Source organism: Bos mutus, chromosome 25, assembly GCF_027580195.1.
Source record: "Bos mutus isolate GX-2022 chromosome 25, NWIPB_WYAK_1.1, whole genome shotgun sequence".
Lineage (NCBI taxonomy): Eukaryota > Metazoa > Chordata > Mammalia > Artiodactyla > Bovidae > Bos > Bos mutus.
Genome location: NC_091641.1, coordinates 23876504 through 23939205, shown reverse-complemented (window position 1 = coordinate 23939205; position 62702 = coordinate 23876504). Strand labels below are relative to the sequence as shown.

Here is a 62702-nt window from a genome sequence, read left to right as displayed (position 1 = left end):
AATCTTTACCAATGTTGAAAATGCCAGTATGAATATATATTTAAATGTATATAATAAATGGAATTAGATAGGCAATACTGTTCATTGTCCAACTGTCTTACTCAATGATGTAAAATATAATCCAGATACCTTTTTGATAACAGTACATACTAGGTCTATAACATGATTTCCTTTCCTCTTTTTTTTCCCCTCATTTTTTTTTTTCTTTTCCTTTTTTTCTTTTACAATTCTTTTCTGTTCAGATGGTTTGGGTCAGCAGTTGTCTCTCCTTAAGTGCCACTCTCCCCAGTAATGTTTCCCCTAATAATCTAGAGCATAGGATCACTGTCACAGATGTTTGCATGTTGTCCTTAAGCACAGAACCATTTTCCTATGCAGCGTACAGACTACTCAAGTGTTTTGAACATGGCAAATAGCTGGTCCAGATTAAATTTATAAGGACCTCAATTTCTTTGAGTGCTGTGTTCCTAGCATTTGGTATTTATGATAGGCAAATAAACATGAATGAATGAGTGGATATTTGATACGTACCTGGTAAATATGTTTGGCACACTATCTGAGGATTTTTTAAAAGTAGATCTTCTAATGTAATTTTTTGGTCTAATACCAAAATCATTGGTATTAGATAATTGGTCACAAGTGTTAAATTTTATAAATACCTATGCTAGCTAAAGCATCTGCCTACAATGCCTACCATATGGGAGACCCGGGTTCAATCCCTGGGTCAGGAAGTTCTCCTGGAGAAGGAAATGGCAACCCACTCCAGTATTCTTGCCTGGAAAACCCCATGGATGGTGGAACCTGGTAGGCTACAGTCCATGGGGTCGCGAAGTGTCGGACATGACTGAGTGACTTCACTTTACTGTAGCTAAACATACTTGTTAAATTATGTATCAAGTGTTAAATTTATAAATACCTGTAGCTAAATATACTTGTCATGTATGGCTGTTCTATGCATTCCAAGCCATCATCTCTCCTATGACAATTCTATAAGATAGTAATATTATAATCCCTATTTAGTGAGTATAAAATGAGGCACATAAAAGTTAAATGATTTGTCCAAGGCCATACAACTAACATATGACAGAAGCAGGATTTCAAAAAAGGATATCTAGCTACAGAATCCATGTCCTTAACCAGAATGATGTACTGTCTCTCTAATGCCCCCTGTAAAACTGGTGCAGTGAACAGTGTCTTGAGACAGTAACTGATGCTCCCTGACTCCAAGCACCATCTCTGGTATCCACCATCTAATCATGCTGTGTCTCAGAAGGGGAGGACTGAGGCTGGCAACAGAACAGAATCAAATTTTTGGTTTGGGGTTACAAAACAGGCCTTTAAAACTCAGGAGGGGCTTGCAAGTCAAGGTTCTAATTGCAAGAATTAAGCTTTTTAGGAAAATATAAAAGGGTTTTTGACTACTCAAAGGTTTCTGCTATAAACTCTAGGTAAGGAAGAACACGTTGACAGAAGGAACATTTATCTTCCCCAAAGGAGATAAAAGTGTGCCTTCTTATCAGGAGGGCAGGGAGGAATGGCAAGAGCTTTGATGCTTCTAGGGTCCTGAGAAAGGGTTCTGACCCTCTGTCCCTTCTCTTTTTGCTCACCACTGCAGTCCCCATCCCCAGTCACACTCTGGTCACAGTAATAAGTCAATCACCATGTATTAAGCTAGCATTTGAGCTTTACATGCATCATCTCATTAACCCTCACAGCGTGTCTGTGAGGTAGGTACAATTATAAGCCCAACTTACAAAAGTGGAGACCCACCCTAGAAGAAGGAGCAAGACTTAAGCTCAGGTATATCTAAGCCTAATGCATATGGGTCTAAACCAGGACTCGCAATCTACAGCCCTCTGCCTTTCTTGTAAATACCGTGTTAGAGGATTCACAGCTATACCCATCCCATCACTATTGCCTATGGTTGCCTTTACTACCGGAGAAGGCGATGCCACCCTACTCCAGTACTCTTGCCTGGAAAATCCCATGGACGGAGGAGCCTGGTGCACTGAAGTCCATGGGGTCACGAAGAGTCGGACATGACTGAGCGGCTTCACTTTCACTCTTCACTTTCATGCATTGGGGAAGGAAATGGCAACCCACTCCAGGGTTCTTGCCTGGAGAATCCCGGGGACGGGGGAGCCTGGTGGGCTGCCGTCTATGGGGTCCATACAGAATCGAACACGACAGAAGTGACTTAGCAGCAGCAGCCATTACCACAACTACTCAGTTAAGTAGTTGTAATAGAGACCCTATGTGGCCAGCAAAGCCAAAAATATTTATTATCTGGCCCTCTTCAGGAAAAGTTTGCTAACCTCGGGTCTAAATCACCATACCACACTGCTCTCATGTCCATACCTCAGATTTTGTACTTGGGAAGTGGTCACAGATTCTCAGATTTGCAAAGTCCTCTATCAGAGCACAGCACCTCCCTCTGCAGAATGGGTGAGTGGCCTTTCATTCCAGAGTAGTTGTGAAGATTCGTAAAGAACTTGTGCTTGATTAGCACAATGCAGGAGATCGGTTTCTATCCCTGGGTTGAGAAAATTCCTTGGAGGAGGAAATGGCACCTCCACTCCAGTATTCTTGCCTGGAGAATCCCATGGATGGAGGAACCTGGCAGGCTACAGTCCACAGGGTCGAAACAGGTTGGATATGACTGAACGACTAACATGAACTAAGAACCTGGATTCACATTAAAATTCTCTAGGGAGTTTTTAAGGTGATATTGATGCTCCTCTGACCCTTTATTAATTCAAAATTGCTCAAGGTGGGGTCCAGATATATGTATGTTTTAAAAGCTCTCCAGGTGATTATTATTAGAAAATTTTGAACATAAAAACAGAATGGTATGGTACAACATACCCCCAAGGTAACTCATCACTCAACCTCAGTTGTCACTCCCAATCATATCTTTTATACTCCTGTCAACTCCCCACCCTGGATTATTTTGAAGCCAGTCCCATGCATCATATTATTTTATCCATAGGTATTTCATTGTGAATCTCTAAAAGATGAAAATCTGATAATAAAACATAGCTACAACAAAATTTGCTCTAATCCCTCATATCATCAAATACCTAGACAATAAACTACTCTAATTATTTCATAAGTTTTAGGTTTGTTTGAGTCAGAATCCAACTGAGATTTGTGTATTGTCATTGACTGTTGGATCTCTTAAGCCTTCCAGGTGATTCTGTCCTGCAGCCTGTAGGTTGAGAACTACATGGTCAAATAAAATCAATAAAGGAGAGTTGAGATAAGGATGAAGGCAGAGTGGAGAGCCTGGTTTTCTGGAAAGCTGTGATGCATATTATTCAAATCTACATTTCAACCAAAGGGCTCATTACTACCACCCAGCCTGAAGGGTGCTTAATAATCCCCAGAATCCCAGGACCCACAGATAACATGCCACTTGTTAGTCCTGGGGAAGTCTGGTACAGGATGATGACTATTAGATGGAGCTTTTGTTTTCAGTATTAATTCACCTTTGTCAAATTGGGAAAAAACACACAATGTAAGAGCTGTGAGTTGAACTGAGTGTCTTGTTGAAGACTATAGCCTGGGGAGACAGCCTCTCAGATGGCTCTGAGAAACTGCTCAGAAGATGTAAGGGAGGAGGTCAGTGTATATATAATTCTGGTTAAGGGGTACATGTAATCAAACACACATCTCAGTAGAAGGTTGCTATTGATCACAAGGAACCAATGTCCTAGTTATTGGTTTTAGTGCTTTTCTAAACATGAGAAAATGCAAGAAACTGGGTTCATAAAAATTTCTCCTAAAAATATCTAACTATTTTGAAGACCTATGCTGCCAGTTTTCCCAGAGCACAGAGTACTTCATTCTTCATCTTTGCCCTGAACTCCTTTCAGGGTGTATTGAAGGTCAGCAACTGCAATGACTAATGACTTAATTCTTATAGAACCAGGTGGTGAGCTCTATTCTTTCATTGGCACCTGTTTGCTTGTTTGTTCATTGATTAATTTATTTGCAAGAGAAACTCTCATCTAAATTTCTTTGTCTAGATGGAGACATTAAAGTGCTAGAGAGTTAACTTTTATTTTACAGACAATCACCAGAATAACCCCTTATCTATTATGCAAGCATAAGACAGTGAGAGCCACCCAGAGCCTTTCTGGGTGACTGACCATTGGTGACCCCTTTCAAACCCCTTGGCACCCAAAATCTCTTGTTTGGCAGGGGTGGGAGGGATTTGCCAAAGTACCAATGGGTCTTTTGGAAAGAAATCTCAAGATTTGAGGTTGCTAGGTTCTCTCTGTGGAGAAGGCAATGGCACCCCACTCCAGTACTCTTGCCTGGAAAATCCCATGGACAGAGGAGCCTGGTGGGCTGCAGTCCATGGGGTCGCTAAGAGTCGGACACAACTGAGCGACTTCATTTTCACTTTTCACTTTTCACTTTCATGCATTGGAGAATGAAATGGCAACCCACTCCAGGGTTCTTGCCTGGAGAATCCCAGGGACTGGGGAGCCTGGTGAGCTGCCGTCTATGGGGTCGCACAGAGTCAGACACGACTGAAGCGACTTAGCAGCAGTAGCAGTAGTAGGCTCTCTCTGAGAGATCCTGATGGCTCTTGTCAGAGGGAAGGGAAGCCTGGGCCAGTGGTCTCACCTCACTCACTCTGGAGAACTGTGCCGTGATAAGAAATTTTTATTATTAAGAACAAGAATAGCTGCCACAGAGGGGCTTCCTACCCACCAGCCAGTGCGGTGTGTGCATTGTCTCCACCCGCATTCCCAGAGAGGCCCCTCGTCCCTGTACTGTCGGCCCTCGTCCAGTTGGAGCGGTGGCCTCCTGTCTGATCCCTCTCCTTATTCTCTTTACTTGCCCTCAGTTATCAATTTTCTCTCTAAACATAATGTAGATCACATTGCTGTCTTACAAAAAGGTCCACGGCTTGCTGTCCGGACAATCCCACCGCATGTCTGTCCTCTCAGGCCCCTCAGGCCAACTCTGGCCTCTGTAGCTCCTTTTCCCTCTGACACCAGCGCTCCATTCTCCACCCCCATTCACAGGGCACCAGCCACATTGCTTTCCTTTCCTCTCCTCAAACACATCCTGCTTCCCGGCCTTTGCCTTGGCCTGGAATCCCTCATCCTGCTCTTCATTCAGCCTTTTCTGAAGGGTCCGGGTACAAGCACCACCAACTCAGAAGGGTCTCCGCAGGCCACTCTGTCTCCCCAAACCCCAACTTTGAGTGCTCTTGGTCACATCACAACAGTTTGCTTCAAATTTTGTATTTTTACTTCCTACTGCATCTTGTTTATATTTCTAACTTTTTAATGTAAGTGCCCTTGTTCATGGCTGTGGCTGTTTCCCCTCCTCCTGGAATGGTGTCCGGCCAAGATTTGGAGCTCAAGGAATTTGAATTAATGAATGAATAAAAATGCTAATTTAATTCTCATGCAAACTCCACAAGTCTGTTTCAGTGGTTCTCAGCCGAATACTGATGCTTGAACTCAAACGCACTGGATTCAATTCCATTGCTCTGGGGTGGGGTGAGTCTGGGTATCTTTTCTTTTTAAGCCCTCTTGGTCATCTTAATGTGTAACCATTTATGCTGAAATTCACACTTAAATTCATAACCACCTTGGCAGAAGGAAGGCTGTCAAGGCAGGGCCCTTTAGTCAGAATTGCTGTTTTCACTCAAGTTCATACCTGCAAGAAGCCTGGTTTCTCTCAGGCCTACTGGGGCTGAGCCAGGGCTCGGGCAATGAACTCTTCTGGCCCTTGAGGAGGACAGTCGTGGGCTGAAGAGTAGGTTCCTGACTTCTCTTTGTGACCAGAGCAGGACCCAAAAGCAGCTGAGTGTCCTAAAGAAATCCAGAGGTAGAAATGGAGTCCCTTCCTGGACACACTGAGGCCGCAGTAACTGTAGCCGCAGTGTTCTGAGTTCTGGAGTTCTGGAGGACCAGGGGTGGCCCGGGAGAAGAATAGGCCATTGTTGAGTAAGAGCAGGGGCCTCCCCTGCCCATGCTGAGTTGGGGGAGGGGGGCTGAAGGTCACAAGAAGGGCCAGAAACAAAACACACTATGGGGTACTGGGTGTCCCCATCAAAGGTGCCTATAGATTGGAATTTGGATCCCAGCTCTGTTCCTAAGCATCTGTGTGATCTCAGGAGTGTCACTTAGGCTTTCTGAGGCTCAGTTTGCTCACCGGTAAAATTGAAACCGTTTACCTTAGATTGGGACTTGAACTCACATGACCAGCACTCGAACCCAGCCAAATCCCACAGTAATGAAGCTCAGGTTCTTGATGTCTCATCACAGAAAGAATTCAGTGAGAGACAAAGTGATAGTTAAGAAGTGGCTTCATTCAGAGAGAAACATACTCCATAGACAAAGTGTGGGGCCATTGCAGAGGGTGAAAACAGGGGCCCCAAAATGTGGTGTGGTTAGCTTTTATGGGCTGGGCAATTTCATAGGCTAATGAGTGGGAGGATTATTCTAACTATTTTTGGGAGGGGGTGGAGATTTCCAGGAGTTGGGCCACTGATCACTTTTTGGTTTTGATGGTGGCTTAGACCTGTCATGGAGAAGGCAATGGCACCCCACTCCGGTACTCTTGCCTGGAAAATCCCATGGACGGAGGAGCCTGGTAGGCTGCAGTCCATGGGGTCACTAAGAGTTGGATACGACTGAGCGACTTCACTTTCACTTTCTTGCTTTGGAGAAGGAAATGGCAACCCACTCCAGTGTTCTTGCCTGGAGAATCCCAGGGACAGAGGAGCCTGGTGGGCTGCTGTCTATGGGGTCGCACAGAGTCAGACACGACTGAAGTGACTTAGCAGTAGAACTGTCATGGCACCTCTGGGTGTGTCATTTAGCTTGCTGATTGAGGATCAAAGTCTAGTCGAAGTTGACTTGTCTGCCATCTGGGGCCCATTGGATTCTAATTGGTTTATGCTATATCCGTGGGCTATGTCATTCTTTCAAAAGTTGTGCCCTGCCCCCTTTCTTCTCATTTCAAAATGACATACAACACCTAGAAGGGTTGTAAGTGTTAGATGAGATGATACCTACAGGTAGCACCTGGAAGGCAGGAAACCCTGCCTTTGGTAATCGTGTACATGTGTATCAAGTCATCACATTGTATGCCTAAGTATATACAACTTTATTTGTCAGTCATACTGAAAGCTCCAGGCTGGAGCTTTACAATCAGTCAGCCTCCTGAGATAAGAAACAGGTGGGGTCCAGCTGAGGCATTCATAACCAGCCCCCTGTTGACTGGTAAATAGCCAGTCTTTGTCTCTTGTAACAAGAGACTTCCCTGTAGCTCAAATGGTAAAGAATCTGCCTGCAATGAAGGAGACCAGGGTTTCATATCTGGGTCGGGAAGATCCTCTGGTAAAGGGAATGGCAATCCACTCCAGTACTTTTGCCTGGAGAATCCCATAGACAGAGGAATCTGGTGGGCTACAGTCCGTGGGGTTGCAAAAAGTCAGACACAACTGAGCAACTAACACACAGGGAGCTAACATCCAACATGCCTTGTAGAGCTATATTAAAAAGCAGAGACATTATTTGCCAACAAAGTTCCATCTAGTCAAAGCTATGGTTTTTCCAGTGTATGGATATGAGAGTTGGACCATAAAGAAAGCTGAGCAGTGAAGAATTGATGCTTTTGAACTGTGGTGTTGGAGAAGAGTCTTAAGAATCCCTTGGACTCAAGAAGATCCAACCAGTCCATCCTAAAGGAAATCAGTCCTGAATATTCATTGAAAGGGCTGATGCTGAAGCTGAAACTCCAATACTTTGGCCATCTGTTGCAAAGAACTGACTCATTGGAAAAGACCCCAATGCTGGGAAAGATTGAAGGCAGGAGAAGGGGACGACAGAGGATGAGATGGTTGGATGGCATCATGGACTCTATGGTCATGAATTTGAGCAAGCTCCAGGAGTTGATGATGGACAGGGAAGCCTGGAATGCTACAGTCCATGGGGTCACAAAGAGTCAGATATGACTAAGTGACTGAACTGAACTGGAGTCTCTTGTAAACACCTCAAGGGAATAATCATGGCAAAGACAAAGAGAAGGAAAAAACCATGTCTGAGTGAAAAATAAGAGAGACCAACATCTGTTGGATTATCAAAAAAGCAAGAGAGTTTCAGAAAAACTTTTCTGCTTTATTGACTACCACAAAGCCTTTGACTTTGTGGATCACCACAGACTGTGGAAAATTCTTAAAGAGATGGAAATACCAGACCACCTGACCTGAGAAATCTGTATGCAGGTCAGGAAGCAACAGTTAGAACTGGACATGGAAAAACAGACTGGTTCCAAATAGGTAAAGGAGTACATAAAGGCTTACACTGTCACCCTGCTTATATAACTGATATGCAGAGTACATAATGAGAAATGCTGGGCTGGTTGAAGCACAAGCTGGAATGGAGATTGCTGGGAGAAATATCAATAACCTCAGATATGCAGACGATACCACCCTTATGGCAGAAAGTGAAGAAGAACTAAAGAGCCTCTTGAAGAAAGTGAAAGAGGAGAGTGAAAAAGTTGGCTTAAAGCTCAACATTCAGAAAACGAAGATCATGGCATCTGGTCCCATCACTTCTTGGGAAATAGATGGGGAAACAGTGGAAACAGTGTCAGACTTTATTTTTTGGGCTCCAAAATCACTGCAGATGGTGACTGCAGCCATGAAATTAAAAGATGCTTACTCCTTAGAAGAAAAGTTATGATGAGCCTAGACAGCATATTAAAAAGCAGAGACATTACTTTGCCAACAAAGGTCCATCTAGTAAAGGTTATGGTTTTTCCAGTGGTCATGTATGGATGTGAGAATTGGACTATAAATAAAGCTGAGCGCTGAGGAATTGATGCTTTTGAACTCTGGTGTTGGAGAAGACTCTTGAGAGTCCTTGGACTGCAAAGAGATCAAACCAGTCAATCTGAAAAGAAATCAGTCCTGAATATTCATTGGAAGGACTGATGCTGAAGCTGAAATTCCAATACTTTGGCCACCTGATGCGAAGAGCTGACTCATTTGAAAAGATCATGATGCTGGGAAGGATTGAAGGAGGGAGGAGAAGGGGACAACAGAGGATGAGATGGTTGGATGTCATCACCGACTCAATGGACATGAGTTTGAGTAAACTCTGGGAGTCGGTGATGGTCAGGGAGGCCCGGTGTTCTACAGTCCATGGGGTTGCAAAGAGTTGAACACGACTGAGCAACTGTACCGAACTGAACCTATACACATACAGAAAGGCTCCTTGGAGTCAAAAGTTAGAGGGTAATTCCAGGCCATAATGAGTCTTGCTCCTCCCTGAAGACTTCACTTTGAGATTCAAATGGTGTGCATGAGATTAGCCACACCTTAATGGTTCAAGTGTACATGTGCACCCCAGGGGAATGTCCTGAGACAAATTAACCAGTGTGGAACAAAGCAAGGTGATTGACCTGAGGGAAGACAGACCTGGAGAAATGCCCCTTATAAAGGATTTAAACTTCCCAGAGGCTTGACTGTCTCTCTGAGCTCACCCATGAGCCTTTCTGCATGTACTTTTCCTTTCAATAAACTATTTACTTTACTCTTTATCTTCTGAGTAAGGTTTACTCTAAACCTTCTCTTTACCTCACCTGAATTCATTCTTGACTAGGCAGGCCCCTGTGGTTCAGTGGTTAGGACTCCAGTCTGGGAAACTAAGACCCTGTTTCCAGCTGCTTGCTGCAAGCTGCCACTTCCTGCTGCAAGTGTCCAGAATCAATACCTCCATAAAGTTGGAGAAAAATAAAAATAAAAACATATTTTAACATATATCCACTGTTCAGTTCAGTTCAGTCGCTCAGTCGTGTCCGACTCTTTGCGACCCCATGAATCAGGGGGGTCGCAAGGCCTCCCTGTCCATCACCAACTCCTGGACTTCACTCAGACTCACGTCCATCGAGTCAGTGATGCCATCCAGCCATCTCATCCTCTGTTGTCCCCTTCTCCTCCTGCCCCCAATCTCTCCCAACATCAGCGTCTTTTCCAATGAGTCAATTCTTCGCATGAGGTGCCAAAGTACTGGAGTTTCAGCTTTAGCATCATTCCTTCCAAAGAAATCCCAGGGCTGATCTCCTTCAGAATGGACTGGTTGAATCTCCTTGCAGGCCAAGGACTCTCAAGAGTCTTCTCCAACACCACAGTTCAAAAGCATCAATTCTTCGGTGCTCAGCTTTCTTGACAGTCCAACTCTCACATCCATGCATGACCACTGGAAAAACCATAGCCTTGACTAGAGAGATCTTTGTTGGCAAAGTAATGTCTCTGCTTTTCAATATGCTATCTAGGTTGGTCATAACTTTCCTTCCAAGGAGTAAGCATCTTTTAATTTCATGGCTGCAGTCACCATCTGCAGTGATTTTGGAGCCCAGAAAAATAAAGTCTGACACTGTTTCCACTGTTTCCCCATCTATTTCCCATGAAGTGATGGGACCAGATGCCATGATCTTCATTTTCTGAATGTTGAGCTTTAAGCCAACTTTTCCACTCTCCTCTTTCACCTTCATCAAGAGGCTTTTGAGTTCCTCTTCACTTTCTGCCATAAGGGTGGTGTCATCTGCATATCTGAGGTTATTGATATTTCTCCCGGCAATCTTGATTCAGCTTGTGCTTCTTCCAGTCCAGCATTTCTCATGATGTACTCTGCATAGAAGTTAAATAGGCAGGGTGACAATATACAACCTTGACGTACTCCTTTTCCTATTTGGAACCAGTCTGTTGTTCCATGTCCAGTTCTAACTGTTGCTTCCTGACCTGCATACAAATTTCTCAAGAGGCAGGTCAGGTGGTCTGGTATTCTCATGTCTTTCAGAATTTTTCAGTTTATTGTGATCCACACAGTCAAAGGCTTTGGCATAGTCAATAAAGCAGAAATCAATGTTTTTCTGGAACTCTCTTGCTTTTTCCATGATCCAGCGGATGTTGGCAATTTGGTCTCTTGTTCCTCTGTCTTTTCTAATACCAGCTTGAACATCTGGATGTTCACGGTTCACGTATTGCTGAAGCCTGGCTTGGAGAATTTTGAGCATTACTTTACTAGCATGTGAGATGAGTGCAATTGTGCAGTAGTTTGAGCATTCTTTGGCATTGCCTTTCTTTGGGATTGGAATGAAAACTGACCTTTTCCGGTCCTGTGGCCACTGCTGTGTTTTCCAAATTTGCTGGCATATTGAGTGCAGCACTTTCACAGCATCATCTTTCAGGATTTGAAATAGCTCAACTGGAATTCCATCACCTCCACTAGCTTTGTTCGTTGTGATTCTTTCTAAGGCCCACTTGACTTCACATTCCAGGATATCTGGCTCTAGGTGAGTGATCACACCATCGTGATTATCTGGGTCTTGAAGACCTTTTTTGTACAGTTCTTCTGTGTATTCTTGCCACCTCTTCTTAATATCTTCTGCTTCTGTTAGCTCCCTACCATTTCTGTCCTTTATCGAGCCCATCTTTGCATGAAATGTTCCCTTGGTGTCTCTAATTTTCTTGAAGAGATCTCTAGTCTTTCCCATTCTGTTGTTTTCCTCTATTTCTTTGCATTGATCACTCAGAAAGGCTTTCTTATCTCTTCTTGCTATTCTTTGGAACTCTTGCTTTTCACTTCTCTTCTTTTCACAACTATTTATAAGGCCTCCCAAGACAGCCATTTTTCTTTTTTGCATTTCTTTTCCATGGGGATGGTCTTGATCCCTGTGTCCTGTACAATGCCATGAAAACCTCATTCCATAGTTCTTCAGGCACTCTATCAGATCTAGGCCCTTAAATCTATTTCTCACTTCCACTGTATAATCATAAGGGATTTGATTTAGGTCATACCTGAATGGTCTAGTGGTTTTCCCTACTTTATTCAATTTCAGTCTGAATTTTGCAATAAGGAGTTCATGATCTGAGCCACAGTCAGCTCCTGGTCTTGTTTTTGTTGACTGTATAGAGCTTCTCCATCTTTGGCTGCAAAGAATATAATCAATCTGATTATGGTGTTGACCATCTGGTGATGTCCATGTGTAGAGTCTTCTCTTGTGTTGTTGGAAGAGGGTGTTTGCTATGACCAGTGCGTTTTCTTGGCAAAACTCTATTAGTCTTTGCCCTGCTTCATTCCGTATTCCAAGGCCAGACTTGCCTGTTACTCCAGGTGTTTCTTGACTTCCTACTTTTGCATTTCACTCCCCTATAATGAAACGGACATCTTTTTTGGGTGTTAGTTCTAAAAGGTCTTGTAGGTCTTCATAGAACCATTCAACTTCAGCTTCTTCAGCATTACTGGTTGGGGCATAGAGTTGGATTAAAGTGATAAATCCTGGGGAGGAAGATCAAGCAGAGAACAGTGGATAGGAAGCATCAGAAAGGAGAGGATTCCACTTTCGATGAGGGAGTGGGTTGAAAGCTCCATGAGCTGAGCCATGTGAAGGAGGACCTGAAGCAGCACTGGCCAGAGCCAGCCTGAGGGCTTGTTAATATTTAGAAATTTTGCAACTCTGGTTGGTTGGAACTTGTGGGAATCGAAACTGGCCATGGTGGGAATTTTTAACCACAGGTACTAGCAAACACTGTAAGTCACTTGTGTGGTTTTTGTTCTCAGAGAACCAGTTTACCAGCAGCCCCACCCCAAGCCAGAACTTCAGTCCCACAAGGAGACCACAGTGGCTGCCGCCCAATAAGCCCGGTGAGAACTGTTTCCGAGACTTTGCCTTTGACTCTAAGTGACACAAGGCAACAGAGGAGGCTTAGTTATTTTTAGTAGCTTTATTTGGTATAATTCACATACCAAAAAATTAACTCATTTCAAATGTGCAATTATTTGTATTACTGTTAATTTCTTTTGGTAAGTTTATAGAGTCCAAGGGGTCACAGAGTCCATGGGCTCACAAAGAGTTGGACATGACTGGGCGACAACTGAATTGAACTGAAGTTTGTAGAGATGTGCAGTCATGACCATGCTCCAAGTTTAGAACATTTCCAACAAAGAGATCCCTTGTGTCCAGTTCCTCTAGGCAATTGCCAAGCTACTTCTTGTCTATTTCCTGTTTCTGGAGGGTTTTGCACAGAAAAGGGACATGATTTGATTTATATTATTGTCACTATTTTCTCCTTTCTGCAAGAATATAATAAAGTTCCTGTTCTCTTTCTGGATTAGATGGTGACCTGAATTTTCAGGCACTGGGGTTAGAATTGCATCTCCCAGCTGTGAAAAAAGGTTGCAGGGCCACTCTCGCTGGCTCAAGTGTGCTGACCAGCTGACGCCATGCGTCCTCTGCTGGCTTCAGGCTCTGCTCTCTCTTGGCTGCATTTGGGGCCAAAGTTCCCACGGGAGGCTGAGTTAGCAGATTGCCTTTACCAGCGTTCCTGGGAGCCTGAATGTTTACAGGCACAAAGGCCTGCATTCTGCTGAAGTAAAACCTGGAAGTCTTCGCATTTCCTGGATTCAGGAACAAGGTACAGTGAAGAGAAACGCTTGGCAGGAGGTGTCAGCTGCCCTAGGCCTTTACTGATTAATCCTAAAGGGGGCAGGGCCGGAAATGGGGATTTGTACACTTAGGAAGAAAGCCTGAGATTCTAACTATCTGCTATCAAGGGACCCCAGGAATCCAGGAGAGAAAGGCAGAGGAAAGGGCTTGGGACAGTTCTGGAGAGGTAAGGAGTAAGGGAGGGAGGTGAGGGAAAGGGAGTCCTGAAGCTGCAGCCACCACCTGCAGCCTGGCCCCCAGGGGGGCTGGTGGCCACACAGGGGCTGAGGTCTAGCTTCCTGGGAGGTGAGACTTGGAAGTCACTTTTCCTCTCCAGGCCTCACTTTCTTTATCTGTAAAATAGAGAACATAGCACATTACACAGTTACAAGGATTTAAGGAATTAACATTTATAAAGCACTTTTCAAATGCTCAAGAAGATGACAGTTATTATTGCTTTTCTTGTTATCCTGGCACATTATTATTGTTGTCTTAGTCATTTTGGCTGCTATACAAAAATACCACATACTTTGTGGTTTAAACAACATTTGTTTGTCATAGTTCTAGAGGCTGGATAGTACAAGATCAAGGCACCATGGGCAGATTGGTGTGAGGGCCTGTTTCCTGGTTCATAGTTCTAGCCTCAGCAAGCAGAAGGAAGGAAGGAGTTCTCTGGGATCTCTTTTATAAGGGCTCCACCCTCATGACCTAATCACCAATCAGCAGCCTCACCTCCTCACACCATTACATTCGAGGTTAGGATTAAATTACACATTGGGGGAGCACAAACATTTAGTCTATGGCAGTTATTATTACTGCATTCTATTATTATTACTACTAAGAGGAACTTGGCAGAAAGGAAATGAATCTGGGGATATAGTCCTGTGCCCACTGCTTCACTTCTTAAACTTTAATGTGCTCAGCTGGCCTGGGGTTCATGCTGAAGTGCAGATTCTAATTCTACAGGTCTTGGGTGAGGTCTAAGGTTCTGCCTTTGTAACATGTTCCCAAGTAATGCTGATGTCAGTGGTCCATAGACCACACTCTGAATATCCAGATACTAAAACTATTCTGGTCCAATACAGTAGAGACTAGCCACGTGTAGCTTTTGCAGCATTTGAATGTGGCTGGTCTAAACCAAAGTGTGCCTGTAAATGGAAAACGCACATTGGATTTCAAAGACTTAAGAACAACAGAACATAAAATATCTCTAATAATGTCTTCTGATATTGATTACATGTTTGAAATTATGGGATATAGCTAGTGTCAACTGAAAAATTAGTCACAACCTGAAAGTAGAGAATTATTTTATTTGTTGGGAATGTTAAGGACTCCCAGCCCAGGAGGCAGCATCTCAGGAGCCCTGAGAAAATTGCTCTGAGGAGGCAGGAAAGGGAGTCAGGCTATATACAAGTTTGGAACAAAGCGGGCAGGCAATCTGAACATCGAAGATTATTAAGTATGGAAAACCAGATAATTCATCCTTTCATATGCCCCTCTGGAGGAAATGGCAACCCACTCCAGTAATCTTGCCTGAAGAATTCCATGAACAGAGGAGCCTGGCAGGCTACAGTCCATGAGGTTGCAAAGAGTCAGGCATGACTGAGCAACTCTCATTCTCTGACTCATATGCCCCTCAGCTATCTGGGGCCAAACCCTGTTTCTTGATTGTTTACATCCTTAATTTTCTTGTTCACCATAAGGAATGGCAGAGGTAGTGGACGGTTGCTTCTTGCACTTCCCACCCCTCCCCCAGCTCCTCAGCAATCACCATAGGGAGCATCGAATCTGCTGGATAGCAGGCATTGCATTCCCTTTGGGGAGCCCTCATTCACATTTAGAAGCCCAAAATCACTGATAGCTGTTACATTTCTTGCCCACTGATATCGCAGGAAGTATTCCATTCCACAAGGGCTTCCCTTGCGGCTAGCTGGTAAAGAATCTGCCTGCAATGTGGGAGACCTGGGTTCAATCCCTGGGTTGGGAAGATCCCTTGGAGAAGGGAACGGCTACCCACTCCAGTATTCTGGCCTGGAGAATTCCATGAACCGTATAGTCCATGGGATTGCAAAGAGTCAGACACGAATGAGCAACTTTCACTTCACTTCATTCCATTCCATTCCACAATAGTTAAATAAAATGTATTCACCTGTTTCTTTTTATTTATTTATTTATTTTAATGAAACTGCCAGAGAATTGTGCATTACAGGAGGAGGTGTGGTTCATATCACATTTCTTTTGGAAGGTGCTGCCCTGGAGCTTTCTTCAGACTTGTCAGGCCAGTTCAGGATTTGCCAAAGGCTTTTTGAGGGATTCAGTTTGAAGGACTGAGCCTTAGGAGGTGGGCTCTGAGTTCCTGCCCTCCACAGAGATCCAACAGGCTGTGAATGGTGGAAAAGATGAACCACAGGCCCAGGGAGGAGAAATTATCAAAATCACACCATGGAACTCAGATTAAAGCCCAAGACTCTGCTCTACAAGCTAATATGTGCTGCATTCATCCTATGGCTGACCACAGGTTTCTCTCCAACCTCAGTGTCTCCCTAAAGCCCAAAATTCATGATGACATTCTCTCTCTTCTTTGATGACAGGCAGGAGGCAAGATGAGACTATGGCTAAGAGAACTGGTCCTCCAGGCACTGAGAAATGCCCGGGGTATCTGTGGGTCTCATGGGCAGCCACCGCCTCTTCCTGTCCCTCAGAAGATTGTGGCCACCTGGGAAGCCATCAGCCTGGGCAGGCAGCCAGTGCCTGAGTATTTCAACTTTGCCCATGATGTGCTGGACGTGTGGAGTCAGCTGGAAAAGGTGAAGCTCACGGTGTCCTAGGGTCCAACTTGGGCATCAGATTCCACCTTCACAAAACCCCACTGAGACTTGAGGCTACAAGACATGTGTACATTTTGGCTTGAGAGTTTTGAAAGTCTTAAAATGTAAACTGTGAGCATTTAAGCCTTAAAAAAGTTATTATGACCAAGGTTTTGAGCCTTAGATACCCCTACCTAATCTCTAGTATTTTCACATTCCAAATTACACAGGGAGAGAGTTACGCCCCAATTAAATCAATGATTTGATTTCCTTCAAATCATTCTGAGCAAGAGAAGGGGAAAGTTTTGTATTACTACTAATCTGTTTTTAGTATCTTCCTCACATTGGGCCTGTCCCTTTTAAATAAGGAGAGAGCTTGGCTCAGGCTCAAAGCTTTTCACTGCTGCTGCTGCTGCTGCTAAGTCACTTCAGTCGTGTCTGACTCTGTGCAACCCCATAGACGGTGGCAGCCTGCTAGGCTGCCCCGTCCCTGGGATTCTCCAGGCAAGAACACTGGAGTGGGTTGCCATTTCCTTCTCCAATGCAGGAAAGTGAAAAGTGAAAGTGAAGTCGCTCAGTCATTTCCGACTCTTAGCGACCCCATTGACTGCAACCTACCAGGCTCCTCCGCCCATGGGATTTTCCAGGCAAGAGTACTGGAGTGGGGTGCAATTGCCTTCTCCAAAGCTTTTCACAGATCACAGCAAATACATAGGATTGAATTCAGATGATCTTGGTTTCCTTGTGTATCTCAGTGCATTTGCTTCTTTCTTTATCCTCCCTTCCTTGTGTCTGTTGTGCCTCTCTTTGTACTCTATGTCAAAGATACCTTTTGTTTATAGGAGAATATAAGCTTTGTCTCAAAGAAATTTATTTATGTTAATTTTAAGAAGAGCTTGTTTAAAGAAAAAAGATGAAATAAGTAATATTGTGAGTAGATGTAGTAATAGTGGATATGGTCAAATGTATGGGGGTGGTATGAGAATGACTGAGATATAAAAGTAAGTTTTGCTGTCAGATAGATGTGCTTTATCTGCTTGAAGCATGACCTTGAGCGAATCGCTAGGTTCCTTGGATCTCAGTTGTCTCATCTATAAAAATGGAGTCATACAGTATGCCAACTGGAGCTGTGAGAATTAAATGAGAAGAGATGGGGTCAGAGTGCTCCTTTACTATCTACAAAGTGTAAGATTTTTTAAAAAATAAAACCACTCTAAGCTCATCCAGTGCTTCCCTGAAATGACCTTCCTCCCAGGCTCTACAGTGCCCTGGATTTCATAAGCCCACAGGCTATGTGAACAGCAAGACTGGCCCCAGCTCCTTCCCTGTAAGGTGGGGATGACAGCAGCTTCCTCCTGCCTTGAAGAAGGCAATGGCAACCCACTCCAGTATTCTTGCCTGGAGAATCCCATGGACAGAGGAGCCTGGTGGGCTACAGTCTATGGGGTTGCAAAGAGTCAGATGGGACTGAAGCGATTTAGCATGCATGCATGCAAGCTCATCCTTAGAAGACTTCTCCTAATGAAAAAATCAAACAAAGAGGGTTAAGTCAGCAAAAATGAAGGAATAAGGACTTCCTGAAATTTTATTCTCCATAAAAGCAAAACAAAAACCTTAGTCATAATCAACTTTTCAGAACTCTAGAAACTAACTAAAGATTAGAGTAATCCAGGGAATGTATACTAAAGACACTCTGGTTAACATCTGGGTGTATCTCAATGAGAATGCCCCAGAGATATTACCTCATTACGTAAAAATTACATATTCTCTATGACGACTCTGAAAATGTTAAAATACATCTGATGAAATTTAACTTTCGGCAGCCAAGAACTACCAGAAAATAATTATGTATTACATTATGCATACATTTAAAAGCTTACCTGAAGTCTCTTTTATAAAGGAATAGTATGAATAAGTTGATCCGTATATTTTAAAAACTAAATTGTTATTAAGGCAGAAATTATAAAGTTGCAAAAAAAATGACAATATATACCAAATTGATCTACATACTCCATGTAAGCTTTATCAAAATTCCAGTAGACTTCTTTGCAAAAATGTACAGTCTTGTCCAGTCATGTGGAAATGCAAGGGACCCATAATAACCAAAACAATCTTGAAAAAGAAGCACAAACCTGGTGGACACTTTCTTATTTCAAAACCTACTACAAAGTTACAGTAATCAACTGTGTGGGAAAAAAAGAAGAAGACAATCTGATACTGGCATAAGGATAGGCATAAATGAATGGAATAAACCTAAGAATCAGAAATATACCCATAAATCTATGATCAATCAGTTTTCAACAAAGGTGTCAAGAAAATTAAATGGGGAAAGAATTGTCCTTCCAATTAATGGTGCTGGCACAACTGAATATTCACATGCAAAAAAAGAAGGTGATCCCTACCTCACACCACATACAAGAATTAACTCAAAAATGGATCAAAGACCTAAATGAAGGAGAAAAAAACTATAAAATTCTTAGAAGAAAATATAGGTGCATATCCTGGATTAGGTAATGGTTTCTAAAGTATAAGCAATGAAAGAAAGTAGATAAATTGAATTTCATGAAAATTTCTAGCATTTGTAGGTCAAGATGAAAAGACAACCCACAAAATCACATATCAGAGATATATAATTAGTGTATATACGTGTGTGTTTATATATATATATAGAGAGAGAGAGAGAGCACATATCTGCAATGTATAAAGAACCCAATTAAATATTGGCTAAGTATTCAAATAGGGATTTATCTAAAGAATATAAACAAATCACCAGCAGACACATGGTAAAATGCTCAACATCTTTATTCATTAGGAGAATGCTATCCCAACCACAAAGTGATACAATTTCACACAGAGTGACATGGCTAAAAACAAAAACAGACAAACAAGTGTTGGGCAAGAAGAAATAAACAGAAAAAGTAGGAAAAAAACCAAAAACAAAAAGTGTTTGCTAAGAAGTGTTAACAAAGATATAGAGAAATTAGAAACCTTATACATTACTGCTGGGAATGTAAAATGGTACAGATGCTGTGGAAAACAGTTTGTAATTCCTCATAGAGTTATCATATGACCTACACTACTCTCGTAGGTGTATATCCCAGAGAAGAGAAAGCACATGTTCACACAAAAGCATATGTACAAATGTTCATAACATTATGGAAGTGGAAGCCACCCTAATGTCCATCAGCTGATGAATGGATACACAAAATATGGTCTATCCGCGCAGTCGAATACTGTTCGGCCATTAAAAGGAAGGTAACACCAATACATGCTACAACATGGATAAACCTTAAAAACATGCTAAGTGAAAGAAAGCAGACACTAAAGGCTGCATATTGTATAATTCCATTCATGTCAAATATCCAGAATAGGCAAATCCATACAGAAAATAGATTAGTGGTTGCCAGGGGCTTGGTGAGGAGAGAATAGGGTGTGACTACTAATCTGTAAAACGTTATTTTTAGGATAATGAAATTTTTCTGGAGTTAGATGGTAGTGATGGTTACATAACTTTGTGAATATACCAAAAACCCTTGAATTGTGTGCTTCAAAATGGTAAATTTTATGGTAGGAGAATTACATCTCAATTTTAAAAAGGGGAGGACACAGTATAGTGTGAATCTTAGGATAGGCACAGTGTGGAAGAAGCCTTCTCAACGCATATCTTTTCATATCATTTTGATTTTTTAACCCTGTGAATTTAATAACTATTATAAAACAAATAAATTTTAAAAAAGAAGAGCAAGCAAACAAAATTCCTCACCCATAGTGAGGATTTTTTCTTTTTTGCCTATGCAACTCTCTAGGCTGGGCACCGGCCCCCAATCCCTGCCTTCTGGTGGGTTGATGGTACAGGAGCAGAGGTCAAGTGGAGCTTTGAAGAGCTGGGAGAGCAATCCAGGAAGGCGGCTAATGTGCTGGAGGGTGCCTGTGGCCTGCAGCCTGGAGACAGAATGATGCTGGTGCTCCCGCGGCTCCCGGAGTGGTGGCTGGTCAGCGTGGCTTGTATGCGGACAGGTCAGTGAGCAAGGCTGAGACTCCCAGTTGGGGCTGATACAACCTGCCCGAGTTTCAGCAGCATCCACAATGTCTGGGAGATGGAGCAAGTCGAACCTCCTGTGGAGTTTGGTTTACTTCCCCTTTACCCACCAATCACACCATGATTGTGTGCAGGGGCCAGACAGCACCGTAATTGATCAAAGCGGTATGTGTTTTGCTGAACACATTTCACTTTTGTCTCAGGTTCAAAGGATTTGCTAACAAAATAAGCCAGTCGTTAAATGCAAATAAAGAATACAGATATGTATTAGAGAATTTTCTAGCTTACTTTCAACATACCAACATTAAAAGAAAAGAAAAATAGAAAGAGCAGAGAATACATCACCAAATTGGGGTTTGACCAACATCCAGACTTAAACAGCACTGGGAAACGCCATGTCACAGCACATTTGGAGTCCCAGTTGGGAAAGGGTCCCAGGCAGTGTGTTGACTCCATGGGTGAGACTTCGAAGATTGCAGTTCAGTGTTCTGCTTATAATCCCAGGACTACGAAAACTGATATCATCATCAATCTGTGACCAAATCGCAAGCCTGGTTTCATGTTAAAGCTGTTTGTTTTGTCTTGTAAAACTTAGAATGTTGCTAAGCCTGGGGTTTGTTTGGCCAGACCCCTTCTAGGGGCTCAACAATCTCAAGATTTGTCCCCCGTCTTATCTTTGGTGCTGCAAGTCTTGCATTCACAGCAGGCAGTCACTCCCAGTCAGTGCAGTGTCCCAGAAGGTTAGAAGCAAGGTCAGAGGACTGCTCTGCTTTGTCTCTGAAGCCTAAACAAGACTATTCATTTAATTTCCCTAACAGTGTGAGGCAGCAGGGAGTGCTGAGGACTGTGGTGAACTGGAGCTCACATGCCTCACCCATCAGAGATGACTGCTATTTTGAACATATTGATCTTCAGATGATTCTTTCCGCAAAGGAGGGAGGCCAAAGGATATAGCCCTCAGAGCCCCAGAAGCCTCTGCTGGCTCTGTGTTATGCGCATGTTGAAAAGGCTGGAGTTTTTAGGCTGATTTTTCAAAAGCAAGACATCTGCTTTTGGTGGAGTGCTAGTTTCTCCATCCCCTAGGAACTTTATACCACTTAGAATGTCAACCACTCTCTTCCAGTCATATCTGTAGAACAATCTACCTGAAATTTGTTGTCAAAAATGTTTGCAAATCAATACAAACTCATGTCAGAAAATTAACCTTCCCGTATGATCAAACTTAATCCAACCATTTTGTGAATAGGTTGTCCTCCCCAAAATTTTATTTTTACATATTTTTGAACAATAAATAAAAGTGAGCAGCATTTCAGAGTATCCAGCTCTGAAGAAAAGAAACAGGCACACAGGTTTGGGGACTTCTCCATATTCTGCCATGAATATAAAATCCATTGAACTGGGGACTGAGGTTAGGGAGCTCCTGAGGACCTGCTGTGTTCCAGGCACTGTGTTAGGCGCCTTGCATGATCAAAACTTCTCTTTGTATTATTATTATCATTTTTTTCTGGAATGATAACTGGAAAATGTCTCCAGTGTCCCCAGTTATACACATACCCTATTTCTTTGATGTCCAAGTAGCTCAAGACCATGTTCTCCATCACCACATCAAGTCTAGCATCCTGTTGATTTCCAAGGCTACACAACCTGAATGACCCCACATTCTCACATCCCCATGTTCTCCTGATAAGCACTTGTCACTTTCTTCCAGGCTATGGTATTCACCTCGTTTCTCTTGCTGACAGCTCTGGCTGTCCACCATCTGCCTGGGCCGCCAAAGCTCCGGATAGAACAGACTTGTATTAGAAACAGCTAAAACAGAGAGGTGGAGTGAAGAGCCAAACTGCTCAGCTCCCAAAGTGTTCATGCTGGGCTTTAAGTCCTGTAAAGTTTGGAAGATAGAGAGAAGGGAAATGAAGGTTTTGCTTGGACTCCACCCTATTTGGGATTGGCCCTTTCCTCTGTCTTCTATCCTCACTCACTGGGTGGCCGATTATTTTAGGATCTCTTTCTTCTCATCTGTGAAATGAGAATGTTGGACTCGGTGGAGTGTGGAGTGTTTACAGCCTGCATTCTGAGATGTTCAAGTGGTTTTTCAAGTGTCTGATTAAAATTTGTCTGCTTTCTGCTTCCTTATCACTTCCCCTTAAGAGCAAATGAACTCAACTACTAGAGAGTGGTTTTGTTTGAAGTAATATGGGGTCATGGAGCCCCCACTGCTATACCCTTGCCCCCACCCCAAGTGATCCACACCCAACGCTAAGATTCACTATAGCCTTTTGTTTGAAAGGCCTGAAAAAGCATGGAACTAGGTAATCTCTGCGTGTGTGCTTGCTAAGTCGCTTCAGTCATGTCCGACTCTTTGAGACCCTATAGACTGTAGCCTGCCAGGCTGTTCTTTCCATGGGATTCTCCAGGCAAGTATAATGGAGTGGGTTGCCATTTTTTCTCCAGGTAATTTCTAGGACAATGTAATACAGTGTTCAAGATCATGGAGAGTTAAGGTTAATAACTTAACCTTAACTGCCTGGGTTCACAGTCACAGCTCTACAGCATTTTAGCTGTGTGATCCTGGGCTAGTTAATTTATTTAAGGCCTAAGGGTCTAGGTCTTAGTGTTTTGAATCTGCCAAACGGGTTTAATGATAACATCTACTTTCCAGGGTTGTAAGAATTAAATGAAATACTGCATGCAAAGTTCTTAGCATGTGTAAATGTTCTGTAAATATTCTCTGAATTTCAATATTTTATCATTAATAGTGCCTTTTCCAGTTCAGGCATTCTAAGTATCTCTGGCCCTTTCCTGCTTCTATCTGGGAATATCTGGCCTGGACCTGTTCACAGGGGTCTTCCCTGTCTCCCAGTCAACATCCCCTCTCTGTGTGGTATCAGGGGCCATCATGATTCCTGGCATCTCTCAGCTGACAGAAAAAGACCTCAAATTTCGGCTGCAGGCATCCAGAGCCAAGGCCATTATCACCAGTGACTCCTTGGCTCCACGGGTGGATGCCATTAGCGCCGACTGCCCTTCCCTTCAGACCAAGCTGCTTGTGTCAGACAGCTATCGGCCAGGCTGGATGAACTTCAGGGAACTCCTCTGGTAAGTTGGAACTCTCCAGAGGAGAGCATAAAAATAAGGCCAAGGCATTTCCCTCTGCGTAAAAAGAATGCATTTCTAATTGCCCATGGAAAGAGTGAATCACTTTGGAAGCCCGACAGACCTGAGACCTAATCCCGGTGACTACCTGCAGTTCCTTCAGTGTTACTCACTTAGTCAGGACTGGAATTGTCACTAGATATTTTTGTGCATTTGCCTCTATGATGTGGTAATAAATACAGATTATCAGCTGGAGTAAATGAGATGATTTACATGATGCAAAATTAATAATCTAATTTCTTCCATGTATTGAGTGCTAAATGTATTTTGAACTGTGGTGTTGGAGAAGACTCTTGAGAGTCCCTTGGACTGCAGGGAGATCCAACCAGTCCATCCTAAAGGAAATCAGTCCTAAATATTCATTGGAAGGACTGATATTGAAGCTGAAACTCCAATACTTTGGCCACCTGATGCGAAGAACTGACTCATTAGAAAAGACCCTGATGCTGGGAGAGATTGAAGGCAGGAGGAGAAGGGGATGACAGAGGATGAGATGGTTGGATGGCATCAACGACTCAATGGACCTGAGTTTAAGTAAACTCTAGGAGTTGGTGATGAACAGGGAGGCCTGGTGTGCTGCAGTCCATGGGGTCGCAAAGAGTCAGACACAACTGAGCGACTGGACTGAACTGAACTGAAATGTATTCCAGGTGTTGTACTGGGTTAGCATTCACCTTCATTCAATCTTGCAACAAAACTTTAGCGAACACCTGTTTTGTGACAAGCATGGTACTTGATACTCGGACAATAATGAATCAGCATTGTCTTATTTAATCCTTGAAAAACCCTATAAAGTGCACTTTACCCTAATTTTTCAGATGATGAAACTGAGACCTGGAAAGATAAAATGACATGTTTGAGATGATGATAAGTAATGAAGTCAAGGTTGAGACAGAACCAAAGCCATTTGCCTTTCAGTAAGGACTCATGGAAATCTAACTGGGCATTTGAGACTTTGTCTTGACTGGAGGCCAGAACTAAAATGGGTCCCTCACCCGGGCCTGCACTGTTAAGTCACAAATGTTTGTCTTCATAGATCAGGGGCATTAGATTCACCTGCTATTTCACTTTTTTTTTTTTTTTTAGCTAATCTCAGTATTTGTGTCTTGTCCCTAGCTTAAAAGAAAACTTTGTGTCACTTGCATTTAATTGTATTATCATTTTTAGGACTATAAGACTCACACGCATAGGTTATAAATAGTGTATCCTGTATTTTATAAAATATTATATTTCCAACATGTGGCATTGTCTGTACTTTCCTTATATTCCAATATAATCATAAGCAGCTGAAAGTTGAACGGCAAATCATCAATATATGTAAGAAATACGGTTAGATACAAAAATATATTTTCAAGTTTGAGGACATGGTAAATGGTTTTTTGAATGTCCTTTCCTACGCTAGAATACAAACTTTCCACCATAAAATTATGGGAATTTATTTATTTATTTATTTGAGTGTGTGCTTAGTCACTTCCACTGTGTCTGACTCTTTGTGACCCTATGGACTGGAGCCCACCAGGCTCCTCTGTCCATGGTATTCTCCAGGCAGGAATACTGGAGTGGGTTGCCATGCCCTCTTCCAGGGAATCTTCCTGACCCAGGGATCGAACTCTCATCTCTCATGTCTCCTGCATTGGCAGGCAGGTTCTTTACCACTAGTGCCACCTGGGAAGCCCCATTTATTTATTTTAGAGTGAAGTTTGAAATACAGATTTTAAGGTCCCACATCTGCCCTACTTAACCAGACATATTTGAACAAGGGCCCAGATCCTTATATTCAGTGATCTGCCCACGTGATTTTGATGAGATGTCAGGTTGGTCTGAATCAGCAGGCTCTCAATTTTGGTGGTCATTAGAATTACGTAAGGAACTTAGAAAATTAAAAAAAAAAAACCAGTGCCCAGGCCCACCAACAAAGATTCTGATTCCATTTTCTTCAGCTTGGAGCCCAGGGAATAGTATTTCTTTCAAAAAACCTATGGGGTGATCCTAAGATGCAGCCAGGATTGAGAAATGGTGAGTTAGAGCATTCTCCAGATCACAAAACTTTTAGGAATTACCCACATCTCAAAATTCCAAATTTAGGGAACACTTAGGAAAACAACTCTAAATTACCAGGAACTGAGGTAGAACTCATAAATGCTGGTTTCACCAGAAGGTCTCATGCCTTGATAAAAGCACAGGTTTCTTTTGAGTGAGTCATTTAATATTCTGAGCCTCAATTTCCTTATGTGCAAATGGTTATAACCCCATGACATGATTGTAGGGGTCAGAGATAACTCAAGCTGGAGCTTCCAGCAGGTACCTCACGCATGGTATTTATCAAATGTAGCCTGTCTTGTTGTTATAGATATTACTGTGACTGTTGTTATAGATATTACTGTGACTGTTATAGATATTACTTGTTATAGATATTACTGCTGGTGCTGCTAGCAGTACCCCCATAATATTTTTATATTTTACAGGGAGGCAGCCACAGAACACAACTGTGCCAGGACCAGGGGTCAAGACCCAGTGGCCATCTACTTCACAAGTGGCACGACTGGGACCCCCAAGATGGTCGAGCACACCCAGGCCAGCTACGGACTGGGTTTTGTGGCCAGTGGGAGGTACCAGGGGTTAGCTTGCCTGGTGGGTCCAAGGAACTGAAAAGTAGGTGGGTGAGCTGGAGGAGTGTGGGTGAGGGGGAAAGTGGCAGGAGTCAAAGTTAGGAGCTAACATGGGGGCAAATCAGGTAAGGATCAGAAGGCTTTGGGCTTTACTTTGAGTGAGGTGTTCCTGTTTTTTTTTTTTTTTTTTTAAGTCTGGTAAACTACATGTACCATTAAATTTACTATTTTAACCATTTTAAGTATATAGTTCAGTGTCATTAAATAAATTCACATTTTTGTGCAATCGTCCCCACCATTCAACTGCAAAACTTTTTCATCTTGCAAATCTGAAAGCCTGTACCATTGTACAAAAGCCCCCTAATGCCTCCTATCCCCAGCCCTGAAACAACCATTCTACTTTCTGTCATAAAGAATTTGACTCCTCTGGGAACCTCATAAAAGTAGAATCATACAATATTTTTCTTTTTGTGTCTTACTTATTCTACTAAGCATGATACCTTCAAGGTTCACATGTTGTAGCCTATGTAAGAATCTTCCTCCTTTTTAGAACTGAATAATGTAACATTGTGTCCATACTAATATTGCTTATCCATTGCTTATCCACTGATGGACACTTGGATTGCTCCCACGTTTTATTGTTGTCAATAGTGCTGCTATAAACACGGGTGTACAAATATCTGTTCAATTCTTCTGGATATATAATCAGAAGTAGAATTGCTGGATAATATGGTGAGCCTATGTAATTTTTTGAGGAACATTGGAGTATTCTGAGCAGAGGCGTGACAAGATCTGATTTGCTTTTTTTTAAAAGGATAACTCAGAATATTGGGTTAAGAATAAACTGTAGGAGGCAAAGGTGAAGCAGATGGCCACTTGAGAGGCCAGTGCATTGAGAGGCAAAGGTGGAGGCTTGCCTGGGGAATAGCAGTGGAAGGAGCAACCGGAAGTATGATCCTGAAAGTATTTTGAATGTAGACCTATAAGATTTGATGAGAGGTAAGAGACAAACCTCAAGGATGAGGCAAGTTTATGCTTATGCTTACTAAACTATAAGCCCCTCCAAAAAGACAAATCATTCATTTTTCTACCTCCAATGGTAAGGGCAGGATAAATACTGAATACATATTGACTGAATAAATAAAGTGCCCTTCCACATTATTTCAAGATTACTTGTTCCCTTATATATCACTCTCAGTAGATTGTGAAGTCTTTGGAAGCGGCACATTTGTCTTTTTGAGTCTAGCCTAGGACATAGGAATTTAGAAGATGCTCAATAAATGCTTTGGAGGCAGTCTGGTTTTATGGTTCTTATACAGATATGACAAGTGTAAGTGAGTGAGTAGGGCTCCAAATAGGAGAACAGACTAATGTAATTCTTTTTAAAGGTAGAAACTTTGCTGAGGGTTCTGATTTCCTCCCATTTTTGGCAGGAGGTGGGTGGCCTTGACCGAATCAGACATCTTCTGGAACACAACTGACACTGGCTGGGTGAAGGCAGCCTGGACGCTCTTCTCTGCCTGGCCTAATGGATCTTGCCTTTTTGTGCATGAGTTGCCCCGGGTTGATGCCAAATTTATCCTAAATGTAAGAGACAAAAACACCTCTTCTGTGTCGGGTATAAATTAGTTGAGTGGGATATAGGTTTTGAGTGTATAGCATAAAAGGCATGAATCAGTGATTATAAAGTTTCTTCGATGTTGACATTAATCCCAAAGGCTCCCAGGACCTTCCATAATCTGGTTCATGCCCTCCTGGTTGTCTTGAATCATTGCCTATCCTCTAGCTATATTCCTAGACATAAGACCACTTAACATCTCCAAACCTTTGCATGTTCTATTTGTTTTTTTGTGGAGTGCCTTTTCTGGTACTACTTTCTTCCTTGTACTCTTGTCAAAAGCAGAGTTATTTATCAAAACCTTGGTGGAAAATTATAACCTGCTCCTCAACATTGTGTGCTGCTGTCCATGGTGCCTAGCATAGATAGTTCACCCCACCCTGACTCTCCAGCCATCCTGCCAGGGTTTTCTCATAATCAATGTCCCCAGTGAAGATATAGGGCATCTTTCTGCTGCCCTCCACATCCTAACCACAGTTTTTTAAAACATCAGAGGAACCATCTGCCCATGCTCTTTGCATTGAGGCAAGCTGTATAACATGGTGGTTAATACAACAGGCTGGGCCATTAGTCAGACCTGGTCTTTGATCCTACATCTTCCACTGTGTTTTCTTGGAAAAGTCACATAATCTCCTTGAGCCTCATGTTTCTCATTGGAAGGGAAGAAAGGGATAATATGGTTCTAGAGAGCTGTTATGAGAATTAAATAATATTAGGCATATGGCCTGGCACATAGTAGGTTCTTCAGATTAGATCAGATCAGTCCCTCAGTCATGTCCGACTCTTTGCAACCCCATGAATCGCAGCACACCAGGCCTCCCTGTCCATCACCAACTCCCAGAGTTCACTCAGACTCACATCCATCGAGTCAGTGATGCCATCCAGCCATCTCATCTTCTGTCGTCCCCTTCTCCTCCTGCCCCCAATCCCTCCCAGCATCAGAGTCTTTTCCAATGATTCAACTCTTCACATGAGGTGGCCAAAGTACTGGAGTTTCAGCTTTAGCATCAGTCCTTCCAAAGAAATCCCAGGGCTGATCTCCTTCAGAATGGACTGGTTGGATCTCCTTGCAGTCCAAGGGACTCTCAAGAGTCTTCTCTAACACCACAGTTCAAAAGCATCAATTCTTCGGTGCTCAGCCTTCTTCACAGTCCAACTCTCGCATCCATACATGACCACAGGAAAAACCATAGCCCTGACTAGACGAACCTTTGTTGGCAAAGTAATGTCTCTGCTTTTGAATATGTTATCTAGGTTGGTCATAACTTTCCTTCCAAGGAGTAAGGGTCTTTTAATTTTATGGCTACAATCACCATCTGTAGTGATTTTGGAGCCCAGAAAAATAAAGTCTGACACTGTTTCCACTGTTTCCCCATCTATTTCCCATGAAGTGGTGGGACTGGATGCCATGATCTTCGTTTTCTGAATGTTGAGCTTTAAGCCAACTTTTTCACTCTCCACTTGCACTTTCATCAAGAGGCTTTTGAGTTCCTCTTCACTTTCTGCCATAAGGGTGGTGTCATCTGCATATCTGAGGTTACTTATATTTCTCCCGGCAATCTTGATTCCAGCTTGTGTTTCTTCCAGTCCAGCGTTTCTCATGATGTACTCTGCATATAAGTTAAATAAACAGGGTGACAATATACAACCTTGACGAACTCCTTTTCCTATTTGGAACCAGTCTGTTGTTCCATGTCCAGTTCTAACTGTTGCTTCCTGACCTGCATACAAATTTCTCAAGAGGCAGATCAGGTGTTCTGGTATTCCCATGTCTTTCAGAATTTTCCACAGTTGATTGTGATCCACTCAGTCAAAGGCTTTGGCATAGTCAATAAAGCAGAAATCAATGTTTTTCTGGAACTCTCTTGCTTTTTCGATGATCCAGCAGATGTTGGCAATTTGATCTCTGGTTCCTCTGCCTTTTCTAAAACCAGCTTGAACATCAGGAAGTTCACGGTTCACATATTGCTGAAGCCTGGCTTGGAGAATTTTGAGTCATCATCATCAAACTCACCATCATTATTACTCGTCCAGGGCTTGATAGACCAATGTGTGCCTTCTCCCTCCCCTTCCCCCAACTCTGAAGTAGTGTATTAGTCATCTACTGCTGTGTAGTAAATTACTCCAAAATATATGAATTAAAAAGGAGTTTCCCTGGTGGCTCAGTGGTAAAGAATCCACCTTCCAATGCAGGAGACACAGGTTCGATCCCCGAGTTGGGAAGATCACCTGGAGAAGGAAATGGTAACCCACTCCAGTATTCTTGGCTCAAAAGAGTCAGACATGACTTAGTGACTAAAATAACATATAAATTTAAAGCACAAATATTTATTATCTCACAGTTTCTGATGATCGGGAATCTGGGATCAGCTTCCAGGTGGTTCTGGATCTGGGTTTCTCAAAGCGTTGCAGTCAAGAGGTCAGAAAGCTATACTCATGTTGATAGTGGCATTATTCATAATTGTCAAAAGGTGGAAGCAATCCAAGTTCTATCAACCCAGATAGAATGTGACACATACTTACAACGGATTATTATTCTGCCTTTAAAAAAAAGGAAATCCTGCTACATACTACATCATGTTGAAAACATTACATTAAGTGAAATAATATATAGGACAGAAAGACAGATAATATATAAATACCTAGAGTAATCAAATTCATGGAAACAAAGTAGATGGTCAGAGGATGGGGGGAGGGGAAATAAGGAGTTATCATGTAACAGGTAGAGAGTTTTAGTTTGGGAAGATTACAAAAAGTTCTAGAGGTGAGTGGTGGTGATGATTGCAAAAGAGCATGAATTTACTTAATAGCACTGGACTGTACTTAAAAATAGTTAAAATGGTAAATTTTCCATTATATTTATCACAATAATAAGACAAAAGATGTCAGCTAGGGCTGCAGCTATCTTGAGATTTGACTGGGATTGGAGATTATGTTTTAAACTGCACTTATGTAGGTTTTAGAAAATGCCAATTGCTCACTGGTTCTTAGCCAGAAGCTTCAGTTGCTCACTACAAGAACTTGTCCATTGGATGACCGGAGTGTTCTCACAACACAGCAGCTTGTTTTTCCCAGAGTGAGGGAACCAAGAGACAGAGAGACAGTGACAGTGCCCAAGGCGGAAGCTGTAGTCCTACTGCCACATCTGGGTTAGCCTACTGGTCACATAGACCAAATGTGGTACATTGTGGGAGGGGACCGAGTTTGAATACTGGTAGGTGGAAATCATTCCAGGCCATCTCGGACGCCGGGTACCACATGGCGTTCTCAACTTTTCTCCTCTGGTAATGGGAATATAAAGACCTGATTCACCCACTCCCCCTCCATGAAATCCCACCCTCGTCACTCTAAGAAGATCTCCACACTTTGTTTTTGTTTAGACTCTGTCCAGGTTCCCGATCACCACCCTCTGTTGTGTCCCCACCATGTTCCGTCTGCTTGTGCAGGAGGACCTAACCAGGTATGGCCCATCTTTTTGGTGCTTTGGTGCTTTTAGATACCCAAGTATCTAAATATATAGCACAGGTACCCCTTATAACACATGTCCCCTCTTATCCCACTTTTCTTTCTCTCAGTGTCTCTCTTTCTCTCTCTCTCACACACATGTACACACATACTCACAAGCATATATACCCATATCCTTTGTAGACACCTCTTAGGAATGAACCTCTGGCCCCCAGGAATTTGCAACCAAATGGAACTGAACCGAGTAGAACTAAACAGTCTGAAATTTTGGTGCTTACACCCCATATACCCATAGGCCATTCCCTCAGCAACGAGATTAGAAAAAATGATGGATAATTGTTAATCACCTGTGGAATAGGTTTGTGGCCAGAGCCTTAGGTCTGGTGGGACTAACAAGTCCACCACAATAGAAGCTCCATCCATCCCATACCAACTCCAGCCAGCCATTCTCAAGTGAATGCCACCCAACAGAGGGTGACAAGACCTTGCAGATGGCTCCCGTCTCGGGTGAATCCAAGGCAACATCTTCTGATGGGGCAAGTTTCACTGCTGGGTTGGGAAGAGAGAGGCCCATCCCCATTGGTAACCTACTGACCCTCATCTCTGTCTCCCTTTGCCTATTCTCTCCCAAGTAATGGGAGTTGCCCCAACCCCCTTATCTTCCCTAATCCCATATATCTGGTCATAAAGTGCCTAAGAGAGTGAGTTCTTCCATGATTCTCAAGGTTAATTCTTCTATGATGTAAGAATTCTTCCTATCTGTCAATATATTGTGAATATTTACACAGCATGATTTGATCAAAAGCAGGCTTAGAATGATTTGTTTAAGCAGAAAGTGATTGAAAGATATTAGGTAATAGCCAAACCAACTTAATCCAAAGGGGAAAATGATCATAAATTTATTTACAGTCTCTGATCTTTCACATGTTGAATAATTTGTTGAATACTTTTGCAAAAGACTTAATATCTGTCAGAATTTGGGGGTTTCTAAAGGGCTACTTTCTGTCTTCTTAGTTGTTAATTGATTTCTCTTTTTCACAGGTGGTTGTCCTAACCAACTTATTATCAATCAGTTTGTTTGCAACTAAATCATTTTGACCAGTTCACGTGGAATTCACCATTGTTATGCCAAAACCTACTGTGTGAGGTTCTGATTTTATTTTAAACTCAGATAAGATTAAAAAAAAATTTTCTGTCCATGCGTGCAAGGTCAGGGCACTTGGGGCAGATTTATAAATCTTTATAAGTATGGGCGCCTATGCTTGGTGCCTCGAGGTGTCTCCCAGCAGTGCTAGAGTGTGGGGTCGGGCACGGGGATTCTGACACACGTGGCCTTGTTTTTTGGTTGAGAAAGGTACCAGTTTCAGAGCTTGAGACACTGTGTGACCGGAGGGGAGGCCCTGACTCCTGACGTGAGGGGAAAGTGGAAGAGCCAGACGGGCCTGGAGCTGCACGAAGGCTACGGCCAGTCTGAAACCGTGAGTGCTGCCAGGCCAGTCCCTGCCCAGGCCACCTCCATTTGAGCCCTCTGCCAGTCAATAGGGAGAGCTGGTCTGCAGGGCCTCCTGCATTTCTGGCTATTGTCTCTGTGACACCTTCAGGGACTGCCCTGTCCGCAAGGAGGAGAAGTGAAGTCGCTTAGTCATGTTCAACTCTTTGCGACCCCATGGACTGTAGCCTACCAGGCTCCTCCGTCCATGGGATTTTCCAGGCAAGAGTACTGGAACGGGTTGCCATTGCCTTCTCCAGAGGATCTTCCCGACCCAGGGATCGAAACCGGGTCTCCCACATTGCAGGCAGACGCTTTACCATCTGAGCCACCAGGGAAATCCATTCTCCATTCACAAGGAGGAGAAGCTAGTAACAAAACACTAGCTTTTGTTAGAAACACAATCGGCCTTTCTTCTCTTTTGTTTTAAAGGTAATTTAATTTCACAATGACACCATAGCCAGCGAACTAACGCTCATGGCTGAGGTATTTGTCTCCACCAGGACAGCCCATGTCAGTCTCTGGTCAGCGCCCAGTCTTAAACAGCATTCTCTACAGCCACCTGGGCACAGACTTGGTGATTAATTGAGTCATTTAGCTTCGTGACCGCTTAAGCTCTTTATGTGTGAGTGTCCATTTGAGTGTTCAATAAGGGTTTGTTCTCTATGGAAAGAATTGAAGGAAGAAAGGAAGCAAAGGGAGGGAAGGAAGAAAGGAAAGATGAAAGGAAGGAGAGAGGAAGAAGAAGAAAGAAGGAGACAGAGTTTGAAGGCAGGGTGAAAGGAAAGGCACGGACCAGGAAGGAGACTAAGGAGAAAAGCCTCCTCCTTATTGGTTCTGGTTTCTCTTCAGGTTGTAATCTGTGCCAATCCAAAAGGGATGAAAATCAAGTCAGGATCCATGGGGAAAGCGTCCCCACCATATGATGTGCAGGTAGGCAGCCTCTCCCAACTGTTGATAAGGCTTGAAGAAGAGAGCAAACACACATATCTGTATTAGCAATAGCAGACATCCGGCAGGGTGGCCTGGCTGTACAGACATCAAGACACCCTCCTGTGATCTCTCTGCCAGGTTGTAGATGAGGAGGGCAATATCTTACCTCCTGGAGAAGAAGGGAATGTTGCTATCCGTGTCAGACCCACCAGACCCTTCTGTTTCTTCACTTGCTATTTGGTAAGTAACAGGGAATGGCCATTTTCACAGCAATTGCACTGTCCCAAGCATGGTGCTCCATGCTTTATAAGTATTTATTTGTTTAACTTTTGCAATAACTGCATGAGTTGGCACTAATATTGATAAGATGTTATTATCAATAAGGAAGCTGTTATAGAAAGATGAAGTGACTTATCCAATATCAATCACTTACTATTAATATGTACAGTACATGGGATTTAAATGTGGTGTGTCTAAGGGCACATGCCATCATTTTAATGATGAGATAAGGGCAACTCAATCATTTTAATGATGATAAAATCAAGGTTCAGAGAAGGGAAGGGACTTATCGAAGGTAAAATTAAAATTTCTTATAAGAGCCTAGTTTTCAGGACTCGTTGCCTTCAGTCTTGTGTGGATAAGGGTTTGCTGTCAGGGCTTGTGTCCTGGGTTTCCAGTCCAAGTTTATGTGATAATCCAGTAATAAATTCTCCCTTATACCTACCTTGGGTGGTATTTATGATGGATTGTTTTCTCCAAACTCTTCTCTACAAAACTCTGCTGACCTGGTTCTCAATCCTGGATGCTCATTAGTAGCAGCTTGGAAGCTTCATCCATTACTGATACTCAACTTCCAAGTCAGTGAGAGGCAACTTTTCTGAGAATGGGCCTCAGCTCCCAGGTGATCCATATGTGTGGCCCAAATCTATAGGAACTCCATCTGCTGTGTATACTAGGCCTCAGTCAGCAGCAATATTGGAAGAAGCAGATGAAAACAGTCCATTTGTTTTTGAAATGCTGTACATGTATTTTGTGACTTTTCTGTGATTACAAGAGGAAAATCTTTCATGATATTCCATTTAAAGTCATAGAAAATGAAGTTGCTCAGTCGTGTCCGACTCTTTGCAACCCCATGGACTGCAGCCTACCAGGCTCCTCCGTCCATGGGATTCTCCAGGCAAGAACACTGGAGTGGGCTGCCATTTCGTTCTCCAGGGGATCTTCCCAACCCAGGGATCGAACCCAGGTCTACCCACATTGCAGGCAGACGCTTTAACCTCTGAGCCACCAGGAGGCCACACAAGCTACCTACAAAACAACAACAACAAGATAGTAATTCCATCAAGCAGAGATGATGTGAAAATTTAAATGTATTTCCTTCTAATCACTTTTGTAAACAAAAGTAAATCCTTGACTTTCCTGAAGAATTTATTCTGTATTCACTGAGTACCGACTTCATGCCACTAAGCATTCAGCACTGGACAGGAAAGATAAGACCCTTGTCCTCATAGGGCTTCCATATAGGACCTTTGTGAGTCTGTGATCATGCCATTGAGAGTCAGTGTAAAGTTTTTCCTAACAAGAACATTTCCTTTCTTCAACTTTTTCATTTCATCCTAGCATTAGCTGTTAGTTTTGTTTCTGGGTGATTTTTAGCAAAGAAAATTCTTAAGGCATTTAATCTCTTCATGAGAATCATGGAGCATTGAAAATTAATAGAGGTTGTCAGGCCAGAGTTGCTCTGTGAATGCTGAGTTGTCAGTAGGACTGACCAGGTAAGCTCATCCCCCTTCATTAGTGCGTACATTCCAAATAGCTGAGATTGTACTTGTCAATTAAACCAATGTGCCCACATCAATTTTATGCCCAGGGTAAGGAATTTACTTATTTTCCTATAGGGAAGCAAACTGTCAAATGCCAGATGTTCATTAGAGAGTTGTTTATAACAGACAAAAAAATGTGGATGTACTATCTGAATTTCTAACAGTGGGAAATTAGTTACATAAATGATATTATAGCCCTCCATATTAAAAAAAGAAGAAGAGATAGAAAGAAAGATAGAAAAAGAAGAAAAAAGAAAGGGAAAGGACTAAAAAGAAAATGAATCCAATTTCTAATAACATGAAATTGTTTAAATAATTAATATTGCAGTCACACAGGAATATTATGCAACTATTTTATATTTCATATTTATATTTGACTTTTTATTCTTCTGAGGAGATATTCATGATATATTGTTAACTAAAGTAAAATTGGATTTTAGAAATACATAGAACAGAATGTTTTGTATTCACACAAACGTGTATATGCATAGAATCACAGATAAGCCATGAAAAGGTCCCATACACAAGATCAAATTTTTAGCCTTAGTTATCTGAATAGTGAGACTGATCTTTTGTCATCCTTCATCTTTATTTTGTATTTATTCTATAAGAAATATATGATTATTAATATAGAAATATAGAAATGATAAATTTTTTAAAATGAAAGGGTCCTCAAGTACAGTTTCACATATAATTAGTACCACACCATACCACAACTTTGTACTATGTACTTTTTAACATTATGTCATGAGCCTTTTTTGTGGCACTCAATATTTTTGGAAAAATTCATTTTTTTAATGACTATTTAGAGGTCCCCCACTTTGGGAGTAATATGATTATTAAGCTTTGTGTAGCACATTCCCTCCTGAGGGCCTTGGCTCTGACGGCAGCGCATTGAATACATCTCTATGCCCAGCCTGACAACAAGCATCATTACCCTGAGAAAGAGACTTATTCACAAAAACATTATCATAAGTCTCAATATCTAATAGAATAAATTTCTCCTTCTTACTTAATTTCTTTAGAAATGTTTTACCTACTTACTCTTATTTCTCTTTTCTTTCATGGTCAGTTTAGAATCAACTTGTCAGGTTCTCTGGAAACTGTTAGCATTTTAGTTGGAGTTGCATTGTTTATAGATTAATCTGTGGATAATTAACATCTTTATGATATTAAGCGTATCTTTCTAGTTATGCATATCTTCTTTGATGTTCTATAGAGTTTTCTCTTTTCTGTATATGCTTCTTACAGATTTTGTGTTAGATTCAGTTTTAGGTATTGATAGTTTAGCTTTTCTTTATTTTTCAGAATGCATTTTTTAAATTAAAGTATAATTTACATACAATGAAATGTCCCTGTGTTACATGTACAGATCAATGAATTTTGACATGTGTATTCAATGACTTTTGACACATGTATTCACCTGTGTAACCACCATGGCAATTAAGATACAGAACATTGTTTATTTCCCCCAAAAGTTCTGTTGTGCCCTTTTGCAGTCGACTCCTAGAATCCAGGCAATTGCTAAATTGCTTGTCATCATTGAGAATAATTTTCCCCTTTTTTAAAAAAAGAACTTTATGTAAATAGAATCAAAGTATTAATTTGTGTGTGTCTGCTTTCTTTTTTTCAGCACATGTTTTTGAGATTCATCTGCATGTGTCAATAACTTGTTCCTTTTTCCTGCTGAGCAGTAGCTTTTACTTTAAAGCTTTGAGAATCAGAATTTGATGTTTTATTCCTTTCCTCTACCCTTGCTTTTGCCAACCATCCCCTTTCTATTTTCAGTGATTGCTGAGCACAAAGAGTATCAGTGTGCTCTTTTATCCTGAAAAACACGGAGCTCAAACCAGGGCTTTGAAACAACCTAGAGGAGTGGGATGGGGAGGAAGGTGGGAAGGAGATTCAAGAGGAAGGGGACATATGTATACCTATGGCTGATTCATGTCGATGTTTGACAGAAACCAACAAAATTCTGTAAGGCAGTTATCCTTCAATTAAAAAATTAATTCATTACAAAAAAAAAAAAAAGAGCTAACAGCCCTGTGCCCACCCCCCTGCCCACAAGTATGCTGCCTAGACACTTCTAAGGATGGTAGTGAGTATCTGTCCTTAATCATTTTCTGGCAGCTTCCTTTCAGTTAAAAAAGGGAAAACCCACAGATTTACAGCTCCTTGTCCAGTGGGGATCTGGCCACTGGATTTCCTGTTGAGGGGTCCTCAGACATCTGCAAGGGACTGCTTAGGCCTTATGTACTGAATGACTGTGTTCAGATGGCCCTTAATGGACTCACTGTGTCTTTCAGGACAACCCTGAGAAGACAGCAGCATCAGAACGAGGGGACTTCTACATCACAGGGGACCGAGCCCACATGGATAAGGATGGCTACTTTTGGTTCATGGGAAGAAATGATGACGTGATCAATTCCTCAAGGTCAAGTTGTCTATACTTTACTTCTTCCTTTGAAGCTTCATAGGACAGAGGAGGACCCTTGAAAGAGTTTGTTTTTCTCTTCCAGCTACCGGATCGGGCCTGTTGAGGTGGAGAGTGCACTTGCTGAGCACCCAGCTGTCCTGGAGTCTGCTGTGGTCAGCAGCCCGGACCCCATTAGAGGGGAGGTAACTAGTCCAACCAAGAGCATTCCCTCCTGGTTCTGTACCTACCAGCACCCAGCAGAGTAACCTGGAAGGCCCAGGTTCCCCCATATCTCACTCCATCCAGGTACCACAAAGCCTGAAATCCCACCATCAGACAAACACATGTCTTTTGGCTAAGCATTGCCTTCATGTCTTTGAGGATACAAATACTCTCCAGAGGGACACCATGGGAAAATATAAACACTTTGGTGTCAACTGGACATGGAACTGGATCCAAAAGGGGCTATTAGATGGAGATGTTGGTGGCAGGTGTGGGCTTTGTCATTCACCCTGTCCAATAAAAGGTCCTTTTCTATTTGCAGATGAGAGTATAGTGAGCACACCAAACATGGTCACTGCTGGCTGTGACCTGGTAGGGATAGCCAACTTGAGGGATGACAAACTAAGTATCCCAAGTGACCTTGATATGTCAGATGTGCTCAGTCACTCAGTCATGTCCAACTCTTTGCAGCCCCATAGACTGTAGCCTGTCAGATTCCTCTGACAATGGAATTTTCCAGGCAAGAACACTGGAGTGGGGCACCCTTTCCTACTTCAAGAGATCGTCCCAACCCAGGGACCAAACCTGCATTTCTTGTGTCTCCTGCATTGGCAAGCAGATTCTTTACCAGTAGTACCATCTGGGAAGTCCATGATATATCAGAAAGATGAGCCAATTTTAATAAGCTGGCCTTTCTCAGGAAATATGCAAATACCTTCCAATGGGTGCCAGAAGAAGGGACAGTATGAGAGAAATAAACTCATAGGCAGACCCATGAACTTTTCAGTGGCTATAAATCCAGCATAATCCTAAAGTATAATGTAGTTACTTTATGAAAGTTGGTACAAGATCAAGCTACATCCTCAGAAGCCTCAGGAGAGAGGAGTGATTTGCAAAGTCTGGACCCTGGACTGCTCACAGCTGCATCTTCTGGGAGTTTTGTTTAAAATACAGATTTCTAGACTTAAAGTGAGACTTGCTGAATCAAAGTGATTGGGGATGCTGCCTTAAGGAGTCTTCATTTTGACCAGAAGCCCCTAGCCAAGTGATTCTGATACCCACCAAAATCTGAGACCACTAATAAACAGTGAAGGAGATGAGAGTCCCATCTATGAGGTACAGAAATTGTACCTGGAAAAGTATGCCTAGTCCTGCATGCCCCAAATTAACTGGGGCTGTGACAAATCCCTGTATGTTCAAGTTAAGCCAAGAATAGTGCTCAGACTAGAACCTGGCACATAGAAACTGTTTGATAAATGCTGGGTAGTTTTAACAGTAAGAGAAGGCCCTTCCTAAAAGCCAGATCTATCTGCACCTGAAATGGTATGAGATGCCCACCACTGGAATGTGTGTAAAGACAATGAACCACTGCTGAGGGTATTGTTGGCAGAGTTGTATGCTGGCCTTTGAACTCTTCCATGAACTCTTCTATGGTTTCCATCAGAAACCATGTTCTGTTGTGTCTGAGTCTGGGACTGTTTCTTGTCCTCAACAAGAGGCAACCTGCAAGAAAGATATGGGCAGAGAGAGCCAAGGTGCAGAATGTCCAGGATGTTTCAGGATGCCTGAAACAGCTGTGCAGCAAAATGCTTGCTGATTGCAAATACTCATACATGCAGTCTCAGAAAGACCCACCACCCCTTGAAAATGGTATAAATTTTCCCCCAGTCCTGCCTCTCCAACCCTATTCCTAGCTGCCTTCCTAGTTAGGAAAAGACTTCCCTGGTGGCTCAGATGGTAAAACAAATCTGGCTGCAATGCAAGAGACATGGGTTCAATCCCTGAGTTGGAAAGATTCCTGGAAAGGGGAATGGCTATCCACTCCAGTACCCTTGCCTGGAAAATTCCAGGGACAGAGTATCCTGGTGGACTACAGTCCACGGAGTCACAAAGAGTCAGCCACAACTGAGTAACTAAGCACACACAGGTGCACTATGAGCCCTAAGGAGTCTGTGAAACTCCTCTCTCCAAAGTATTGTCATCTTAAGAGAAGCATGTTGGCTTCTAACAGTGTCATTTCATGTATGGAGAAGAGTTTTGTAAATAGGATTCTAAATCACTCTATAAAAGCCATAATTCCCAATAATTACTCCCAATAATTGATCCTAAAAAGGCAGACAACAGAAAAAAATTGGTGTCCAATTTGCTGGCCCACTCCAAGGCACTGGTAAAAGTTTCATGTTGAGCTGGTAAATGTAAGCACTTATTCACAAAGCTAGGTTAAACATAAAAGAGTTGTTATATGGGGACTGATTCTTTGTTTTTTCCTTTGTTTGGTTTTGGTTTTTTCAACAGGTGGTAAAGGCATTTATAGTTCTTTCTCCAGCTTATTCCTCGCATGACCCAGAGAAACTAACCCAAGAACTCCAGGAGCATGTGAAAAGGGTGACTGCTCCATACAAGTACCCCAGGAAGGTAAACATCTGGAAGTTCTAGGACTTGAAAAGCTGGGAAATCAAATGGGTATGTGCTCCATGCACTCCTACTCAGGGCCAGGCACTAGGAGTGTGAAGACTGAGTAACTCTGGCTGCTGCTTCATCCATTTCTCCCTGTTTCTTCACTGGGCCTTCCTTTTAGCACACTGTGTGCCTGCCCTAAAAATTAGCATAAACAAGATTCAATGGGTGGTACTGAAATGCTTCTGGGAAGTGCCTGTATTCCAGGCCAGCTGTTTTTATTGTTGCCATTTGGGGAAAACCAGGAATCATGGATGCTTTCCAATAACATGTCAGAGGGTAATGATTCTTTCAGGACAAAAGTCTTGCTGTGAAATGATAATTGTAAAGTTTTTTGTTTGTTTTTTTTTTATGGTCACTAGATGGCCTTCGTTTCTGAACTTCCAAAGACGGTTTCTGGAAAGATTCAAAGGAGTAAATTGAGAAGTCAAGAGTGGAAAAATGAGAAGCAACCCCAGAAAGGTCCCATAAGTCACTGAAACTTCCAAGAGCAAGTGGTGGGATCACTGGTTAATCCCCACTTGGAGCAACATCCTTTCAACCCTACTGAAATCAAAGGCTTGCAGTCTCCAAGTGGGCATCCTTAGCATCATTAGATGACCCTGGAAGAAAGCAAAGAACATCATTAACCACCAATTCAGAGCCACTGCCCTGTCTAGCAACTGTTCAGTGGCTTAACTTCCTCATCTGTCCGGAGGTATCCTCAGTAGCTGCCCACTGGTCTTACTTCCTAATAAGCTTTTAGCTAGCCCTCCAAAGGACAGGTCACCAGAGTATTGGGAGCACTTGTGACCTTACTGCCAGGGGCAGTGTAACCACTTGAACCTTTTGATAAAGCTATTTGGTAATCATATCCAGGGCCACAAAATTTAATCATACCTTTAGTTCAGAAACTCCATCTTTGGAAATCACTACAAAACAAAATATTCAAGAGATAGTTACTGTAGAATTGTTTAAGACAGTGACAAATTGGGGGGGGGTAATTAATGCCTAAGTAATAGAGTAATGATTAACTAAATTGTGGTAGATTAACTCAATACCATGTTTTATAGCTGGCCATTAAAAATATGTGTTGGGAAAAACTTGGGCTACATTCATTTTGTCAGTAAAAATAATATATGTATAGTGGGGAACCACAACTTTCTATGATAAAGGAAAATCTACAGAAGAAAAAAGTCTGGAGGAAGATACACTAAATGTTAACAGAAATTTTCTTCAGTATTGAAAATAATGGGTGATAGATTTTTCCTTTCCCTACATTTCTTTATTTTCCAAGTTTTTCAGTGAATATATTTAAATCTTTTAATGAAAAAAAAATTATTTTACAGAAATGATCACTGAATATCACACTCTGCCTCATATCTTGTTCTTCCTCCATATACAAACACATCAACTCCAAATGCTAGCATGCTGTCTCATCCAGGAAAAATACAGGGACCTAAAGTCATGTCTCAGAAGCCCAGAAATGGAAAGGGTGGCTCTGGGCAGCTGAAACCAACCATGCAGAGAAGAAGCAGGTGGAAACTGATCCTAGTGCTGCTGCCTGACTCTCAGCACTTTCATTCACTCATTGGTCAATGTTTATTGAGTGCCTACTCAGTCCTGGACTGGGGACACACAAGGATAAGCAAAGCCAACTGGTCGTCATCTGTATTAGTCTGCTTGGGCTTTAATAACAAAGTACCGTGAGCTGGGCAGCTTTAATGAAAGAGATTTATTTCCTCAGTTCTTCATCCTGTAAATCCCAGATCAAGGTGTTGGTAGGATTGGTTTCAGTCTGAGGCCTCTCTCCTTGGTTTGTAGATGGCTACCTTCTCATGGGTCTTCACATAGCCCCTTCTTTGTGTATGTGTATCCCAATCTCTTCATGTAAGAACAATAGTTGTATTGGATTAAGGACCCAAATTTATGACTTCGTTTTAGCTTAATCACCTTTTTAGGCCCCCATCTGTGAATACAACTACCTTCAGAGGTCTGGGGGTTAGGACTTCAGCCTATAAATTTTAAGGGGGCATAATTTGGCCCATGACACTGTTGTAGCCACACGTTCCAGGAAACAAACTCACTTAGAAGGACAATGCAGATAGTGGAGTGCAGTTTATTACACCGGTGGGCCCAAGGCAGAGTCTCCTCTTAGCCAAGGACCCCGACCAGTTTTTGTGAAAACCTTATATACCCTAAGTGTACATGCCCAAACCCACCTCCCCAAAGTCCCTGAAACTAGTCTGAACAAAGGAAAAGAAAGATACAATCAAAGATAACCCGTGATTCATATGCCTTAGGCCTAGGTGGTTAATAGTGGACAATTATCAATAGGCCTGTGGTCATATCCCAATAAGCATAATAGACTTTATGATTCTATTTGGTTACACAGATAATTAGGGTATTCTTTTAAGTGATGGAGAGTCTAGGTATGAGCCCTGGGGCTCTTCCATCCGGGGGTCTGGTTTTCCAGTTGGTATGTCATTTCCATAGATACTGAGCATATAGATCAAAGTCCATAGTCCAGCCCAAGATGGAGTCCTGCTTTCAAGACAGAGCCTGTTCTGTCTGTTTCCTCCTTCATTCCCCTCTCTTGATGCTCTTAACTCATAGTATGAGCATCATTCATAGGTATATATTGCACCCTAGCTCTTCAACCGCCAATTTGGGAGAATGATACCAACCTTTGGGTTACAAAGTTCATAATACATCGTAAAATGCAGGGTCCACAAAGCAGAAACTATCAAGGCAACTATAACAATGATAAATATAGTTTTCCACATCATCCTTCACCCAAGATAGGACCGAAGTTCAAAAAGGAATATTATCATCAGACGTAGCTTTTACCTGACCTTTCATGTCATCTAGGGTGGCTGATATATTGCCAGATAAATCAGGAATATATACACAACATTCAACTTTAATTATAGCACAGGTCCTTCCTTGTGCCAAAACTATGGTTAGTCTCAAGATGATACCGGCAAGTCCTTGTAGCAGCAGTTGATTGTAGAGCTTCATCTCTTTTTCTTCTTTAAGATGATCTTGGTTTCACAGGGGTCAGTGGGGTCCTTTTGTATAGTCCACTTGGCATCCTCTGTGTCTGCATGGTATGCTCTCTCTACACCCTCACGTGGTGGATCCAGGGAGTGACACCTGCAACTTTACTTGCTGTAGGGGTGGTTAGAACAACAGTATATGGACCCTTCCATTTTGGGCCACCTGCTCACCAGGCACAAATTCATGAATCTGTTCCCCAAGGGGGAATGGCACATTTTCTTGTGCAAACTTAGTTACCTGATTTATTACCTTACCCAGTTGTTCCATCTGCTGTGAAATCTCATCCCCCCTTACCTGAGGCAAATTTGTTGACACCTCTTTTATTATGGGAGGGGATCTCCCATACACAATTTCATATGGAGAATAGCCATGGGACCATGGGGTCATCCTGAGTCTAAGCAGAGCCATTGGAAGCAAGTCCACCTAGTAGCAGTCTCTATGATACATTTGGAGAGCATCTCTTTAAGTGTCCGGTTGGTTCATTCCACCATCCCAGAACTCTGGGGCCTATATGCAATGTGTAGTTTCCATTTGATATTTAGAGTTTACATACCTGTTGAATTAAGTCAGCTACTGTTGGGACCAGACAATGGCCCTGCCTTAGTAGCTCACTTAATTCAACAGGTATGTAAACTCTAAATATCAAATGGAAACTACACACTGCATATAGGCCCCAGAGTTCTGGGATGGTGGAATGAACCAACCAGACACTTAAAGAGACGCTCTCCTATACTGGTTGGGTAGAGAAGGCAGTGGCACCCCACTCCAGTACTCTTGCCTGGAAAATCCCATGGATGGAACAGCCTGGTAGGCTGCAGTCCATGGGGTCGCTAAGAGTCGGACACGACTGAGTAACTTCACTTTCACTTTTCACTTTCATGCATTGGAGAAGGAAATGGCAACCCACTCCAGTGTTCTTGCCTGGAGAATCCCAGGGATGGGGGAGCCTGGTGGGCTGCCGTCTATGGGGTCGCACAGAGTCGGACACGACTGAAGCGACTTAGCAGCATACTGGTTGGGAACCCGAATCTGGGGATTATTTCTTGAAGCAGACAGCGAGCCACTTCATTTGCTTTTTCAGTTCAGGTGGGGAAGGCCTCCACCCATCCCGAGAAGGTAAATACCATGACCAGTAAATAACGATAGTGTCTGCAGGGTTTCATCTCAGTAAAGTCCACTTCTAAATGTTCAAAGGGGAGAGTGCCTTTTAACTGTATTCCTGGAGGCTTTTGCTTATGTCCAGGGGCAGCACTGACCTGTGAGCAAGCAGAACAGCTCCAGGATTCCATTCTACATAAGGAGGAACATCATAGAATTAAGAAATATTTTTAAATTAATTCTTCCATTCTTTCATGTCCCAAGTGAGTTGCCTGGTGTACCTGAGATACCAGTGTGGGGGCTGATGCCTTGGGTACCAGTAACCTGCCATCCAGCAGTTCCCACCAACATTTTTCATTTTTGGTGGCCCTTTCTGCTTCAGCCAGCTGGTCTTGGGCCAGGGTATACTGTGGGAGAGTCAGAGTTAACTCAGGCATTGTTGAGAGTACAAAGGTTCTAATAGATCTCCCACCAGCAGCCCCAAATTTCTCAACCGTATGTTTTGCAGCTTTATCTGCTAGTCAGTTTCCCCGTGTTTGTGGGGTGTCTTCCTTTTGGTGACCCCAACAATGAATGCATCACTGCTACCTTTTACAGGTTCCCATACAGCATCTAACAGAGTCAAGATTTCTTCTTTGTTTTTACTATCTTTTTTCACTAGATGTCAAAAGGCTTCTCTCCTTACACAGAGCCCCATGTACATATAGAGTGGCAAAAGCATATCTGGAGTCTGTGTAAATGTTTGTCTTCTTACCTTTTGACAGCTGGAGGGCCCAGATTAGAGCATATAGTTCGGCCCATTGAGCAGACCAGTGTGATGGCAGAGAGCTAGCCTCAACGATGGTTTCTTCCATGACTACAGCATATCCTGACAGTCACTGTTCTTGTTTCACCAGGCTGGTGCCATTGGTGCACAGGACCAAATCTGGGTCTTGGATTGGCTGGTCTCTCAAGTCTGGTCTGCTGGCATAAACTTCTTCTAGGATTTCCTTGCAATCATGTGAGGGCCTTCCACAGGAAGGAGAGTGGCCAGCTTCAGGGCCTGACAAGGCTCAATAGTAACGTGGGGGTTCTCACATAACAGTCCCTGGTATTGAGTAATCCAGGATGTCGACAGCCATTTAGGGAGGGTCCCCTCACAAGAGAGTGTTGACCTCATGCAGGATTTTTACAATCAAATCTTGGCCCAAAGTCAGCTTGGTTGCCTCCCGGACCAGTAAGGCAACCACAGCAACTGCCCACCATCCTGGCCACCCAGTGGCAACATTGTCCAGCCTATTTGACAGATAAGCCATGGGTCTGTCCCATGTCCCCATAGTCTGCGACAACATTCCCATAGCCACCTTGTCCTTTTCAGTCACATAAACAGTAAATGGCTTAGCAAGGTCTGGCAGGCCCAAGGCAAGTGCTGATGCAATTGTACTGGGCTTGAGTTCTAGTACCACTGGGACTTGTTGTTCTGCAAGCCCAGGGGGGTTGTTTTCCACCCTGACCTCAGGGAATTGTTGAGTTAACTCTCCCTCTCTCTCTCTCAACTGTTTAGCCAGTCCGGTTTCCCTTCCGGGAGATTGTGCAACCTCCATTCATCTCGAGGGGCTACTGAGAGGGAGAGTAAATAGGTGGTAGAGCCCCCTCGAAGAGTGGATGTTTCACTGGGTGGGGGGAGGTCACTTGTGCCCCTCCAGTTTAGATAGCAAGTCTCTTCCCAACAAAGGTACTGGACATTCAGGGATGTATAAAAATTCATAAGTCACTTGGTGTCCCCCCATCTGACATTTTTGGGGTAGGCTTGAAACACAAAGGCTACATTTATCACCATCTGAGACCCAGCGGCCTCTGGATCTATTGGCATATAAAGTCTATAGGCCTTGCACAGTCTTTCGTAGAATTCAGAGGGTGATTCAGTTTCCCTTTGAATCACTTCAGAGGGTTTTGCCATATTCATAGGTTTTCGGGCCCCCCTCTTGAGGCCTTGTAAAATAACCGCCTGTTATCTCTCCAGGTGGTCCCTCCCTTCCTCTGTTTTACAATCCCAATTAGGCCTCTCATTGGGGGTGGCTAGTTCTGCCCACCACTGTGGGTTCACAGTACCCCTGATGCCATTTCTCTTAACCATTTTCTGGCCTCAGTTAGGATCCTGTATCTTTCCTCAGTGCTGAAAAGGGAGACTAGTAGTTGGATTATATCATCCCATGTAGGGCGGTGGGTTCAAAAAATAGTCTGCATTAGTCTAATCATGGCTTGTGGCTCCCCCGAGTATGGTGGAGTATGTGTCTGCCAGTTTAATACATCCGTAGAGGAAAATGCTGGCAATAACAGGGGGCTGATGGTAGTGCCCCACATGCATCCTGAACTGGAGCTGCTGTAGCTCTCTGAGGGACATCTGTAGTGGGGTTCTTTCCCCCTTTTCCTTGGTGGAGTGCAGCCTCTGTCTAATTCCTGTGTTTTCTTCCCCCTTCCCATCAATACTCACCGGGAGAGGTGGATACAATCTAGGAGGTCTGGCTGAGGTGGAATCCTAGGGGTGTTGACCAGAGGTCTCCATCGCTGGGCTCAGAGCCTGCTGAAATGGTGGGTCTACAATCTCTGGGAGAGCTGGTGGAGGAGCAGCAGCTGCTGCAGGAACTTCACCTGGCCCTGGATCAGGCATTAAGGCGGCCTCCAGTCCTGGTGGAGCACTGGGCGGTGATTGGGGTGAGAAGAGCCTTACCTGCCAGATCCCAGAGGGAGAAGGTGGATTGGCATGTCTTCACCTTCCAGTTGGCACAGCCGAACCAGAACACCACGTGGTCCAAGACTGTTTCTCCCTTAACTTTTAAAGTCTGTTCTGCCTTGGTAGGTTTAATCAGGTGCGGATGAAAACATAGATGGGTTAAATATCCCACATCCCAGGCCATGTCCAGAAAAGCCAATTCGTACTCACTTATGTATCCCCCACCTTCTAGCCTGACAATTCCGAGGGGGTGAAGAGTTTCACAGCAGATGGGACACCTCCTGAGGGAGGGCAGAGTACGAACACACAAAGACTAAGTTTCTTCCCCTAACAATCCCCTGGTGATCGCTTGGTAATAATTTTTCCTAAGACGGCATGGATACCACCTCCTAAATGACATTCACAAATTTCCTTCCTAAGCCCTAACCAACTCATCAACCTGTGTACCAAGCAGTTGCCGCCACCTGCCTCTTCCAGTCTCCTGTGGGTCTGTGCCCCTTCTAGTTCCTCCCAGGGGGGTGATCAGGCCCCCTCTTCCTCCTTGATGGGTGGGTTCCTCCTCACCTGAGCGCTCAGTTCCCCTGCTGCCATCCACTACCTGCTAACATGAAAGGTCTGGGCGTTGAGAAGCAGAATCCTTCCAGAGGGGCGAGGCGCCATCCCCCTTCTAGAAGATTCGAGCCACAAGGCCTTGGAGTACTCCCAAATGGGAGTTGTCTCCTCAAAGTGAGGAGTTTCCCAGCCAGTGCACCAAATGTTGTAGCCACACCTTCTGGGAAACACTCACTCAGAAGGACAGTGTGGATAGTGGAGTGCAGTTTATTACACCGGCGGGCCCAAGCCAGAGTCTCTTCCTAGCCAAGGACCTCGACCAGTTTTTCTGAAAACTTTATATACTCTAAGTGTACCTGTCCAAACCCACCTCCCCAAAGTCCCTGAAACTAGTCTGAACAAAGGAAAAGAAAGATACAGTCAAAGATAACCCGTGATTCATATGCCTTAGGCCTAGGTGGTTAATAGTGGACAATTATCAATAGGCCTGTGGTCATACCCCAAAAAACATAATAGAATTTATGATTCTATTCGGTTACACAGACAATTAGGGTATTCTTTAAGGCGACAGAGAGTCTAGGTACGAGCCCTGGGGCTCTTCCATCCAGGGGGCTCTGGTTTTCCAGTTGGTATGTCCTTTCCCTAGATACTGGACATATAGCTCAAAGTCCACTGTCTGGCCCAAGATGGAGTCGTGCTTTCAAGATGGAGCCTGTTCTGTTTCCCTCTTCAACACTACCCTTGTGGAGTTTACAGTCTAATGGTGAGGTTGATGTTACCCATCGAAGAATAATGCAAATAAGGCATGGATGTGAAAAATGTCATGAAGCAAAGAGATTAAAATTCAGATTGGGAGACTGATCAAGGATAGAGAGGACTCAGGGTTCTGAGATGAATTTCCATAAGGAAGTTCCCAGTGAGCTGGTATCAAAGGAAAAGTGGAAGTAAACTAAGAAAATTAGGAACAAGCTTTCTGAACACAAGATACAGCATGTGCAAAGAGCTTGGTTTGGAAAAGACAGGTTTCGTGTTTCTAATAACAGCTCACACTCAGCTCAATTCTAAATTTTTAAATTCTCAACCATCCTATCGGGCAGGTATTGTTAATACTCTCATTTTATAGATATGTCAATTGAAATAAAAATACATGTAAAAAGTGTAAATTTCAGTTTTATTTGGAGGCTTACTGAGGACTATAGCTCAGGGGCAGTCTCTCAGATTGTTCTGAGGAACTGCTCAGAAGAGGTAGGGGGGAAGTCAGTATATATACGATTTTTGTGAAAGGGTATGTGCACACAAGTGCACATGTCAGCATAAGATTGCTGCTAGTCATGAGGGAAAAATATCTCAGTTACTGATTCACTATTGATTCGGGATAGCCTGGTTTAGGAATTTTGTTCTTCTATGAGTGCTAGGGAGACACTGAAGGTTTACATCAGAGAAACATACCTCCCACCATTTCAGTAGTCCTTAAAAAAGAAAAAACTTGTTTTTATATCTTTTCTTTATGACATTCCTGAACTGGGCAAATTTGCTTTATTATTGTATGAAGGTGGAAGTTCAGAGGACTGGCAATTTGCACAACAGCTAACAGGAGGGGTCACCAGAGGCAAAGAAAACATGCATGTCCAACTCACATCACCAGTGCTCTAGTACTGAGGCTTGTGGTCTTGGTTGGGTGCTCCTGAAATTCCTAATAAGCTCCAAAATGTCAGTTCCCTGAAAGCCTGGGAATCACACCTGGGGAGGCAGCACCTATCATTTCTGTCACTGTAGTTACACGGCTTTCTTCTCTAAGCCTCAGCTGCCTTGCATTCCGGGCTGATGTTCTCGGGGCTCCACTTCCCTACACCTGGGCTGAAGCAATGTGTTCTTCACTTGTATTCAAAGCTCTCCACCCAGGGCCCTTTTTCAGACTTCAGTCTTAACTAGGCAAAGATAATAAAGGGTGGAGGAAACCCAGTTCCCTTCCCTTCCCCTTAGGACCACTTGCCCTCCCCCTCCTCCAACACAATGAGCCCCTCAGTTAATTCTCTCACAGTAGCCTCAGCCCAGTTCAGCTCCAAAAAATAAGAAGCAAAGCTCTCAACTGCCTTACATAGGGAGCCACCAGCACACTGACTCAGAAATCATTGGTAGTGACGCAATAGCAAATTTTATCACTTTATCAGCAATTTATTCCTTGCTGAGCATTGTGCTAGAGGCTCTGCTGAAATCCTCACCTCAATCTTTACTCATTCCTATTCTACCATCAGGATTGTAGCTTTAGCCACACACCGTCTGTGCTGGAAAGAAACTTACCTTTCAATGCCCACATCTAAACCCTAAGCAGTATACTATGCATTAAAAGAGGAGTCTGTAGTTCTGTTAGCTTTTTTTCTAATGCGGATTGTCAACTACAAATTGGCATTTGCTGTCTACTTCTACAAGGGTTAAATCATGTGCTGCTGTGGCTGATGACCTTCAACAAGCCCAGGAGGGAGTTTAGAGTGGAGATGAAGACCGAGACACTCTGTGCTTTGGAAAACTGACAGAATAGGCCTTCAGATAGTTTGATATTTTTAGGAGATTTTAATGAGCCCAATTCTTGCATCTCCTCTTATCTGGAAAAGCACTAAATTCCTTTGTTGCAGGGAAAACCCCATTCTGGCTCCATGTTGGAACTGTTTCATTGACTTGTTTTCCTTTGCTTTTGTTATTATAATCATACAAAATGTCCTGCCTCAGAGAATCCTGCCCCTCTGCCTGACTGTGGAACTAAAGTGCCTTTTTTCAGCTCACAGAGAAATAATCTGACCCTGCCACCTGTGAATAGCTGCAAGAAAGAAGAGATTAACACATCCCTTCCCTGAGGCCGGCTGTTCCCAGACAGACTTATTCACAAGACTTATTGACTTCCCTGGTGGCTCAGAGGATAAAGCGTCTGCCTGCAATCCACAAGACCAGGGTTTGATCCCTGGGTTGAGAAGATCCCCTGGAGAAGGAAATGGCAACCCACTCCAGTATTCTTGCCTGGAGAATCCCATGGACAGAGGAGCCTGGCGGGCTACAGTCCACGGGGTCTCAGAGTGAGACACAACTGAGCGACTTCACACACACACGGCCCTTTTTACTTTCTCATTGTCTCTCTATTTTGCCTTTTTGCTTTATTTTCTCACCTCCCCCCATCTCTGTTCTATAACAGAATCTGGTATCCAGCCTCTAGTAAGATGGCGATTTTGAGATACCACTCTTCAACCTTCTCATTCAGGGGCTTTCCAAAGTCATCTTCCTTGCCCCAATACCTTGTGTCTCAGATTCATGCAGCAAGCAGAGTGAGCTTGGACTTGGTAGCACTTCCATGGTGACATCAGCTCCTCAGGACTAACTAAATCTTTTGCAAAAATGTGTGCTTGATTACATGAACTTCTTCTTCACCAAAATCACATATATATATCGACCTTTCCATGCTTACCTCTTTGGAGCAGTTTCTCAGAGCTGTCTGAGAAACTGTTCCAAATGTTGCAGAGAAGAAGCCAGTTCTGACTTCATGTTGGAACCTGTTTCTTTGGCTTGCTTTTTGTTGCTTTTGTGGTTTTATAATCATACATGTGAAGTGAAGTGAAGTTGCTCAGTCGTGTCCGACTCTTCGCAACCCCATGGACTGTAGCCTACCAGGCTCCTCTGTCCATGGGGTTTTCCAGGCAATAGTACTGGAGTGGATAATCATACATAGAGGCTTGCTTAAAAGGACCTTACCCCTCTGCCTATGTGTAAACTAAAGTGCTTATGTTCACCTTATAGGGAGATAAAGTGACCCTGCCAAACAAACTTTGAATATAGGAACTTAACACACCCCTTCCAAAGACGGGCCATTCCCTTGGAGATGTTTTGCAAGACTGAAGACCCTTTCACTTTACTTCCCCACTGCCTCTCCCTCTCTCTTCTGCCTTTGGACTTTAGTTCCATACTGCTTCTTTCTCTCTGACTCTACCAAAGGACTTGGCATCCAGACCCCAGCAAGATGGGTATTTTGAGGCACTAGCCTGCTATTTCTCAGTCAGTGACTCCCTGAATAAAGTCTCTTCCTTGCCTCAACCTCTCATCTCTCAGATTTATTGGCCTACAATGTGGTGAAGAGTGAGCTTGGACTCTGTAACACAAAGAGGTGAGGGAGTTCCATGCAATCAAGTGTTTCTTTTACAAAAACTTTTATGTTAGTCAAGAGGAGCTGGTGTCACCGTGAAATGATTTAGTGCTTTTCTGAAGAGGAAAAGTTAAAATTTTACATAACTTCCCACTTGTTCTGCCTCTGTAACTCAGTTTGCTCCTGTCTGGATCACACAGGTCACAGTCTCAGAAAGTGGGGACTTAGAATACTAGGAACTGAAGCTTATCTTCTTCACCCTTGTCTTGCTCTTTGCAATTGCTGGCCCCTGCAAACCTGTGTAATCATCCCTGTCTGTGTAAAGGTCAGGCATCCCTCTCCCCATCTTGACTGTGGGAGAAACCCCTTAGTTTAAACCAGCCTATTAGCAGCTAGTGTTGCCCACTATAGTCTGTCTATAAAAACGCTTGGTTCAGGGCTCAGAGCTTGGAGTGTTAACTCCTCTGGGCCCACCAGCATAATAAATCCGAGTTCTCCAACTCTCCAAGTGTGGTGCTTGGTTTCTCGATTACTGGTTTCTGCAACATTTCTGGAGGCCCCAGTGAGATTACAACCACGCCAGCCCCTTGAGCCGCCAAATTGGTGGCTCGGCCAGGCTGGAGCGAAGGAACCCGAGACAAACAAGGAGACCCACCACCTGACAGTATTCTGGGTTCTCTTTCGGATCGGTGTTCTGACTCTCTAGAAGGCTGAGCCCTGACTGGACTCGTTGGAGGGGCAGACCAACTCACCAGGAATGGCCACAGGATCAGGTAAGGCCCCGGGGCCAGTTCCCAGTTAGGTCCTACCTCAACGGGTAGAAGAGGAGACTGATACCTCCCAGGAGGTACCTCCCAGAGAGACTGAGCTCCCAGGAAAGGGGCATCAGATAGGGAGAACTGAGGACTCAGGACAAGGGAGGCACTGTGACTGATAACTTCTTTGGAGCTCCCAGGAAAGGAGCAACAGTTAAGGAAACCTGGGGGCTCAGGAGAAGGGAGGCACTGTGACTGATAACCTCTTTGGAGCTCCCAGGAAAGGAGCAACAGTTAAGGAAACCTAGGGGCTGAGGAGAAGGGAGGCACTGTGACTGATAACCTCTTTGGAGCTCCCAGGAAAGGAGCAACAGTTAAAGAAACCTGGGGGCTCAGGAGAAGGGAGGCATTGTGACTGATAACCTCCTTGGAGCTCCCAGGAAGGGAGCAACAGTTAAGGAAACCTGGGGACTTGGGAGAAGGGAGGCATTGTGATACCCACTGAATGATTGTGAGTGCACGATTGCTGATTGAACACAGTGAGAGAAATTTTTCCTTTTGTAAACTGCAAAACCAATTTTTTTTGCATATGCAATTAAAAACAACTAGCTTGTTAAAAGGCCTGCCTAGGAAAAAGCTTGAAGTTAACCCTTTCCGTGTCCTTGAAATACACAGCCCGCTTTGCCTGAGACCTCAGCCTTGGGCAAAGGAGAACTTCAAGCAAAGAAAAAAAAGGAGTCAAAGAGATATTTTAAATTTCAAACAGAAAACTATAAGATCTCTGTCTGTCTGTCTGTATTTATGTATGTCTCAGTGTATGTTTTTTTTTTTTTTCTGATAATATTGTTGAAGTTGTAAATGAGTTCTAATTTAATTGGCCTAAAGAAAAGTAAGCGCTTACAAATCAAACAATTCTAAATACACAAATAATTAACCTAAATAAATTTCAGGCTAAAGTAAACTGGGAAATATTCAATATTAAATATCTAGTATTAATGTTTGTTTGCTAATCTAATAAGGAAATAAGATGCATGTTTTTAATAAAGATGATATAAAAAACAAAATTACATTTTATAAAGGGAAAAGAAAGTAGGTCTGACTTACAGGTGGGTGTTACAGAAAGTAATTAAAATGTTTGTGGAAAATGGACCCTAAAAAAGTTTGTGCATGGTTAGGACTAACTAAGTTTAAAATAAATTTAATTAAGTTTACCTAAATGAGTTTAAAGTAAGTGGGTGCAAAACTTTAATTTGGCCTGTCTCTGTTAAAAAGATATACTTTCTTCAGATGTTGAACAGCTTTTAATAATAGATTTAAGTTTCTTTATCTCTTAATTGATCTGTTCTATATTTACCTTTAAAATCTTTTGTTAACTTTGGCTAAGTAAATAACTATTATTTTGCAGTAATTTATATGATCCTACCTGACTGTTATAAACCCTTTTGACATTTATTGACAAAACTTCCTAAATAACTTGACTTCTAGCTAGCTTTGGGATGCTTCAGAGGGCCCCTGAGACATCCCAAAGAGCTTTTAAGCTAGCTTGGTTCACTGGACATGTTAAATTACATGGTAAGTACTGTTAAATGGGTGATAAATCTTTTCATGTTATACTGTATGGTTGATGTTACTAATATAGATATCCTAAAATTATGTGAAATTCATATAGATCTGATATGCCCTGATAAAATATGGTCAATTATAATTCTAGTTATCATGTTAAAGGGTTATGACCAGGTTTCTTTGCCAATTGCAATAGAATCAGGTTTTAAACATGCCTTCTATGGTTTTACTCTAATGCCTTTAGAAAAATACTGTTAGTTCTTCAAGATTTATGAAAAATACTTTCTAAGATTAAGCAGATAAACAAATTTTGTTATTAATAGTAAGTGTACCAAACTGAGATTTGGTCTTCTCTCTGTTTAGAAAAGAAAGTTTTCTTAAAATACAGCTTTCAATAACAGATTATGAATTTCTTTGCCTTTAAGTGAGCTATATTTGTTTTTAAAATCTTTTTGTTATGTTGGCAAAGTAAATAAACATTATATAAGATTATGGTACATGTAGACAAAGCCCATTCTGCTTCAACAACAACAAAAATAACCCGTCACAGTTAGACTTTTGCTATCCTGATGTCCTTAAAACATGGCAATAGTCTGGTCCTATATCAGGAAATTAAAAATGGATGAACAACAGCTGAAAATCAAAGAGCCAGGGCTATGGGAAATCCAAGACAACTGCTTGGCTTTTCCTGGCTCCCTGACAGACTGCATTTTTATTTGATGGGTTAAAGCCTTACCTGGCTACAGTGTTAATGGCCTCACAATGAACTCTCCAAGAAAAGAAAAAATTATGTTTCACTGAATATTAAATTCTAGTTTTGTTAATTAAGGCCTGTACTTACTAAGACTCACTTCTGAAATAGTTCTTTGTTATGTTATATTGCTAAAAGGCTTAATTAAGTTATTAAAAAGGACAATCAGATTTTTTTCTAAAGCTTATCTCAGTAACCAATCTTTGGATAAAGGTCAGATGCTCCATGATGTACAGCCAGGCGTTTGACACTTGTCTATAATCATTTAACTGAGTCAGATGACCTGGGGCATACTGGGCTATATCCAGTGAAAGTTCTTGACTTAAATTCTTGCTTTTGACTTTACTAATAACTGCTAGCTATATTATTTTCTATGTAGCTTGCTTCCAAAGATTATTTCTTATGTTACCAAATGTGTGACTGAGCCTGTGATAAAATGTTGATATGAAGTTCCATATGAGACCAATAATTGTAATAATGTATCTCTAGATATGGGAAGAAACAACGAGAGGAAATATTTTCTTACTCCAAGAGGCTAGTTTAAGATAGGTATGGTCCAGAGACTTTTGCTGCTTACAAGGCCTGGTCTAGTGACAAGACATTGAGTGGCCTGTCAATGGAATCTTTCTTAGACCTGGGAATGAGCCTTCCCAGCACCATGGGACACAATGACTATGAAATGCCCCAAAACATGGTCAAATATGTAGCTATGAAGGGGCCCTGCTGACTGGAAGTTGGCCCTTGCCAGCTGCCTCTACAAAGATTAAATAGGACCACTATAAGATGCTGACCTTCAACACCCCCTTGAAAGGAGTTCAGGGTGAAAACAAAAAATAAGGCACTCTGTGCTCTGGGAAAACCCTGGAAAAACAGGCCTTCAGATACTCAGATGTTTTCAGGTAAAGATTTTTATGAGTCCAAATTCTTGCATCTTCCCATATATAGAGAAACACGAATGTCACAAACCAATGTCTGGACCTGGTTCTCCTGGCTAGCCCCCCTAGCAGCTTTACTACTTCTATTAATCTTTCTTATGTTTCTCCAAGTAGCAGTACGATAAGAGTACCCCCGGCCAACACCCAGACAGTGCTAGGACAAGCTGCCTAGCAGATTCTGTGGACTCTCATCTCCTTCTGTAAATGCACCCCAAGGTCCTCAGGCTATTTGTCCCTTTGAGATCTTACATGGGAGACCACCCCTAATGATAAAAATGCTCAAGGGAGACCACCAACAACCAGCTGAACTGGAGGTGTCCCAACATCTCCAGGCCCTGGAAAAGTCTTCTGCCATATCACCTGAGAAAACTTAGAAAGGACACCCAGTCCTTTGGGCAATTGGGTTCATCCCTATCAGCCAGGAGATGAGGTCTGATGAGAGGGTTAAAGGTCTGATGAGGGTTAAAGATTAGGGGAAAAAAAAACACTTCAGCAAGTTTGAACAGGCTCTCACATGGTCATCCTGGCAACCCCTACTGCTGTTAAAGTTATAGGTGTCATCCCTGGGATCCACCATGTCAGAGTCAAGAAGGCAGCTACTTCCTGTGATGAGGACACCTGGAAAGCAGTTTGGGACCCCCAAAACCTCCTCAAGTTCCGGTTCCAAACACAATGGCCCTCATACACAAAGGATGCTGAGCCCTACTCTAGTCACTCCAGAAGTTGACTAGTCAACCTACTAGTAGACCTACTGACAGCTGAAAAGAGAGGACTCTGCCTCTTCTTGAATGAAGAATGCTGCTTTTATGTAAACCAATCAGAAATAGTCAGGGACATGGTCCAACAGCTAAAGGAACAAATCATAAAAAAGAGAGAGAAACTAGCTAATTCCTGGGGTGACTGGAACAATGTCTGGAGCTGGGCATCGTGATTTCTCCCTTTAACAGGTCCTCTCTTCATGCTCTTTGCGACGCTCTTGTTTGGCCCTTGTATTCTCAATGCTATTACCCAGTTCATAACCTCTCAGATTGAATCCATGAAGTTACAAATGGTAATACCTCAATAGACCCCGAAATAATGGGGCACTCTGAACGTCCTACCAAAACATGAGATGATGTTTTCTACAATGAGTGATAGAAGCATCAAGAGAGGGGAAGGCAGAGGAAAAGTTAAAATTTTACATAACCTCCTGCTCGTTCTGCCTCTGTAACTCAGCCTGCTCCTTGCAAAGTGTGGATCACATAGGTAGGTCACATAGTCTCAGAAAGTGGGGACTTACAATACTAGGAACTGGAGCTTATCTCACTTACCCTTGTCCTGCTCTTTGCAATTGCCTGGCCCCTGCAAACATGCTTGATCATACCTGTCTGTGTAAAGCTCAGGCATCCCCCTCCCCATCTTGACTGCTGCTCCTGCTCTCAAAACCCCTGAATTTAAACCAGCCTATTAGCAGCTAGTGTGGCCCACTAGAGTCTGTCTATAAAAACTCTGTAACTCCTTTGCTCAGGGCTCAGAGCTTGGAGTGTTAACTCCTCTGGGCCCACCGGCATAATAAACCTGAGTTCTCCAACTCTCTGAGTGTGGTGCTTGGTTTCTCGATTACTGGTTTCTGCAACCTTTCTAGATGTAAGAAGACAAAAGGATTAGTTGCGTCATTCTCCACTTTGAACTCCCTCTAGGTCTTGTTGAAGGTCAATAGCTGCAAGAGCACAGGGTTCAATCTCCACAGGGGCAGATGGCAAATGCCCTTAGCAAGTGCCAATTTGTCATTAGTTGACAATAACAACAAAATAATCATGACCATGAAAATTGCTCATCTAAAATCCCATTGTGAAACCCACTTTTGAGAAAACTGATCCAATCCAATTTGAACTATTATAAGAAGAAAGAAAGAAAAGTATTATAATCTCCTAAGAAGAAAGTATTATAATCTCCATTTAACAGGTAAAGAGACCAAAAAGTAAAAGTGAAAGTTGTTCAGTCGTGTCTGACTCTGTGACCCCATGGACTATACAGTGCGTGAAATTCTCCAGGCCCGAATAGTGGAGTGGGTAGCCTTCCCCTTCTCCATAGGATATTCCCAACCCAGGGGTTGAACACAGGTCTCCTGCACTGTGGGGGGATTCTTTACCAGCTGAGCTACCAGAACCCAGTTGTTCAGTGACTCAGTCATGTCCAACTCTTTGCCACCCCCATGGACTTCAGCATGCCAGGCTTCCCTGTCTTTCGTTATCTCCTGGAGTTTGCCCAAACTCATGTCCATTGAGTTGGTGATGCCATCCAACCATCTCATCCTGTTTCACCTTTTCCTCAAGCCCTCAACCTTTCCCAGCATCAGGGATTGCAACCTGTAGAGTTGCATAGCAGCCCCTCACTGTTCCCACCCCTTTTCCTGCAAGGAATTGGGAAACCCTGCCAAGATCCCTTCAAAACTTTCCCGTGGGAAAACAAGACTTTTTAAAATTCTTGTTAAAATACAAAGTTTAACCAGGTACATTTGAAGATCTAATTGGCTTTATTCAATGATTCATGAACAGGGCACAATCTCATCTAGCAATCTGGAAGGTGCTCCCAGGGTAGCACGAAACAGGTTTTTATAGGAGAAATGGAGGAGCAAGGGAGCTATTAGCGAAAGAAAAAAAAGGATTATTTTTAGACCAGGACATCTTTTAGTGGAGAAGGAAAGGCAAGAGCAAGGGTTTTGAGAGTGTTAATAGCCTCAGTAGGAAGGCCAGACAGAGGTCCCCAAGTGACAGGAGGAAATAAACTGCAAGTGGAAGACTTCTTTTTTTTCTCTTTTCTAATCCTGTGTTGTCATGGTGACACCTGGTCCACCTGAACTTAACTTTATCTCAAACCTTGAGCTAACCAACGCATTTTTCTCATGGAAATGTCTTCCTTAAGCTCTGTTAATGAACTATGTATTTGCTTGGAAATCTGCCTTTCTTCAAGATTCACGTCAATGGCTTTTTGGCTCCAGATGACTCACCTTGAGTGAGTCAATGCTATCTCAAAATACATGTTGGAGGTGAGAGGCCCGGTGCCAGTCTCTCAGTTTTGAGGCATTTCTTTTCTCTAAGTAGCAGCTTGCTAATAGGTATATAACTCCTTGCTAAAAATTAGCAAGGGGGCACTCTTTCTGTCCCCTTCTGACGTCTACGTCAGAAGTTTTCACCATCTCTTTTATACTTTAATAAAACTTTATTACACAAAAAGTTTTGAGTAATTGAGCCTTGTCTCTGGCCCCAGATTGAATTCCTCTCCTCCTTAGGCCACGAATCCAAGTGTTCATGGCTTGTGGCAGCAACCTTTCAGTTTTATCTGCAGATGCTCTTCCTTCTCTGACAGGTATAGAAGGCCCATCAAATTACCTCATTGGTGCTGATAAAAAAATTCGAAACTCATTGGTTAAGATTACATTTCTGGTAAAGGCTGAAACTATAATTAACCCAGGTATTAAATTTAGGTTTGGCATCATGGATTTAAAACAAGTGATGCCATTTGGGGCCTGTGGTTTTTCCCTTTAACAGCCTCTTCCTCCCTCTCAGAGTCTGCCCCTGCCTTTTTCCTACTAAAATTCCCTTTGTTCTCCACTTTTCCTCTCCCTCTACTGAGAGCTCAACTGAACATGTGGTTCAGCTTTTAAAGTCATTCCTTTTGAAAAGCTCCCCTGGACCAGCCCCTGTAGGAATCTTCTGGGCATCCCAGAGGACCCTACCTAACCTGATGGTGGCAGAAATTATGATCAAGTCCAAGCTTGCTCTGCTTGCCACACAACAGGCCAATAAATTTGGAGATAAGATTTTGAGGCAAGAAATAACTGAAACAAGAGGGAAGAAGGCAGCGGACACACTTTACAAGAATGACAGAGCCTGAGGACATGACATAAAGTGACTAGAAGCAAATCAGTCAAAGGCGACAATTAGTCTACTTCCACTACACTTTGAATCTCAGTATACTCTCATCATAAACATCAGCAAGCTAAGTGACACAGCCATCTGCACCATGACATTTCCAAGGCTATCAAAGACCCAAAACAGGCAGTGGGTGGCCCAATTGCTGGAAATCTCCATCCTCTCCCCAAAATAACTGGAATAATTCTCTCACACATTAGCCTATAAGTTACCCAGCCCATAAAAGTTAATCATGCCATATTTCAAGGCCACTCTTACCTTCTAAGATGGCCCACATTCTGTCTGTGGAGTGTCTGAATTCTTTCAGTGATGAGACATCAAGAATCTGAGCTTCATTAAGTCCTTAAACCAAGTGTGTGATCTCAGTTGAAAGATGGTCTTAGCTGAGTTTGAGTCCCTGTCAAGTGGGTTCAAGTTCCAATCTGAGGTGAACAGTTTCAGCTGATGACCACAAAGGGACTTGATAAGGTTAGCAAAGGTGTAGAGTTAGGTCTCGGTCCTTAACAGGCCTGTGGGATGCCATGAACCAGGTGTACTGGGGGGGACACTCTGCCAGTGTCTGCTCATTTTTGACCAGTGGGTCAACTCCATATGCTTATGCATATCCAGCAGCATGTCCAGGATAGAACTGTTACTTTCTATACTATTCTACTTGACTCTCAGATTTTTCTCTTACATTCTTGCATTGTTGTTCATTCCTGCTCGCTTTCTTTCTTTCCTTCCTTCTTTCCATGAAGGATCAGATTTGTTATAGTAAAAGGGAAGAAACAATTCCAAATCTGACCATGCCAAGTTCTGCTACTATCTCGAACTAATAATCCTTGTGGACCCCAATTTTCTATAGTATAACTATCAGTCAGGAGGAGCTGTGTGGAAATATTGCTAGATCGGCAGACGTACCAATTAAATCTGTCAAACTGTCCCATATCAACCCAGGCTTGAGTACATAATGGGATTGATGGTTTAGGGTGAGACATTCCAGATGTTAAGTTTCCTAAGAAGCCAGCAGTAAACATAAATGTCTCATGTTTAATGGTAAGGATTTGAGATCCTGTTTTGGGGGGTCTTATCATATTATTCATATACTGTTGAGTGCTGGCGTAAGCACATATCTGTGCATTTGTTGAATTAGTTATGCCTAAGGGTAGATGTGATGCATTGATGGTCCAAGGAGAATCTAAGGTGTGCATAGGTAAAGGAGATGTGGGAGAAAGCCATTCTCCCCCAGTAATGGTGGAGTCATTGTTAGAAATAGGAATTTCTGGATCTTCCCATGTGACAATAGAGAATTAAAGGGGGGTTCATTAAGTGAGCCCAGTATGTATAGTTATTATTAGGTAGTATATGAGCAGGAAATCTAGTGAAAAACAGAAGTAAAAAACTAACCCAAAACAGCCATACCTTGTGGGCAAAGTGAGCAGCTATAGTGGCTAGAAGGGAAAGCAACGTATTTTCAGGAATAATAGGTGTGCCAGTATTAACAAGAGCTATTTCAGCTCTTTAAGTAAGATGTTTAATATCACCCCTAAGTAATGTCAGCAGCTGGTGGATGATTATCCCTCAGTCTTTTCAGAGGAGGCATGCCAGAAGGAGTCATCTAGGTGTCAATAGACAAAACTCTGGTAATGGATCTTGAAGTCCTTGGCACCAACTCATGATAGGATTTCACACAACAGACAGGGATCCAAAGTGAACTTAATGAAGACAAAACAGCAGCATATCCTTTTCCCCATGTTAGTAACTTAACAGGTCCTTGCCAAATAGGAGAGGGTAGTTGTTTAGAAAGTATCAGAGGGTATTCTTGAGAATGTGGAGGAGTAAAATGTCTAGCAGCAGCTGATTATGAAGAATTTTTGGATACTGACAAGTGATTGAGCGAATAAGGCAAATGTAATCATTCCCTAGGAGGAGTTAATTCTTTCCCTTTCTGTTTATTTAAAGATAATTTCAGTAGTCCATTTACACGTTCAATAATGGTTTGCCCAATAGAGTTGTGAGGAATACCTGTGATGTGTTTAATATCCCACAGACAAAAGAAATCCTGAAGTTTATGAGATGTATATGATGGAGCATATCAGTTTTAATGGTTTGAGGATGTCCTAGAATAGCAAAACATTCAAGAAGGCGAGCTCGCACATGATGTGCTTGTTCTCCTCGTTGTGCAGTAGCCCACAAAAAGCCTGAAAATGTTATCAGTAGTTACACAGACAGAGTGAAATGGTTTAAATGGAAGATAATGAGTTACATCCATTTGCCATAACTCATTAGAAGAAAGACCGTGAGGGTTAATGCCAGCTTCATGGAGAGAACGAGTTAATAATTGACATGTGGGACAGGCTTCTCTTCTCTCTTTGGCTTCCTGTAGGGTTAGAGTGGAGAAGGCAATGGTACCCGACTCCAGTACTCTTGCCTGGAAAATCCCATGGATGGAGGAGCCTGGTAGGCTGCAGTCCATGGGTCTGGAAGAATCGGACACGACTGAGAAACTTCACTTTAACTTTTCACTTTCATGCATTGGAGAAGGCAATGGCAACCCACTCCAGTACTCTTGCCTGGAAAATCCCAGGGATGGAGGAGCCTGGTGGGCTGCCGTCTATGGGGTTGCACAGAGTCGGACACAACTGATGCGACTTAGCAGCAGCAGCAGCATTAGGGTTAGAGCAAATGGTTTATGTAGTGCCTTGGCACCCTAGTGGAAGAACTGATGTGATTGAAAGGCCTCAGTAAACAATGATTCTACAAGGTGAAGAGATGAATCGGC

At 42.8% G+C, this 62702-nt stretch overlaps 1 protein-coding gene across 6 annotated transcripts; it reads left to right on the top strand.

Moving 5' to 3' along the window:
- The first annotated feature begins 13295 nt into the window (after nucleotides 1-13295).
- ACSM5 (acyl-CoA synthetase medium chain family member 5) lies at nucleotides 13296-41750 on the top strand. 6 transcript variants are annotated; one of them, XM_070362346.1, is made up of 14 exons: nucleotides 13296-13453; nucleotides 16056-16271; nucleotides 20078-20288; nucleotides 23199-23406; nucleotides 25929-26072; nucleotides 27506-27659; nucleotides 31071-31150; nucleotides 32510-32633; nucleotides 33497-33577; nucleotides 33716-33817; nucleotides 37707-37834; nucleotides 37920-38019; nucleotides 40334-40453; nucleotides 40858-41748. In XM_070362346.1, the coding sequence occupies exons 2-14, from the start codon at nucleotides 16068-16070 to the stop codon at nucleotides 40972-40974; spliced, it is 1773 nt and encodes a 590-aa protein (XP_070218447.1). In that variant the 5' UTR covers nucleotides 13296-13453; nucleotides 16056-16067; the 3' UTR covers nucleotides 40975-41748. The 6 variants fall into 6 exon arrangements, 2 of the variants coding, with proteins under 2 accessions (XP_070218447.1, XP_070218448.1); XM_070362347.1 differs by lacking the exons at nucleotides 31071-31150; nucleotides 32510-32633 and having other exon boundaries at nucleotides 40858-41750; XR_011462603.1 differs by lacking the exons at nucleotides 37707-37834; nucleotides 37920-38019; nucleotides 40334-40453; nucleotides 40858-41748 and adding an exon at nucleotides 33077-33269 and having other exon boundaries at nucleotides 33716-33768.
- The last annotated feature ends 20952 nt before the right edge of the window (nucleotides 41751-62702 follow it).

Bases quoted from the DNA above. Each gene is read 5' to 3' on its own strand.
- ACSM5 (XM_070362346.1), top strand. From the start codon at position 16,068: ATGAGACTATGGCTAAGAGAACTGGTCCTCCAGGCACTGAGAAATGCC. The intron at 26,073-27,505 runs GTACCAGGGGTT...CATTTTTGGCAG, and splicing joins GGTTTTGTGGCCAGTGGGAG to GAGGTGGGTGGCCTTGACCG. The intron at 31,151-32,509 runs GTATGGCCCATC...TGGTTGAGAAAG, and splicing joins GTGCAGGAGGACCTAACCAG to GTACCAGTTTCAGAGCTTGA.